The sequence below is a fragment of the Botryllus schlosseri genome, chromosome 4, assembly GCF_051294905.1.
Source record: "Botryllus schlosseri isolate E-star chromosome 4, Bs_hap1, whole genome shotgun sequence".
In the NCBI taxonomy this organism is placed as follows: domain Eukaryota; kingdom Metazoa; phylum Chordata; class Ascidiacea; order Stolidobranchia; family Styelidae; genus Botryllus; species Botryllus schlosseri.
The window spans coordinates 3,837,178-3,888,490 of record NC_137239.1 but is presented as its reverse complement, the minus strand read 5'-3'; the positions used below and the strand labels follow the sequence as shown (position 1 = coordinate 3,888,490).

Below are 51,313 nucleotides of genomic sequence, written 5' to 3'. Positions count from 1 at the left end.
GAGTTGTAAGTAAATAGAATTCCGCATTGATCTAACTGCAGCACGGGTTACGCGTGTCGGCTACGTGAGGTAACAAAATGCACGAGCGGTGACAACATGAAAAGGACTTGTCATTGAGTGCATCTCTAATAGTTTGATATCATTTACTCGCCGGGTTATAGCAAATCCAGATTTCAGTACTAAACTTTTTGGCCTGGACCCTACGATTTCATTCGCTTGACATAGGTCCCTTGTACGGAAGACCGCGGCCTTCCGACGGGTTCACGGACCTCAATTCAAAGATTTAGCATTACAAACTTGTTATGTCACTTCATACAAACTCATTGCAATACTTGTTGACATTTCTATCTGAAACTTTCATTAAAATTTGTATTTTAAAAAATCTTTATTTTGTGCATTTCAAAATATTAATTATTGGCATGGTTCCCAAAGTGCCAAAAATAAAATGGTCGGGCTATATCCATTTAAGTCTGCAAGAATCCTGGGTAACATATAACTGTCCGACCAAATTCACTAACTATCAAGGTTTCTGTGGACAGAACTTTTAATATGAATATACTGATATTCAGCTTACTGCTACAGCTTTCTCCGTAATATCCGTCGACGCATTGACACGAGTATGTTGAATCAGCCTTAACGATACAAGTTCCACCATTCGTGCACCCTGGCTCGCAGTGTTCCACTAAAAGGAATAATATGGATTTCAAAAATGGAACGAATACTATTATCACATCTCGACATTTGTAACCACCGTGCGCTATCCATGATTTATTAGCATTTCGCCCTACTAACACCGACCTTGCCTCGATTATTCGGTAGGGCTGCCGTACGTCAGGAATTTCCCGGACATGTCCGAAAGGAAATCTTAATACATGCCTAAATGTGCGGAATTTTGAAGGCTTGAGCTGGGCTCAAATTTTTTTCGTAAATCACTATAAATAAGCAATGTGATATTTAGGCAGATTTATGTTATTCGAAATTTTTCTTCGCACTGCGCGCGATTTGTTAAAACTTATATTAATATTATTATGGGACCACGCACCACTCTCGCAAAAAATGCAATCGAAAATAAATGAAAATAACCATCATTTACTGAATTAAGTCTAATTGTAATCGCAATTATAAGATACGGCATATTCCTAAAATTTGTAGGGACGTTTGGATGCTTTTGTCAAAGACAGTGTTTCTAAACCTGGGGCTCGTTTACCTTTATTCCGGGGATCTTGAAGATGTTGGAAGTTATCAACTACATCAAAATATGCCGTGAGTAAGTCCGGACAAACTGACCATTTTTAGTAACCAGCCTATATATATTTGAGCTGGATCACGGAACCTTTTCAAGTTGGAAATGAAGTCGCGACCATAAAAGGTTGAATTTTATAGTAATATATGGAATAACCGATATTATATACATAATTCATTCGCGAAATGTTACAACCAGATGTATTTAGTAAGCCCTCAAAACGTTTCATCGATTACTCTCTGGTCTGCTTGAGATCAGTGCTTTTTCGAGCTGACGGGGGCTAAAAGATGCTGTGCTGTACCTGGTTACAACACACAACTCGATGACTGCACCGACCTACCACGGCTAGCAAGTAACTATATAGCAGGGCTGTCAAAATCACGACCGGCGGACTGCCTGACGATTACATTCGGTCCCCGAAGAAATCTGTTCCAGACCCAAGCAACCAATAAAGCTCACACTAGATATGTCCCAATTAATAACCTATATTCTACTCCATACCTGTGTAGAGTCGATAATCAAATATATTGCAACACTACCCTAACCCACCTCCATTCCTAATATCTTCCCTCTAGCCATATTATCACCCACCTCCAACCCTAATAACGTCCATATCCCACACCAGCGCCAAAATAAAATCTGAAAAATGTCCAATATAACCCACTTTGGGCGTTTCTGGCAAAAACTAAATATTACACGGCCTTATCATAGCTCATTTGAACTGCCACGTCTCGGGCATCGCATTTTATATGGCTCTTAACCCACGATGGTGTAGACCAGAGGTCTGAAACTCAAATGTGCTCGCGGGCCAATTTTCTACTTATTGCTGACGAAATTCACTATATTGAAAACGTCAATACAAATGGAATCGTCAAATACAACTGAGAGGATCAGAAGGTGCTGAGATGTATCATGTATGATGACTTGTAAATTGATGGAAAATTGGTCCTCGATTCATAGTCCCTACACATTACTTAGACTGCAATCTATCTTCGAAGTGTTAAATGTTGTAGGTGCACACATTCTACGTTTATACATCCCCGAATGAACGAATCCATCACTAATGTTGATGGTTTAATATTAATGGTGCTCCGACAGACATGGTAATTATACACCAGACAGACATTTTCTATTATTTCTGATCTGTCGACTTGCATGGCAACCGAATTTCGTTCCAGGGTTTTGGAAGAAAGCAAAAGCACTTACGACATTATATCTAATATGAGCGTTGTAGAATGCTTGAATATCGAATAATGAACGGTTGGTAACTTGACAACATCATTTCTTTTTAAATCGCAAGTTATGCGAAATCGACTCATAAGTAAAACAAGGGTATGAATGAATTGCACACTAGTAGTATATACATATTTGGATATTACAAAACTAAACATGACGAGTAATTATTCACAAATTTTCTATATCACATTTCAAAATACAATCTTACTGTTATGAAACCCATTAGAATTTGGCGCTAGCTAGTAAACCTAGCGATTTTCCTTATGCATTGGTGTCAATGAATAGATTCAATTACTTAAAGCTCCACCACCGTTGGCAATACTATAAGAGCTGATAAGTCCAGCTTTGTCTATAGTTGGGTACTCCTCGAAAATTTGAAATTAGCGTAACGATCGTATTGCCACCATACCACGAAGATGTGGCAATTTATTTAAACGTGATTCACTCACTTGCACAGGTCGTTCCGTAATATCCTGGTTTGCAATCACACTCGTAGTACGGGGCAATTGCTATGTCATTGCAAGTCCCTTGGTTCTTGCAAGGATTGTCGAATTCCGCGCAGTAGTTGTCTGGAATTAATATATTAATACGAAATAGATTCATGATAAGCAAAACAATCGTATCAATGCAAGCTAGCATATTTGGAAATTATAACCCACCAATTATATAAACCAACCATGGTGTAGACCAGAGGTCTCAAACTCAAATGTGCTCGCGGGACAATTTCTACTTTTTGATGGCGCCACGGGCCGCAGCACCAATAATAGGGGATTCATTGTATTTCGAAGCAGGCCTAATCAGACGAGACCTTGCAGACTGACATTCCACGCGCATCGTAAAACTGTGATTTAGTATTGTGAATTCACGCCTTGCACGAAAAAATAACATTTCCGATATTTGAATAAAATTGTTGCTGTACTTGGCATAGTTTCTCAAAATAATTAGTTGTAGACACCATGCAAGAGTACAAATGCATCAAGACATCGTAAAAGCTGTCGGCTGTCGCGGTATAATTTTGCGGCGAGCTGACATTTGTAGGGACGTTTGGATGCTTTTGTCAAAGACAGTGTTTCTAAACCTGGGGCTCGTTTACCTATATTCCGGGGATCTTGAAGATGTTGCAAGTTATCAACTACATCAAAATATGCCGTGAGTAAGTCCGGACAAACTGACCATTTTTAGTAACCAGCCTATATATATTTGAGCTGGATCACGGAACCTTTTCAAGTTGGAAATGAAGTCGCGACCATAAAAGGTTGAATTTTATAGTAATATATGGAATAACCGATATTATATACATAATTCATTCGCGAAATGTTACAACCAGATGTATTTAGTAAGCCCTCAAAACGTTTCATCGATTACTCTCTGGTCTGCTTGAGATCAGTGCTTTTTCGAGCTGACGGGGGCTAAAAGATGCTGTGCTGTACCTGGTTACAACACACAACTCGATGACTGCACCGACCTACCACGGCTAGCAAGTAACTATATAGCAGGGCTGTCAAAATCACGACCGGCGGACTGCCTGACGATTACATTCGGTCCCCGAAGAAATCTGTTCCAGACCCAAGCAACCAATAAAGCTCACACTAGATATGTCCCAATTCATAACCTATATTCTACTCCATACCTGTGTAGAGTCGATAATCAAATATATTGCAACACTACCCTAACCCACCTCCATTCCTAATATCTTCCCTCTAGCCATATTATCACCCACCTCCAACCCTAATAACGTCAATATCCAACACCAGCGCCAAAATAAAATCTGAAAAATGTCCAATATAACCCACTTTGGGCGTTTCTGGCAAAAACTAAATATTACACGGCCTTATCATAGCTCATTTGAACTGACACGTCTCGGGCATAGCATTTTATATGGCTCTTAACCCACGATGGTGTAGACCAGAGGTCTGAAACTCAAATGTGCTCGCGGGCCAATTTTCTACTTGTTGCTGACGAAATTCACTATATTGAAAACGTCAATACAAATGGAATCGTCAAATACGACCGAGAGGATCAGAAGGTGCTGAGATGTATCATGTATGATGACTTGTAAATTGATGGAAAATTGCTCCTCGATTCATAGTCCCTACACATTACTTAGACCGTATTCTATCTTCGAAGTGTTAAATGTTGTAGGTGCACACATTCTACGTTTATACATCCCCGAATGAACGAATCCATCACTAATGTTTATGGTTTAATATTAATGGTGCTCCGACAGACATGATAATTATACACCAGACAGACATTTTCTATTATTTCTGATCTGTCGACTTGCATGGCAACCTAATTTCGTTCCAGGGTTTTGGAAGAAAGCAAAAGCACTTACGACATTATATCTAATATGAGCGTTGTAGAATGCTTGAATATCGAATAATGAACGGTTGGTAACTTGACAACATCATTTCTTTTTAAATCGCAAGTTATGCGAAATCGACTCATAAGTAAAACAAGGGTATGAATGAATTGCACACTAGTAGTATATACATATTTGGATATTACAAAACTAAACATGACGAGAAATTATTCACAAATTTTCTATATCACATTTCAAAATACAATCTTACTGTTATGAAACCCATTAGAATTTGGCGCTAGCTAGTAAACCTAGCGATTTTCCTTATGCATTGGTGTCAATCAGGGGTCTCCAACACGCGGCCCGCGGGCCGCATGCGGCCCGCGAGGTCCTATTTTGCGGCCCGCGACCTGATTTGAAAAAAATTCAGAAAAACGCTTAGTAAATCATGTTGAAACGCTAAAATTGATTTCAGTTGAAACATAATGTTGTTGTTTTTCAAAGTGAGTCATTCTATGTGCCCACTATCACTATTACTCACTAGTTGATACGGCTTCGGCATGGTAATATCATTCCATGGATGAAGAATTTGCTGGTACGAATGGGCATATTGCCTTGACGTGCAATGGCCCACCACTGCCAAGACCGAGACGCCTGCAAAACGACTTCGGGCGCTCCAAAAGACCATGCTTTACGAGGAGATAGTTGTCTAGCAAGTAGGCCTACCGTGTATAGCTAACCCCAATATTGATTCTTCAATCCATGGGTGGCCAAACTGCAGCAGTAGAAGGGAAATTATGCGGCTGTCGACACTTGTAATAACAACCCTAAGTTTTCACAGATACCCCCTGCATCAGCTGTATCTGGGAATCTGATCACATTGGCCGAGAAAGGATAAATATTTTATAGTAATATGTGAAACTATACTAATATTTATTGACGAAATTCACTCATGAACATGAAAAATTTTTCGCGCTTGGCGCGACTACAGATTGGTTCTCTGTGGCTCTTTACAACATAACTACAAACGATTTGGTGCGCATAGTAAGCCGATATGTGCATATAGATTAGTTCGGAGTGTACCGGCAATGGACATGGACATGATAACGTGGGTATTTGGCCCCAGCTAGTTTATCACGACTAACCACCGGTATGCGGCCGCAGGCTACATGAGTACGCGAAATGCGGCCGTGAATTACAAAAATGTTGGCCACCCCTGTTTTAGCGGCTAAACAGTGTTGTCATTGTCAGGTATCGTGTACAGCTCATATAGTCCAAAATATAATGACATTGATGATCATGATACTTCTTGTTGTATTAGTGTTTGTTCAATAAAATATTAGTTCTTTTGTGGTGACTATAACCGTCGCCTATGTTAGAAAGCACAGCGTTGTAATAACGTAGAGTTATCAGACGTGGTTGTTGAACTGCGTTGCCTACTTTTATATCGATATTGATGTCATGCGGCCCGCGGCCTCCAGGAATTTGGAAAAGTGGCCCGCGACCTATTTTGAGTTGGCGACCCCTGGTGTCAATGAATAGATTCAATTACTTAAAGCTCCACCACCGTTGGCAATACTATAAGAGCTGATAAGTCCAGCTTTGTCTATAGTTGGGTACTCCTCGAAAATTTGAAATTAGCGTAACGATCGTATTGCCACCATACCACGAAGATGTGGCAATTTATTTAAACGTGATTCACTCACTTGCACAGGTCGTTCCGTAATATCCTGGTTTGCAATCACACTCGTAGTACGGGGCAATTGCTATGTCATTGCAAGTCCCTTGGTTCTTGCAAGGATTGTCGAATTCCGCGCAGTAGTTGTCTGGAATTAATATATTAATACGAAATAGATTCATGATAAGCAAAACAATTGTATCAATGCAAGCTAGCATATTTGGAAATTATAACCCACCAATTATATAAACCCACCATGGTGTAGACCAGAGGTCTCAAACTCAAATGTGCTCGCGGGACAATTTCTACTTTTTGATGGCGCCACGGGCCGCAGCACCAATAATAGGGGATTCATTGTATTTCGAAGCAGGCCTAATCAGACGAGACCTTGCTGACTGACATTCCACGCGCATCGTAAAACTGTGATTTAGTATTGTGAATTCACGCCTTGCACGAAAAAATAACATTTCCGATATTTGAATAAAATTGTTGCTGTACTTGGCATAGTTTCTCAAAATAATTAGTTGTAGACACCATGCAAGAGTACAAATGCATCAAGACATCGTAAAAGCTGTCGGCTGTCGCGGTATAATTTTGCGGCGAGCTGACATTTGACGTGCCGCAATTATGGGTAGAATTTTAGAATTTTACAAAGATTGATATGATATCAGAGCATTGGAGCAGTAAAGCCTAATCCGGGTTTCGGGCATACTCCTGATAACTAGGATATTGATCATGTCATTACCAAAGTCAAATTAAATCAGTGTTAGATTTACCTTCGAATATTGGAACAAATCAATAATAACTTGAATATAATGATTACTGTGACAATGCAATAGAAATGTCCAATCGCCGAAGAATCCATTTTTGTTACAGCTGTGAAGCGTAGGCCACGGCTACTTTGTACTCGCCACATTGAATTGACGATAATAACACGGACAAAGATGCCCAAGATGACATAGGATGTAACAAACTATACATCAGGAGGGCAACATATTGCAACTGGTTGCCATACCGACCTGCTTATATATCTAAATAATATGATGGTATTTTACTATTTTCCATACCAGTTTGACAATTGTTGTGTCCGTGGTTGTACCAAGTCACGTCTTTCCGCGTCGCAAAAGTTCTTATTTGATTGTATCTTTTGACGCAACTCAACTCGAGTGATTTTTATTTTATCACCCTTTGAGTTCGAGTTTTTACAAAAGGTAGTGACCAAGTCCAAATCACAATTTTCAGTACGAATCATCAACGGGTCGTGTTTAACCATCATAAACAAGTAATGTCACGTAGGCTAAAGGTAGTCTTCCACTGCGTCGTAACTTTATAAAGTGATGTCATAGTGAAGTTTGATGAGCAGTTTCACGCTTCTAGGGTAGTTTTAGAGCAGGTTTCAACTTCTGAAGTTAAAAAATTTAATTGGTAGTTAAATATTGTCGAATACGTCGAAATCCAAAATGCCCTCGCGGGCCGCATGTTTGAGACCTCTGGTGTAGACTATGTTACGGCTCTTCAAGATCAAACTCGAATTACGTATTGCGACGCTCCCGGCAGTCAACGCGTACCACAACCAAATCCACACTTTTACAACCTTCAATATATTCGTTGACTAAAGCCAAGGCGCATGATTCGTGTTATAGCAGTGGAAATACGGAAGTGAATCGGAAAACTAAAAGTTACACAAAAACCGAATCAATACTAGCCTACTGTATCCTATTTAACAATGCAAATTTCACCAATTTATTCCGGCAACATTCCTACACTAACTTCACGCATCACGCATTTTTAAAGTTGTCACTGCGAAAATGCCTTCGTTAATATTATTATTGATGAGGTCAGGTGCGTCACCTCACGGACTCGGATGTGCGATCGGTATACCAAAATGTGGGAAAGTACAGATTGACAAGTATGTACCACACGATAGAACATAATCTGCAACATGAGACAACATTTCGGGAATGATCAGTAGATTTACGAATGTCGCAGCGATTTTGAGCTCGCGCGCCCTGTCGAATAAAAAGTTTCGAAGAAAATCATATCGATGACAGTGCATCAATGAATGGTCGACTGCTTCAGGTAGCTACAGTACAATGGTCGCATAGATTAGTATTGCTACATCCAATTTTGTATAAATGCGCTTTCAGACAGCAATGACCTGAACGAAGCCGAACTACTAATCGTTCGTAGAGCCTATGCCGATGTATAGATGGAAAGTGGCCGTCAGTCAATGTTCTATGGAAATTTCGATAGTGACCTTATTCAATTGATATTTGGCGTTCCGGGTCGCTCTACAATATTGCCGTACTTTCGCTTTTGCCTCGGTGTGGCTAATTTCGTCTGGAAGTGTCTTGAGAAGGGGTATTTTCGATCTTGGCCCTAGCAACTTGACCAGCCAATTTGTCAATTTGTCATTACCACCGATATCCGCGTGTCCTGGTACTCAGGCCACTTGTGCGATTGTGCCTCTCCGAATCGCTTGATTCTGCGAGGCGCCACATTCAAATATAACATTCTGCTCTTGCTGTGACCGCAAGTTGGCCATAGCGGTCAGGTACGGTCAGGCTGTCTGATAAAATCAGATATCTTTGATGGTTTGAGGCATTCTGGGAGATCCATCTTAGAGCGTGGAGCATGGCTTGTGCTCGTATGGAGAAGCTTGACTTAAGAGTAGAACAGGTTTGAGCAAAGTTTATCATCAGCGACGGGATAGTAAATGCATATCCGGCTCATTCTGCAGATTTAGACCCGTCAGTGTATATTTCATGGGCATCGTTCTAACGTTCGAATGTGAAGTCCAGGACTATGGGTTTATGTGACGACGGTGCAATACCTTTTTAATGATTTTTGCAAGGTCAATATCAATGTTTGGTAATTGCATCAGCCATTGGGGAAAATCTGGGAGAGTTTTTCTGTCAAGGACCGGGTTATTCAGAGACGCGACATTCGTGGCGATGTTGAAGGTAATGAATTTTGGGTCCATGAGGCTGTGTATATTCTGCTACGAGTCTTCAAGCACCTCTACTGTAGGGTGTTCATGGGCCTGGTAAAGTCTGAAGTGGTAGCGATAGTTACGGCTAAGCTGTTTGTAGCGTAGGTGGGGAGTATGTTCGTCACACGATGCCGCCAGTGCACAAATGGGGCTGCCGCGCATTGCTTCGCAACAGAGGCGGATAGCTTGATTTCTTATTGTACATAACATGCATTCATGCGGATCACGAGTGGGGTTTAAAATGCAATTTCCACCAAGTTTATTATTTTTACTGCGGATCTTTGAATATACGATTTGTGGGTGGGTTAGGAATAGAGTCGCTCTTTATGGACATAAATAATAGTTATTTGTCGGTTATCGTTGCTGACATTTTATAGTGAATAAGTGAACTTTATATGGTATATAGGTAACAATGTGCTGTCATGAATTAGGCGTTTCACTTAAAATATATGTAACATTTTGATATAATCTTTTACTATATTCAAGAAATGTTTAGGTCGATTTCATCGTCTTTGGCCCAAACGTCTGATATCGATTATGGTTCAATTACAATCGTCACAGATCCCCGTCACATAGTCATGTCCGAGAAATACAAAACTAATTCGAATATTATTCTTTGCGTGAATACCTATTCCTAACACTACTAGGAAAACTCCCATAATAAATCATTTTACTATAGGGATGGTGTGAACGTCAGGTTCACGTTCGCGTTCTGCGTGTGAACCTCGGAAATTTAGAGGTTCGCGTTCACAACAGAACCTTGGTAGGTTCTGGACTGTGAACCTTTTTCATATATTACAATTTTCACTTCATTATAACATCGTTGGTTCAAATTTATTGCATTTCAACTGCGGGCCAGTCTATGCATGGCGCTGACAGCATTAAAAACCAACACTAAACGAGCACTTTGGCAATCTCAAAAGTTTTACTTGCTTTGTTACACAAGTTTGCTCGAAATATCCAGCTTTCCGTTTGTGAATATTTAGTGACTCTATGCTGTGCTAGACCCGCAATCACACAACATCACAAGCGATATACGTATAGTCAGCAGCGAATGATGCTTATTCAACCAATCAATGAGATTGATATCGTTTTCTGATGTAAAAATGTAGCAGGCGTACGGGTTCAATCTTGACTTCACATCTTCACTGCATCATTAATACCAAATCCGTGCGATTGAGGTGTTGGCTACTGCTGTATAATCTGTCAATGGGGTAATATCGGCAGCAAGTTTAGGAACCCGTTTTACGCTCTGCTCAATGTAGCAATACTCAGACTCCGAATACATTGTCCGATCTGGCCTAGACCGTTAAGGCGTAAGCTTATATTCCCTGGTAAGTCTTCGTCGAAATTGTTGGCAAAGCGACGGAAGATATTGATTTTATGTGAGTATTATATCCTTTGATTGCCTTAGTTGATACATTTAGCTACGTTTAAAACGCCAATATGTACTTCAGCATTGTGGCATTATGTGGAGTCGTAGCTATATAGGTATCGCGTAAATTAATATGGGCTATCACTTCATTGAAAGACAGGGTTGGAATTAGCAATATGACGTCACGTGACGTCATGAAGTTCACGTTCGCGTTCACACAGAACCTTTTTAAAAGGTTCGCGTTCACACGAACCTGAACCTTCCAGAGGTTCACACCATCCCTACATTCACAACCTCGATTTGTGAAGTTCTCGAGAATCGGTAACATTTTTGACCGCACATGCTTTTTCCTATTTTGTATTCAATAAAACTTATTGTCACTGTGATGAAGGGAGTAATATAAATTTTCAATTCGAGAAATTCTAACGAAAATGGTATGATTGCGTTAAGATGACAATAATTTGAAAAATGTTCACAGTTTAAAATACTCGAATATTCGTTTGCTCACTACGCCACCGATATATCTTGTTTCGAATACCGAACACGAGCGTTAAGATAACGTTCACACAATCCCCAATTCTAAATAGCACTTGGTTGCGACACGGCAACTGCAGCTAATCCCGCTTGCGTGGAACGTTTTCTGATACAAATTATTTTATAACCGGGTTAGATCATAATCATAGATATACTCCGTTATCTAACTACGTGGATTTATCTGAACTTCTCTTCCCTATCCCCTACGTCTTCGGATGCAGGCGGTGTCTTACAAAGGCACACAGCGAAAGTCGACAGTGACACTCTTAGTTACTGTGAATCTGTAGCGCAGGTATTTTAAAATATAAATCGTCTTGCGGATGTAAAAAACGATCAACGTGATTGAAACATAATAAAATCTCTAGACCTACCTGAAGATCAAAATAACAGTAACTTCCCGCAACGTAGCCTTTGCTACTATATTTGCTATCATTGCCCCTGTTTGAAACTGGTTGTTGGAAGGAAATAAAGCCAATATGTCACGACGCGACCAACAACAAAATCAACATTGTGTTTTTCAGATTTGCATTTTTTACCCGAACAATTCACTCCGTAAAATCCTGGTTCACAATTACAACGATGGCGGGGATCGGTAATTTTGAGCTTATGCAAATCCAGCGCGTTCTTCAATTAACAACTTTTTCAATGACGAAACTAATATACAGTACCCGCTAAAATTTTCGCAAAAGGTCGGCATAAATTACATTATAATCGGTACAAGATTATTGTAAGCTTATTGTCCCCGACAAAAGCATCGTTAAGGCGAAGTTAAGTTCCTACAAAGTTCCACTGTCCATCCAAAACGAGTTAGTACCTTAAGCAACGGAGAATTTTGTTGAAAGATATCATTCGGATACTGGTTTTTGGATGGACCATAAATACAGTGTTGCATAGTCAAGTAGGATCAAATCAGGCACCAAAATGTCCCAGAACCAAATGAAAACAATGACACTAATGAAATACTATATTTTAAGGCGTCACGATAATTTGAAAGTTACTGGCTCTTGCCTTGTACCCTCGAGTAAGCAATATGTCTAGGCAGTGTTATTTTTGTCATATGCAGCGCCAGGAATTCAAATTTGTGTACTCGAATTAACGATATAAAACGCTGTATTTAACAGAATATATTGATATAACGCCATTTTGATAATATTCAATAGGGAGAGAACCTTACGTAATTCTCTGAACTGAGACCCGATAAGACCTCTGTGAGTCATATATTTGTCGTGTGAACGTAGATAACAGAAGATGAAACCGTGCGATGTTGTGTGCATGTACTATCTCGTGGCTGTGATAGATATGCGTATGTAATACCACGTAGAGATATTCATTCATTCATTATTCCCTGATTCGGAAATCCGTTGCATTGTCATTGATTCAATAAAGTTACAGGTCGTGGAGACAGAAACAAAATATATTCGTCAGTGTGATCCATCCAATACGTGTGCAATAGACAGGCTTCGTGGTACGTCAGCCAACAAGGCCGTACGGCGTGATTACGCCGGTTCGTCGAACGCAAGGGAACACGCAGCGAATTGTAAACGTAACCTCTGGAGTCAGATGACACAAGTATAACATCTACAAACATTCGCTCTGCGTTATACTGTATATTTTCATCTCTCATATCAAACGAAAGTTGCAAATCGCGTAGTATCCACTTTGTGTCATCAAAAAGCGAACGCAAAAAACGAATTGACAACGGTGTTGGAGAGTCAGTTCACCCAATACAAAACCGACCGACTGCTTCTGAATTGTTCAAACCTAATAGTTGATTCGAAATGCATGCATAATTACCTGCATTCACTCAGATCACAATGCCAGTAATGATAAAAAATTCGAATTTCTAGCTAAATCCTTTGGTCAGTGAGTGATTGACTGTGAGTCAATGGTTAGAAATCACGAGTGGCTTTAATATTCAATATCATATGAAAAAATATTCAATGGGCAAACAAAAAAAAAAACAGTATATGACCAATGTTTGTGTGGTACGCATTGAGAGGGGGGGGGTACTTCTGGGCGACTGAGGCATTTTGCACTGTGAAAGTGTTGTGTTCTATTATTCGATGATGAAACTATATCCTTATTGTCAAACGGGCCGCAGTCTATCAGAGATGGGACCATGTACTGACATCTACATCATCGAGTTGTAAGTAAATAGAATTACGCATTGATCTAACTGCAGCACGGGTTACGCGTGTCGGCTACGTGAGGTAACAAAATGCACGAGCGGTGACAACAGGAAAAGGACTTGTCATTGAGTGCATCTCTAATAGTTTGATATCAATGACTAGCCGTGTCATAGCAAATACAGATTGCAGTACTAAACTTTTTGGCCTGGACCCTACGATTTCATTCGCTTGACATATGTCCCTTGTACGGAAGACCGCGGCCTTCCGAAGGGTTCACGGACCTCAATTCTAAGATCTAGCATTACAAACTTGTTATGTCGCTTCATACAAACTCATTGCAATACTTGTTGACATTTCTATCTGAAACTTTCATTAAAATCTATATTTTAAAAAATCTTTATTTTGTGCATTTCAAAATATTAATTATTGGCAGTTTTGGCACTTGGTTCCCAAAGTGTAAAAAATAAAATGGTCGGGCTATATTCATTTAAGTCTGCTAGATTCCTGTGTAACATAAAATTGTCCGACCAAATTCACTAACTATCAAGGTTTCTGTGGACAGAACTTTTAATATTAATATACTGATATTCAGCTTACTGCTACAGCTCTCTCCGTAATATCCGTCGACGCATTGACACGAGTATGCTGAATCAGCCTCAACGATACAAGTTCCACCATTCGTGCACGCTGGCTCGCAGTGTTCCACTAAAAGAAATAATATGGATTTTAAAAATGGAACGAATACCATTATCACATCTCGACATTGGTAACCACCGTGCGCTATCCATGATTTATTAGCATTGCGGGTTACTAACACCGACCTTGCCTCGATTATTCGGTAGGGCCGCCATACGTCAGGAATTTTTCGGACATATCCGAAAGGAAATCTTAATACATGCCTACATGTTCGGAATTTTGAAGGCTCAAATTTTTTTCGTAAATCACTATAAATAAGCAATGTTATATATAAGCAGATTTATGTTATTCGAAATTTTTCTTCGCGCTGCGCGCGATTAGGTGAAAATTATATTGATATTATTATGGGACCACGCACCACTCTCGCAAAAAATGCAATCGAAAATAAATGAAAATAACCATCATTTACTGAATTAAGTCTAATTGTAATCACAATTATAAGATACGGCATATTTCTAGAATTCGTAAGGACGTTTGGATGCTTTTGTCAAAGACAGTGTTTCTAAACCTGGGGCTTGTTTACCTTTATTCCGGGGATCTTGAAGATGTTGGACGTTATCAACTACATCAAAATATGACGTGAGTAAGTCTGGACAAACTGACCATTTTTAGTAAACAGCCTATCAATATTTGAGCTGGATCACGGAACCTCTTTAAATTGGAAATGAAGTCGCGACCATAAAAGGTTGCATTTTATAGTAATATATGGAATAACCGATATTATAGATATAATTCATTCGTGAAATGTAACAACCAGATGCATTTAGTAAGCACTCAAAGAGTTTCATGGATTACTCTCTGGTCGGCCCAGGATCAGTGCTTTTTCGAGCTGACGGTGGCTAAAAATATGTTGCGTTGGACCTGGTTACAAAACACAACTCGATAACTGCAGCGACCTAACACGGCTAATCAGAGGTGGTCAGTAACGAAGTACTTCTACTTTTTCGAAGTACTCAAGTAGTTTTCCTCTACTTCTGGTAATTACTCAAGTAGATCTGATTTTCGCCACTTCTACTTCGTAATATTTTGTGATCTACTTACTTACTTTTCGCTATTTTGAGTTTGTCAAGTATAAGTAGTTCAATCGTCCAATCAGGAAGATAGCCGGAGGAGACTTGCAGTTTTTTTAGTTCTTCCGGTAAGTAATTTTGTATAGTTGGCCAATTTCTCATAGTAAGGGAGCTGTGGTACCGATGGATCAGAAATTGCAAAATGATACTTTGACCTCACATCTTCAGCCGAGAATAGCGGATCTTTTGCTTTCCCAACACTTTGATACAAGCTCTAACTATCGCGGGCATTTACATGGATATCCTCCTTTTCAAAAAATATTTATAAACGTTTGGAATTTGTTGCTCGAACGTGTCATCGGTCCCCACCGGGTGGGTCCAATGACACACGACCATGGGACCTATGAGACATACGCTCAAAACTCAAATGTTTCAACTTGTTTTGTTGTGTACTATAATCTAAGCCACAGCATGCCAATGAAGAAAGTTTGTTTGTATCCACCTACTACAATAAAATAGATCATCAAATGTTGGAAAAAAATCACGTTTTGATTTCCGCCGAAACTTACAAAATTAGAGCAACATGCATATTTCCGGAAAATCAACATTTTGACTTTCAAATACCTCGTAATAGTGATAAAACACCACCAGGTAACTCGCGCTAATCAGCCGGTTGACCGACATTCACGCATGCGTCACTGCGACACAATGAAAAACAACAACTGAGCTTGACTACAGGGTGGGGCTGTTAAAAAAAATTCCCGGAATCTTGCTGGCTAGGTGATTAAATCGTTAGGTTGCCTAAAAAACGATGCACACCAAATTTGAATTCATTCCAACCGGTAATCGCGGATTTCGTACAGTATGACAATTTTGAATTGATTCAAAACATAAACTGTCTTCCCAAAACCCTAAGTTATCCAGATTTCCGTGGGCGGATTTTGTAATATGAAGACACTGGTTTCAGCTTACTGCTGCAGCCTTATCCGTAGTATCCATCGACGCATGACAGCAGTATGTTGAATCGGCCTCGCCGATACATGTTCTGCCATTCGTGCATTCTGTGTCGCAGTATTGGTTTGAACCGATTAATAAATTACTGCAATTATCACCACATCAAGACATTTGTAAATACTGTGAGCTATACAAGATTTCTTATAGAACAATATAAAGTAAACGCACTCACTTGTACAACGAGTATCAAAATAACCACCCTTGCAAGTGCAAAAGTTCAGAGAGTTGTCATAACCACTTGTGACGCAGTCCTCGTATTGATTGCAATCATCGTCACCTGTGCATGACGCTATTCGCGAAATGAAAGTAATAAATTATAAAAATTGTTGGATTGGCCAAATCATGATATCGAGTGTTGCCCAGGCCAGAAACAAATTCGGATCTTTGGCGTCAAAATTCGTTACTCGCGGTATTATGAACAGTGTCAAATTCATTGCATACGGTACTGTAAATAGAAGTTCAGGTCTACTTATTTGTGGCTTCCAGTATATCAAGTAACTGAATGAAACCGGCCAAACACAGATTCGATCCGTTTTGGAATTTAAAAAAATAGTGATTCTCATCGTTTGTGTAGTAAGATGTCCCATAAAAAAGTAAAAATAACACCATTCTACTAATATAACCTACATAGCCGGCGGAGATGTACGTATTTCGTTTTTTCGACTTGGATTACTGTATTGCAATGAGCAAGTAAATCATATCCTGGTCCAGCATTTACTAAATTCTAACACCGTAATAAATACAGGATTGGAATTTCAAAAGAACTAATCGAGGATAACTGGGTAACTTGCGATTGGGCCTAGTCAAGGTAAACTGGCTGTATATATTACTAAGGCCTAATGAAAACTGGTAAAAACAGTAGGACATGTCTCTATACCAGGAGTGGGCGATTATTTTTCTCCGCGGGCCAAATGAGAAACCGAAAATATGTTGGCGGGCCAGGTCATAAATTTTAGCTGTATTCTCCAATGTATTGATTTTATTTCAAAATTGAAAGCAGTGAATTACACTAAATGGTGCTCAGTGGATGTGTTGTTATGGGTGAATGAGGAAGGGACGGTTAATTACCAATAAAATATTCGTTCGTCGTCATATTTCGAAACAATGTTAATCAGGATACGTGTTTAACTCTCTTTAATCCCCTATCCATGTTTTTCTGCCAACACATTAAATGTATTTGGGATGGTCGAACAGCACTTCGTCACTCCCCTTCAAAAATAACTTGGCTTTGGGCCCCCTGTCTAGTTATAAACCAAAGTTGCCCCAGACCAAACGCCCATCGGGATGCACATTTTTAAAACTACTTTTGAGCGATTTTTTTTGTATCGCCTAATCGTCATAAATTAAAAGACCCAAACGATTTCAAATTGGTATTTCTTTACTGCCAAATGTTGCCTATGGACAATTGGACATCGTGGTTTTTGGTCAACATACGGGCGGTCCTTTTCTGCAAAACTTCATATATCTTGGTGCGTCGTGGCGCGGTAATGGCTGACGCCGAAATGCCCAATTCTATAATCCATTGATCGCTAAATCGCGCGTAGGGCGAGAAAAATTTGAAAGAAGTTGCATAAATTAGGAAAATAAAAATACTCTATAATTTATATTCATTCACGAAATAATTTTGACTTTATTTCGAATCTGGATTACTCATGTGAGGTAAGTAATCACACCATGTTAATGAAAAGGCTTGCTAGTAAACAAATTCGCGGTTCAATTTATACATCCTATGGTTTTGGTCCACGCAGCAACATTGAAAAGTAAGTTTTATATTTTTGATTTGAAGCAACCTTTCGCGGGCCGCACAGAATAGCTTCAGGGGCCGCATCTGGCCCGCAAGCCGCAACAAAAGAATGCTACATACATTACAATATCAATTGGCCAGATCTATATCTATACATGATAATATGTGTTATATTTATAACAGTAACTAGCTGCGACAGTAAAACGATTCTGGGTCAGCATCAGGGTTGTAATGACTCGAGTCATGACTCGACTCGAGTCAGACTCGAGTCACGATTTTTTTGTGAATCGACTTGACTCGAGTCATTTTCTTGAAATGGGAAAATAACTCGACTCGACTCGAGTCAATATTTTGATTGACTCGACTTGTACTCGAGTCATTACGCATGACTCGACTCAAGTCATTGACTCGGCTTATTTTATATGACTTGAAGGCGAAGAAAGTTGCGAATCACAATGGTTAGATCAACGCATGTGACGAATTCTGTCGACATCGCTATTTGTCACCACTGCTTTCGTTGCACTCGTCTGATATCAGATATGCGCCGCCGTAAAAGCAAAAGACAATGGTACATAGTAGCAAAGAGCAATGCATTGTACAAAATCATCCAGTGATGAAGAGGTAATAGATCCTCCGCCATCATCAAAGTACTCAACACATTTCAATTATACAAGCAAACAATCGAAGCAAAGTCACATTAGCGCCAAAGAAATGACTCAGATGGTCAAGTAGCCTACTTGGAAGAGACTGATAAGCTCATGTGTAGATATGAAGGCGATGATTCTTTTCATTTTTGGCCGACTAGAATGGATGAGTATCTAATGCTCTTCAGTGTGGTTCAAAATTCCTGCATCTAATGCGCCAGAGGAACGTGTATCCAGTGGATGTGGGTTATTCTAAGGCAGGCCCGGCCAACCCGTGACCCGCGGGCCACATGTGGCCCGCGAGAAGGTTTTGAGTGGCCCGCGAGGTAATTTCCAAAATTTCTAATATCATCAAAAAATGGAGTGCATAGATTTTGAGCTTGCAAGGCCAACCAAAAATTTTATTAGTCTGGCCGCAATACTTGAGATGTGATGGCTAAAATATCAGTTCCGACGCATTGACAGATCCATCAGCCATTCACATATTGGTACATCTTCGTACACTACAATAAAGCAGAATAATTTGCAATAGATTTATCAGAGGTAAAAATTTTCTACAGGCTTAGCGCAGTATGTTGTCACTCGATTTCTTGTTTTTAATATTGTTGCCCTTTTGTGAAAATGGAAGAACACCTAATTTATCAGATTGAGTCTAACTATATTCGCGATTACGAGACAAAAGTGTCGTCGCGCTCGCAGTAAGACCGTCCACCGTGAAACCTAGGCACGGAATGATTGACGCATGTTGGTCACAGCTTTCGATATCGATATGTCCATGCGCCGAATAGCCCAGTCCTTGCAAACTTAGCCCAGCGATATACAGCAGGCCCACAATATAGTAAATTGACAATATTATTGACCTAGTACCTTCAAGAAATTTTCGCGCTTCGCGCGGATAGTGGCCCGCGCAAAATTTCGTCAATCGAATGTGGCCCTTTATCCGAAAAGGTTGGCCAGCCCTGTTCTAAGGCCATGCCGCCTCAACATATATGAGAATCTCCTTTCCACTTTAGTATTTTTCAAGTGTAACTCATTGATTTGATCTGCTGTCTGTGAAAACACACAATACCCTCCGTCCGTTTGACGCTTTGTTAGGTATGTGCATTGTGCACGTGATAATAATGAATGGCTAATGTTGTGTGATGTTTGTACAATAGGGCCGATCAAAAATACCATCTTTTTTATTCTACTGGGTGGCTACTTGATAAAATTGCTACGTTGCATAAAAAGAACACTGAATCTGGCCTAATTTGAAAAAGTGGAATCAATGAAATGAGAGGAGAAAATTTTGGATTTGAAAATACATGGAGTATTTTTAGTGAGAAATGATTTCATATCTTATAATTACATACTAGCAGTAAGTCGACCATTTTTTTCATATCCAAAATATTCCACTCTAATAACTCCACTTCTTCTAGTTGGAATTGAGCCAAATTTTCTATGAATCATATTTTTACACAATCTAACAATATCATGAGGTAGCCGGTATATTTCGAAATTCTCTATTTGTAATTAATCCAAAATATTTTCTCTTAGCATTGCTTTCTACTGGTTGGAATTAAGCCAAATTTAAGTTCTTTTAGATAATCTAACAATTTTAAGAAGTAGCCTCTTTTTTGAGATTCTGTCCTCATTTTTGGGAATTTTTTTGGTAAATGTAGGGCAAATTCGACTAAGACAACAGTAAATCAACACTAAAGTAACTCTCCGGCGACTATTTCGGCAGCTGAGCAGGAAAGTTGACCTTTTTTCTGGTCAACCACCTGATATGATGTGAAAGCAAAACTGTACCTCTACATAAGCGTTCATCTGTTGATTCTTTACCAGCTTGTATCTAGCTAGACGTGAATTCGTAGGTTCTCTATCAGATAGTATGTAGACGTGAATTCGTTTATTCTCTATAAGATATTTGTGAGCGGTCGTCGATGTGCTCGTAATAAAAACTGAATGCTTTTATTTGTGAAATATGAGACTGTCAAGACAGATATGTGATTTAAAGTTCTAAGATTAGTAACGTTATCGTATTGGCGGCCTGTCTCGTCTATCTGTAGCATCGGTATATGAGGCCAGGAACTGCTTGTTATCTGCCTAACTAAATAAACTTGTGCCAAGACTATGATAGGGACAAAATAAGCATGTTTGGCAAGCAAGGAATTCGATATCACCCAAGCAGGATTGAACACATAAGTTGAACATGACTTCAATACTGTGACTTGGACTCGACTCGAGTCATAACACTATGACTCGGACTTGACCCTTAAAACGGTGACTTGGACTCGGACTCGAGTCGGTGATGAATTGAAAATGACTCGACTCGACTCGAGTCAAAACCACAAAAGTCAGATTGACTCGTGACTCGGAACCATGTGACTTGGTTACAACCCTGGTCAGCATCTAACAATTTGCAGTAAACAATGTTACTCTAGCGCTGGAGAGAAAGAACAAATGGTTTGCAAGTAACTCAACACTTATGTAAATGGTTCATTTTCGAGTGCCTGTTGATAGTCGTAAATGTTGAATCCGATGTTATTTTTCTTACGACGATGCGATGCGATTCTTGCGCGTACGAATAACAGTTTTCAATTAGCCACATAGATCTCGTAAATAACGAGATCTTTCTCCGGTTTATTGGAGAGATCACGTTTATAGCTGTCCTGTATTACTTTGGCAATTGTTTTAGGGCAGTGGTTCCCAAACGGTGGGGAATAGACTCACTTTTGAAAAAATACTTACAGTAATATTCTCCTTTATTAAATGTCGTGTTGAAATGCCGACAGAATATTTCACAGCTCATTTGCAATTCAGCGATTCATATTATCAGTGCCTCCAATTAGCGAGAATCGCCTGGATAGCGACACGCGATCTCCAGAAATGTTTTTATTCATTTGTGCACCATCATCGGTCACGAAACGTAGTGGTAGAAAAATTCTGATTCGCTGTAATAAAAGCTCAGTAGTATGCTTAGCTGGCTTTGGTACGCACCAATCAGAGAACGCCACGTCATCCTAATTGCCACGCCCATTTTCATCCCCTAAGGGAACATTCATCTGCTACGTCATCTGTGCCACATCATCAAGCGTCACGCCTATAGTGCCACATCATCCATCCATTGCTATATCATCGCCGCATTGATTGCCGCATCTTGATACTTTTCTCAGATATTGTATTATGTGTATTTAGGACTAATATCATCCTTCCATATTTTTTAAACTTGATTTTATGTGTACAAGTTACGGTTTCTGCAGTTTCCACATTTTACAACTTATGATTGCTGCGTCAAAACTTACCTTGGCTAGAATCGACAGATTTTCTATTATGTGTATTTAGGACTATGTATTTAAATTCCTATTCAGATTATACATAAATGCGAAAACTATGATGTCTATGTAAGGTTATATTCTCCGGATAATATTATTAATATCAAAATTCTACACATCATCACTAATTACTTAATATAAAATGCGATTTTGAGCGCTGCGACTTGATAATATGAACCCCTACGCTTCTGATGCATGATTTTTTGTGATAAGGACCTAGGTAACATTCAGAGTCTGCAACGATTGTTTGGATATACATTATAGCAATACCCACTAAACTATAGGCGGTTATATTACTCTATTGGTCAGAGATAACTCATCCGTCCATATTTTTAAACTTGATTTTATGTATACAAGTTACTGTCTCTACAGCCTCCACATTTTACGTCTTATTTTCATTAGACGCAGGCAAGCGATTCTCCAGTTCGGAGCTACGGAAACAAATCACTCGCATGTGCGTGTTCCGAATAGTCTTGTAGAATTTTCTAAAGTCGTAACAGCTTAGTAGCATATACGCGAATCCCAAGGTGAAAATAATCGAACGAACTATAGCCGTAGGCGTGCGATTCGCAGGGCTTTATTTATACAAACTCTATCGATGCCTGTACGCGAACCCCAGCGTTAAAACGATTAGGTCTAATTAACACGTTCTGAAGCCGAAAATTTAGTCAACATCATTGAGATAGCCATGATTTGAAGATGGTGATCGAGTGTGACAATAGCACTCGCCAAGGTTAGACAAACATAACCTTAAACTACTCTCTACTTCACAAAATATAAAGTTATAAAAGTAAGCAGATTTCTATGAAAACCCGTGAAATAGAAGTAAAAGTAGCCTAGAAACATAACTACTTGATGAAAAATCGTGATTCTTGAAGTGACCACATTTCATACGATTCAGTCCTTTTCATGTCACTAGAATAGGTGATTAAACTGACAGTGAAACGCCTCACTAGAATAAGGGTGATTAAACCGACCGAGGTCTCCACATTTTAAGGCTTATTATCAGCTCGCAGTACAACCGCTACCTGTATAATGTTTGCATGTCGAGTATAAGGGTATTTAACTCAGCACAAAAATGCCAACGAACGAGGCGCATTGGCGTTGGACTTAAGTTCCAATGAACAAGTGTTCACGTATAGGTTCGAGGTCTGAATGAGTCTTTTAAAGTAAATAGAAACGAAAAAACTAATCGAAAAAATTTACGAAGTTTGGATGCGGCATATTTAGGTTTTTTAAAAATTATTCATACCCACGATTCGAAATATTGTCAACTAACATATGTTTTCGACATAAGATAAGCGTGTAGTGTACAAATTTCGATGTTGCGCGAATACCACAAACTTTGCTTGCTTTCAGTGCTAACATCTAAATGCAAGACAGACTTTACGGAAAAAACTTATACTTGAGCACTACGAAATGTACAAGTACTTTACCTTTACACGACGTTTTTTGTAAAATGAATACTAATTTTAATAAAAAATAAAAAAGAGCGAAAAAGTACATTTATCCCGGAACGCAACATGAGAAATCGTTTCGATAATATCCAACATGCTGGTTCACTTCGAGGGTAATTTGTAAAACTCAAATATTGCATGCTAGGACTTTGCAAATTTTCGATTTATTTTTGCTATTTTTCTATTTCGTTAGTTCTCCGCCTTCAAATATATTTTTTCAATAAAATTAGTATTCATTTTACTAAAAACGCCGTGTAAAGATAAAGTACTTGTACATTTCGTAGTGCTCAAGTATAAGTTTTCAAACCATTACCTTAACAAAATTTTCAGAATAGCAACTTTTGAGATATCAACTCTGAATCGACAAACCAATGAACAATATTCAAACATGTTACACCCCCGTGTTTCCATGAAAATAACAAGACATTACACATTCAGTATACTTCACGATTGTTCATAGATACCAAGTATTCGCGTAAACGAGGTGTGTGACATTACATACATCATGGATAACATCATGGCCGGCACTACAAGCATCATGGATTACAAATTCATGTTCTGAAGTCTCATACATGCACCGACTCTGTGCATTCAATGTGGGGGTAGCTGACTTGGAGACAGAAAAACACACATATTTGACCGCAACATGGTCTTAGTATGAACCGACATGCATTCGACTTGTGGGAAAATGTGTCGCACACTATTTCACCGAGATTACAACCCTTTCACGGATATTCGTTGGTGCTATCGATACGGTGAACAGCGCGTTATGTATAGCGATATCTCCACAGTCAAATACGCGAACCATGCACAACCATATACCTCGACATTCGTTGAATATTCACGACACCAACAAATCTGTACATCTCCTTTCCCTCGACATCAATGATAGAATCCTCATCCCAATGCGCAGTACGAATGGTGGGTTCATCGGGTGTAAAATCCAAATCAAATGACACCAAGGTCTGCTTTCTCATTTTCAATATTTCCACCACCGCGTCTTGTCTGTGTCTTAGCACTACCGTGTGAGGATGGCGAAATCTGTGGGTGGTAACACGGATGGACATGATATTCTTCGATATGATCAACTGAAACCACGGATGTGGTGGGTTAGAGTCTTGTCGTGATGGTCCGTTTCGAAATGCAAGCGGATGAACTAGACCAAAAGTTTCGAAGATGCGTTTTATAATTGCTCTAGGTGTGAAATAGACATCGCACTCTTGCGGGGAAACAACACGAATTCAGTCTTCACACCGCAGAAACACAGCCGCTTGGTTAACATCACAAAACCGCAATTGAACTCAAGATTGCCATACACGGAATCGCTGTTAACGATGTCTGACTGCGGCGTTTCGACGAGTAACGAATTCTCGTATTTAGTATTGATTATGACACATACTCAAAACAGCGACAGTTTTCACAACCCGATACATACATTGAACCAACTGATGTAAGGTGAAACACTACGTTCGCAGCAAAAAAGTTTGCTGGGTATGACCACCACCAACATATAGAGTAGTGAGTGAGTAATTATACTACATACCCCGATTTCACTATATTCCGAGATCCGGATCACGATTCAAGTCTACCTGAGAATCCGAACTACCCTGTGAAGTTGATATATCAAGTTGTGAACCGTGAAAGGGTGTAATCTCGGTGAAATAGTGTGCGACACATTTTTCCACAAGTCGAATGCATGTCGGTTCATACTAAGACCATGTTACGGTTAAATATGTGTGTTTTTCTGTCTCCAAGTCAGCTACCCCCACATTGAATGCACAGAGTCGGTGCATGTATGAGACTTCAGAACATGAATTTGTAATCCATGATGCTTGTAGTGCCGGCCATGATGTTATCCATGATGTATGTAATGTCACACACCTCGTTTACGCGAATACTTGGTATCTATGAACAATCGTGAAGTATACTGAATGTGTAATGTCTTGTTATTTTCATGGAAACATGGGGGTGTAACATGTTTGAATATTGTTCATTGGTTTGTCGATTCAGAGTTGATATCCGGATCCGGGTCCTAGTTTGAGTTTTAGAAAATATGATACCGACATCCCGACATCTTTCGAAAACAAAACCGTGGTCAATGCTTAAGAGACCATTTTACTATTTTTCATCGCCATAAGTCATTCTGGACCGCGAAAACGCATTGTACGATATAGATGAAACTTATGCAAATCCTAGGATACTCATTTTCAAAGTAGCTTAGATCTCGAAATAAGCTCTGACTCGCTATGCTCCTCAAAGCATGGAATTATCACGAGTATCACCTTCGGTCACTGAAGAAAAGTATGAAATTATATCCGAAGCATATTCCTTGACCAGGAATTTTATCATGTACGAACTCGACGGCTCATGCGTTAAGGTAAATACGAAAGCAGAGAGAACCTTACGTCGAGTTGGGGATGAAATGTTCGAGCGACATCGAACTGTCCTAAACGCAGTCTCCAAACGTCTCCGCTATGGTGATGTCGAAGTCAATGAAAAATATAAAGAATATTTACCCGATGAGCGAATGTTCCTGATGATAGCTGATGAAATTTGCAAAGATACCAAAGAAAATTGGGGTAGGATTGTCTCCCTTTTTGTAGTCGGTAGCATTCTTGCTCGCAAGAACGAGGATGAACATCACGGGGAGCATATAGAAGCTATCATACAGACAGTCGGAAATTACATTGCTAGCAGAAGACTAAAGTGGATAGTGAAAAATGGAGGATGGGTAGGTGATTTACATGCTTTGCTTAGGAATTATAAATTATCTTTTAGCATGGATATATAGTGTATCTGCTCTCCAGAGCCCATATCATCTCTCGATGATGAAACTCAGCTTTACCCTCCAATTCGGTTCCCGACACGATAACTTTCCTCCGTACGATCATTAGGGCTTCTATTTTTGTTGCAGGATGGCTTTGTAGGATTCTTTGATAATACCGCTCTCGACTACAATAAAGTTTGGAAGGGACTCGTGTTTGTCGGAATCGGACTGACATCTATAGCAATGGCATTATCAAGATAATGGATGTTCGTATGTTTTGTCTCATGTAATATTTTAAGAATAAAATTCTTCATCGTTTAATCGCATCCATTTTACTGTAGGACGTATACAGTTTCTTCTGAGAATACTCGAAGGATTGCGCCATATGGAAACCTTCTTTATACTTTTAATTTTTTCAAATTTCTACAGATAACGCAGTCGAACACCGACTTTTACGCAAATCTGTTTGCGTGAACATAACAGAGACCTACACATAGTCAATTTTATTAACGGAATTAGCATGCTAAACATTAAACTCTCACCTTGAACGTTGGTACGCAGTTGTAGGACACAATAACAATGTACCATACCAAATTTCATCACACATTTCATGATGTAACAGCTTTAAAACTAACGCAGTTCTCTACAGACTTTTGCGTGAATCTGTTTTTCGGTAGCGTAGCACACTTCTGTACATAGTAAGCTTTAATAACGGAAGTACCATGCTAATAATCACATACCCACACTGAAACTTGGTACGCAGTTGTAGGACATTATGAAAATACACCATACCAAATTTCGTCAGACATTTCATGATGTAACACCTTTAAAACCAACGCCGTTCTATACCGACTTTTGGCAAAATCTGTTTTTCCGTAGCGTAGCACGCATACTTTACGCTCCAATTCGATTCCCACACATTCCATATAATTACTAACAGAACCATTGAGTACCAGCCTTGACATTTTCCGTAGTACTAGATGGCATGTATACAATTTCACGACATCCGACATTACGACGAAGACTATCAAAATATCGAAAGAAGCCCTCTATTCTTTTCTGAAATAATCAAGGTTTTATCAGGACTTCCCTTCATATAAACTCCAGCAGAATCACTAATAACCTCTCAAGTGTACTCAATTTACTCTAATTTGATAGTCGTGTACCAAATCCCTATTTTCCGCAAGTATGATAGAGGCTATCGCTCGATACTCAACGATTCGTAATTTTGCTGGAATACAAGTACAATTAGTTTAAAGTAGTTTGAGGTTACGTTTGTATCACCTTGACAAGTGCTATTATAAAAAAATGCTTTTGCTAAACTCTTACACTTTCACTAAACTTCTACACTGATTCTTGTAAAGTAGATAGAAAAGTAAAACTATTAACATAAGGTAAGGGAGAAGCACGCAAATTTCGATTGCATACAAATACCACAAACTGCGCTAACTTCCAGAGTTGTTAAGTATAGAAGTACTCGTACGTCTTGAGAATACCCAAGTAGGTTTTTTGCCTACATGTACCAAATACTCTCAAGTCCTTATGATATTGGAGTACATCAACTTCATGATAGCTATAGTATTAAACAGAAATAGACCTAGAGTACTAACGTTTTTGTGCAGTGAGAGTTCGCAAATTATCGAAGTATTTTTGTTATTTTTATTGTGATAAGTCATTCTGCTGCGCAAAAATGCGTCGTAGGATATAGATGAAACTAGCACCACTCATCAAGACCGCTGATAACAGTACATTTCAACATTTAATTGCAGTAAATTTCGAGTAAAGTACAAGAAGTGATGATTTCCGAGTGAGTTAAAAAGTAAGTGTTGCAGGTATAGTTTACCTGAAAACCGAATACTCTGAAATAGAAGTAGATGCAGTGTAAATAGTTAACCACTTGATTAAGTATAGCGCAAGCAGATAAAACCTATACTTGAGTACTACAAAATACACGAGTACTTCGCTATCGACTCCCTCCACGTAATAAGTGACTACGGTTTAAGACTGCTTTTACCGATACTCGTCAGTTTCCGTTTTAGATAGAATTCGGAAACCAAATAATTTCATAAACATAAGCTAATTAAATGAATTTACTCGAATGTACTATGCCGCGCTGATAAGATTAATTATAATATACTTATCATGTTAGAGCGATTTTTCTAGCGTAGAAAATCTTTAAAATGTAGTAAGCAGGCCAATATGAAGATATTCGTTGAGCTGAATAAACATAAAAAATACTCTAGACTACTTTATCGGTACTTTACAGTTTCAGTTTTAGATAAAATTTGTCACTTTCACTCCTCACTATCTAAACATGTTTAGAATATATTATTTGCGATGATACGAACCCGTAAAGTACTCAAGTAGCTTTTCGTTGGATATAGATGAAACTGAAACCACTCACCAAGACCACTGGCCCACTGACAAAAAGTACATTTCAACATTTTAGTAACAGTAAAGTCCTACTAAAGTACAAGAAGTCATGATTTCCGAGTGAGTTAAAAAGTAAGTATTGAAGGTATAGTTTGCTCGAAAACAAAAAACTCTGAAATAGAAGTAGATGCAGTGTAAATAGTCAATCACTTCATTTAGTATAGCGCAAGCAGGCCAAACCTATACTTGAGTACTCCAAAATATACAAGTACTCCCTCCACGTAAAAAGCGACTAGGGTTTAGACTACTTTATCGGTACTTGACAGTTTTAGATAAAATTTGGTGAGACTTTAAATTTTAAAGTAGTTTGAGCTTACGTTTGTATCACATTGACAAGTATCATTATCAGACATGAAAATGATTCTATCACCTAATACAGAAGTTAACACACGTCAATGTGCTTCGGAATTCACGAGAAATTGCTTACTAAGAGAAGTATATTCTTGTATACACAATAGTGGAGAGAATCTTTAAAATGTAGTAAGCAGGCCGATGGGTATTCATTGAGTTGTATAAGCATAAAAAACATTCCCGCGCGCGTCTTAGTATTAGGTGTTAGGGTAGGAAGTGTTAGGTTTAGGAGCGCGCGGGAATGTTTTTTATGCTTATAGTGAGGAGTGAAAGTGACAAATTTTATCTAAAACTGAAACTGTAAAGTACCGATAAAGTAGTCTAGAGTATTTTTTATGTTTATTCAGCTCAACGAATATCTTCATATTGGCCTGCTTACTACATTTTAAAGATTTTCTACGCTAGAAAAATCGCTCTAACATGATAAGTATATTATAATTAATCTTATCAGCGCGGCATAGTACATTCGAGTAAATTCATTTAATTAGCTTATGTTTATGAAATTATTTGGTTTCCGAATTCTATCTAAAACGGAAACTGACGAGTATCGGTAAAAGCAGTCTTAAACCGTAGTCACTTATTACGTGGAGGGAGTCGATAGCGAAGTACTCGTGTATTTTGTAGTACTCAAGTATAGGTTTTATCTGCTTGCGCTATACTTAATCAAGTGGTTAACTATTTACACTGCATCTACTTCTATTTCAGAGTATTCGGTTTTCAGGTAAACTATACCTGCAACACTTACTTTTTAACTCACTCGGAAATCATCACTTCTTGTACTTTACTCGAAATTTACTGCAATTAAATGTTGAAATGTACTGTTATCAGCGGTCTTGATGAGTGGTGCTAGTTTCATCTATATCCTACGACGCATTTTTGCGCAGCAGAATGACTTATCACAATAAAAATAACAAAAATACTTCGATAATTTGCGAACTCTCACTGCACAAAAACGTTAGTACTCTAGGTCTATTTCTGTTTAATACTATAGCTATCATGAAGTTGATGTACTCCAATATCATAAGGACTTGAGAGTATTTGGTACATGTAGGCAAAAAACCTACTTGGGTATTCTCAAGACGTACGAGTACTTCTATACTTAACAACTCTGGAAGTTAGCGCAGTTTGTGGTATTTGTATGCAATCGAAATTTGCGTGCTTCTCCCTTACCTTATGTTAATAGTTTTACTTTTCTATCTACTTTACAAGAATCAGTGTAGAAGTTTAGTGAAAGTGTAAGAGTTTAGCAAAAGCATTTTTTTATAATAGCACTTGTCAAGGTGATACAAACGTAACCTCAAACTACTTTAAACTAATTGTACTTGTATTCCAGCAAAATTACGAATCGTTGAGTATCGAGCGATAGCCTCTATCATACTTGCGGAAAATAGGGATTTGGTACACGACTATCAAATTAGAGTAAATTGAGTACACTTGAGAGGTTATTAGTGATTCTGCTGGAGTTTATATGAAGGGAAGTCCTGATAAAACCTTGATTATTTCAGAAAAGAATAGAGGGCTTCTTTCGATATTTTGATAGTCTTCGTCGTAATGTCGGATGTCGTGAAATTGTATACATGCCATCTAGTACTACGGAAAATGTCAAGGCTGGTACTCAATGGTTCTGTTAGTAATTATATGGAATGTGTGGGAATCGAATTGGAGCGTAAAGTATGCGTGCTACGCTACGGAAAAACAGATTTTGCCAAAAGTCGGTATAGAACGGCGTTGGTTTTAAAGGTGTTACATCATGAAATGTCTGACGAAATTTGGTATGGTGTATTTTCATAATGTCCTACAACTGCGTACCAAGTTTCAGTGTGGGTATGTGATTATTAGCATGGTACTTCCGTTATTAAAGCTTACTATGTACAGAAGTGTGCTACGCTACCGAAAAACAGATTCACGCAAAAGTCTGTAGAGAACTGCGTTAGTTTTAAAGCTGTTACATCATGAAATGTGTGATGAAATTTGGTATGGTACATTGTTATTGTGTCCTACAACTGCGTACCAACGTTCAAGGTGAGAGTTTAATGTTTAGCATGCTAATTCCGTTAATAAAATTGACTATGTGTAGGTCTCTGTTATGTTCACGCAAACAGATTTGCGTAAAAGTCGGTGTTCGACTGCGTTATCTGTAGAAATTTGAAAAAATTAAAAGTATAAAGAAGGTTTCCATATGGCGCAATCCTTCGAGTATTCTCAGAAGAAACTGTATACGTCCTACAGTAAAATGGATGCGATTAAACGATGAAGAATTTTATTCTTAAAATATTACATGAGACAAAACATACGAACATTCATTATCTTGATCATGCCATTGCTATAGATGTCAGTCCGATTCCGACAAACACGAGTCCCTTCCAAACTTTATTGTAGTCGAGAGCGGTATTATCAAAGAATCCTACAAAGCCATCCTGCAACAAAAATAGAAGCCCTAATGATCGTACGGAGGAAAGTTATCGTGTCGGGAACCGAATTGGAGGGTAAAGCTGAGTTTCATCATCGAGAGATGATATGGGCTCTGGAGAGCAGATACACTATATATCCATGCTAAAAGATAATTTATAATTCCTAAGCAAAGCATGTAAATCACCTACCCATCCTCCATTTTTCACTATCCACTTTAGTCTTCTGCTAGCAATGTAATTTCCGACTGTCTGTATGATAGCTTCTATATGCTCCCCGTGATGTTCATCCTCGTTCTTGCGAGCAAGAATGCTACCGACTACAAAAAGGGAGACAATCCTACCCCAATTTTCTTTGGTATCTTTGCAAATTTCATCAGCTATCATCAGGAACATTCGCTCATCGGGTAAATATTCTTTATATTTTTCATTGACTTCGACATCACCATAGCGGAGACGTTTGGAGACTGCGTTTAGGACAGTTCGATGTCGCTCTAACATTTCATCCCCAACTCGACGTAAGGTTCTCTCTGCTTTCGTATTTACCTTAACGCATGAGCCGTCGAGTTCGTACATGATAAAATTCCTGGTCAAGGAATATGCTTCGGATATAATTTCATACTTTTCTTCAGTGACCGAAGGTGATACTCGTGATAATTCCATGCTTTGAGGAGAATAGCGAGTCAGAGCTTATTTCGAGATCTAAGCTACTTTGAAAATGAGTATCCTAGGATTTGCATAAGTTTCATCTATATCGTACAATGCGTTTTCGCGGTCCAGAATGACTTATGGCGATGAAAAATAGTAAAATGGTCTCTTAAGCATTGACCACGGTTTTGTTTTCGAAAGATGTCGGGATGTCGGTATCATATTTTCTAAAACTCAAACTAGGACCCGGATCCGGATATCAACTCTGAATCGACAAACCAATGAACAATATTCAAACATGTTACACCCCCATGTTTCCATGAAAATAACAAGACATTACACATTCAGTATACTTCACGATTGTTCATAGATACCAAGTATTCGCGTAAACGAGGTGTGTGACATTACATACATCATGGATAACATCATGGCCGGCACTACAAGCATCATGGATTACAAATTCATGTTCTGAAGTCTCATACATGCACCGACTCTGTGCATTCAATGTGGGGGTAGCTGACTTGGAGACAGAAAAACACACATATTTAACCGTAACATGGTCTTAGTATGAACCGACATGCATTCGACTTGTGGAAAAATGTGTCGCACACTATTTCACCGAGATTACACCCTTTCACGGTTCACAACTTGATATATCAACTTCACAGGGTAGTTCGGATTCTCAGGTAGACTTGAATCGTGATCCGGATCTCGGAATATAGTGAAATCGGGGTATGTAGTATAATTACTCACTCACTACTCTATATGTTGGTGGTGGTCATACCCAGCAAACTTTTTTGCTGCGAACGTAGTGTTTCACCTTACATCAGTTGGTTCAATGTATGTATCGGGTTGTGAAAACTGTCGCTGTTTTGAGTATGTGTCATAATCAATACTAAATACGAGAATTCGTTACTCGTCGAAACGCCGCAGTCAGACATCGTTAACAGCGATTCCGTGTATGGCAATCTTGAGTTCAATTGCGGTTTTGTGATGTTAACCAAGCGGCTGTGTTTCTGCGGTGTGAAGACTGAATTCGTGTTGTTTCCCCGCAAGAGTGCGATGTCTATTTCACACCTAGAGCAATTATAAAACGCATCTTCGAAACTTTTGGTCTAGTTCATCCGCTTGCATTTCGAAACGGACCATCACGACAAGACTCTAACCCACCACATCCGTGGTTTCAGTTGATCATATCGAAGAATATCATGTCCATCCGTGTTACCACCCACAGATTTCGCCATCCTCACACGGTAGTGCTAAGACACAGACAAGACGCGGTGGTGGAAATATTGAAAATGAGAAAGCAGACCTTGGTGTCATTTGATTTGGATTTTACACCCGATGAACCCACCATTCGTACTGCGCATTGGGATGAGGATTCTATCATTGATGTCGAGGGAAAGGAGATGTACAGATTTGTTGGTGTCGTGAATATTCAACGAATGTCGAGGTATATGGTTGTGCATGGTTCGCGTATTTGACTGTGGAGATATCGCTATACATAACGCGCTGTTCACCGTATCGATAGCACCAACGAATATCCGTGAAAGGGTTGTAATCTCGGTGAAATAGTGTGCGACACATTTTCCCACAAGTCGAATGCATGTCGGTTCATACTAAGACCATGTTGCGGTCAAATATGTGTGTTTTTCTGTCTCCAAGTCAGCTACCCCCACATTGAATGCACAGAGTCGGTGCATGTATGAGACTTCAGAACATGAATTTGTAATCCATGATGCTTGTAGTGCCGGCCATGATGTTATCCATGATGTATGTAATGTCACACACCTCGTTTACGCGAATACTTGGTATCTATGAACAATCGTGAAGTATACTGAATGTGTAATGTCTTGTTATTTTCATGGAAACACGGGGGTGTAACATGTTTGAATATTGTTCATTGGTTTGTCGATTCAGAGTTGATATCTCAAAAGTTGCTATTCTGAAAATTTTGTTAAGGTAATGGTTTGAAAACTTATACTTGAGCACTACGAAATGTACAAGTACTTTATCTTTACACGGCGTTTTTAGTAAAATGAATACTAATTTTATTGAAAAAATATATTTGAAGGCGGAGAACTAACGAAATAGAAAAATAGCAAAAATAAATCGAAAATTTGCAAAGTCCTAGCATGCAATATTTGAGTTTTACAAATTACCCTCGAAGTGAACCAGCATGTTGGATATTATCGAAACGATTTCTCATGTTGCGTTCCGGGATAAATGTACTTTTTCGCTCTTTTTTATTTTTTATTAAAATTAGTATTCATTTTACAAAAAACGTCGTGTAAAGGTAAAGTACTTGTACATTTCGTAGTGCTCAAGTATAAGTTTTTTCCGTAAAGTCTGTCTTGCATTTAGATGTTAGCACTGAAAGCAAGCAAAGTTTGTGGTATTCGCGCAACATCGAAATTTGTACACTACACGCTTATCTTATGTCGAAAACATATGTTAGTTGACAATATTTCGAATCGTGGGTATGAATAATTTTTAAAAAACCTAAATATGCCGCATCCAAACTTCGTAAATTTTTTCGATTAGTTTTTTCGTTTCTATTTACTTTAAAAGACTCATTCAGACCTCGAACCTATACGTGAACACTTGTTCATTGGAACTTAAGTCCAACGCCAATGCGCCTCGTTCGTTGGCATTTTTGTGCTGAGTTAAATACCCTTATACTCGACATGCAAACATTATACAGGTAGCGGTTGTACTGCGAGCTGATAATAAGCCTTAAAATGTGGAGACCTCGGTCGGTTTAATCACCCTTATTCTAGTGAGGCGTTTCACTGTCAGTTTAATCACCTATTCTAGTGACATGAAAAGGACTGAATCGTATGAAATGTGGTCACTTCAAGAATCACGATTTTTCATCAAGTAGTTATGTTTCTAGGCTACTTTTACTTCTATTTCACGGGTTTTCATAGAAATCTGCTTACTTTTATAACTTTATATTTTGTGAAGTAGAGAGTAGTTTAAGGTTATGTTTGTCTAACCTTGGCGAGTGCTATTGTCACACTCGATCACCATCTTCAAATCATGGCTATCTCAATGATGTTGACTAAATTTTCGGCTTCAGAACGTGTTAATTAGACCTAATCGTCTTAACGCTGGGGTTCGCGTACAGGCATCGATAGAGTTTGTATAAATAAAGCCCTGCGAATCGCACGCCTACGGCTATAGTTCGTTCGATTATTTTCACCTTGGGATTCGCGTATATGCTACTAAGCTGTTACGACTTTAGAAAATTCTACAAGACTATTCGGAACACGCACATGCGAGTGATTTGTTTCCGTAGCTCCGAACTGGAGAATCGCTTGCCTGCGTCTAATGAAAATAAGTCGTAAAATGTGGAGGCTGTAGAGACAGTAACTTGTATACATAAAATCAAGTTTAAAAATATGGACGGATGAGTTATCTCTGACCAATAGAGTAATATAACCGCCTATAGTTTAGTGGGTATTGCTATAATGTATATCCAAACAATCGTTGCAGACTCTGAATGTTACCTAGGTCCTTATCACAAAAAATCATGCATCAGAAGCGTAGGGGTTCATATTATCAAGTCGCAGCGCTCAAAATCGCATTTTATATTAAGTAATTAGTGATGATGTGTAGAATTTTGATATTAATAATATTATCCGGAGAATATAACCTTACATAGACATCATAGTTTTCGCATTTATGTATAGTCTGAATAGGAATTTAAATACATAGTCCTAAATACACATAATAGAAAATCTGTCGATTCTAGCCAAGGTAAGTTTTGACGCAGCAATCATAAGTCGTAAAATGTGGAAACTGCAGAAACCGTAACTTGTACACATAAAATCAAGTTTAAAAAATATGGAAGGATGATATTAGTCCTAAATACACATAATACAATATCTGAGAAAAGTATCAAGATGCGGCAATCAATGCGGCGATGATATAGCAATGGATGGATGATGTGGCACTATAGGCGTGACGCTTGATGATGTGGCACAGATGACGTAGCAGATGAATGTTCCCTTAGGGGATGAAAATGGGCGTGGCAATTAGGATGACGTGGCGTTCTCTGATTGGTGCGTACCAAAGCCAGCTAAGCATACTACTGAGCTCCTATTGCTGAACATGTATTCAAGGGAGATCGTGGACTCGCTAATTGATAGCACATCCGGACTCATTACAAATGAGATTACATATCATATTATTTCAAGTTCTTCTAGTATTGTGCGAAAGTGTAGTTTTCGGCTGCTTATATTTATATCGCACTTATGAGTTCGTCAACATAAAGAAGTTTATCTAACTCATGTATTATTCGGCATTTACGTATGTAAATTGATGCTACCCCGCCACATTTGGAAAATTTTCAACTTCTCCTATTTTTCGGTTGGCTGCTTGCCGGGGTAGATACATATATTTACGGAGGTGCGTTCACGGTACCAGATTTTAGGTGGCGAATGAAGGCTCGGAATAAATCGGAAGTGGGGAATTAGGATAAAAAGGTTAGGAAACCCTGTTTTAGGGTGACTGCACCGGTCCCGTGTATTGGAACTGAGGTCTTTGATAATAAATTATCATGTTCCCACCATAAACTGCAATGTTTTGCTGGTTTTATGTGAAGTAATATCGTATCGGACATACCTCGGTCTCTGTTTTCCTACGCTCCATTGTACCACCATCCAAGTTTTCGGATAGCGACTTAAATGCAGTATGGTATTCCCACATGAGATATATTTTATTACTATTGTGTTTATTGTCAGTTATATATAGTAGCATTTCTTCTCGTTGCTGTTAATTCTGAATTGTCATCATTCAATCAAAGGGACATCTTTTTACTATAAATAGATTGAAATAGCAACAATTATTGAACTTCTCTCGCAATAGCTTGACGCAAATTGATTTGGCATTACTGTTTCAACCGAATAAATAGACTACTTCACAAAAACTTGATACACTTCTTAGCTGATTTTGGATCCAGCCTTTCTGGACCAATAGGTTGAGAAGTATATAGTTTGACCCGTATTTTGACAATATTCTTGATATAATTGACTGGGAATGATTTCAAAAAAGTGACCGTGACCCATATCAATTCAATCTATTTTTCTCTGGTAAAATTTCTCGCCATTATTTAATTTCCGTGTAATAAATTGGCATGTAGCTGGTGGTGATTTACGCAATTTAGAAAGAATGCTGCATAAATTGTAGTAACCAACTAGCAATGTCTATTTCGAACTTGAAAGAATGCTTACTGAATTGACAGATGTATCTCCTCTTTGTTCCTTCGCAGGCATGTTGCCGCCAGATGAGCCTCTCGTGCACAGAACACGTATTCCCACCACTGTCTCCGGACTTTCTGAAAAGGATATAAAACTCTGAAAACAATAGATTGCCAGGTCGGCTTACATGCAAAAACAAATAGTGGGGCGGCATAGCAAACCTATTGTGCATTTTGTGATACAAGCACCAAATTTGGCACACATGTATATTAACATGTTGCGAACATTTCAGATATTGAGCCACTCGGAATTCTCTCTTTATGTCCGCCATATTGGTTTTCAAAATGGCCGCCGTTTGAAATCTACATTTGCGATTATGTCTGGGTCAAATGCTACTATTGACCAGTGTTGGGATCAAGTCACTACCTTCGAGTCACGAGTCATTTCGAGTCAGTGCACATTTTGACTCGAGTCAAGTCAAGTCAATCGGTTTTGGAAGATGACTCGAGTCAAGTCAAGTCACTCGATTTTTGGAGGTGACTCGAGTCAAGTCGAGTCAAGTCAAGTCAAGTCACGAGTCAAGTCAAAATTCAAGTCAAGTTGCCTTTTCGTAGTATGAGGCATGATTACGTCATTACATTTTGCTAGCTAGATTAAGTGGTCATTTATTTTGAACCGATGAACGAATATAGAGTTAAATATACACCCAAGAAGTTGCTGTATCGCTCACATATACGTAGCCTCAGGTTATAGTTACCAACCAAAATGGGGAACAGAGACCGAATTGATAAGATGCAATACATTACCCTTTACCCATTTATACACATTGATATGATACAATTCGAGCCTGCGCCAATGGTTGAGGTGTATATAAACCATATTCGAATTCAAAATCAATAAAACAAGAGGTTTGGTTAAGGTAGATAATTTTATATTATATTACTGTACTACTAGTTTACGACAACGTAAGCTGTAAGCTTCGATCACTTCGTTTGTGGTCAATCTATTTGTGAGAGAACAATGGAGGCTCAGTAAAACGCACGATCATTGAATGATTGGACGCTCTCACGGGTTACACCAGCGTTTCGCGAACAATCCGAACATATGCAAGATACAGTGATTTTTATCGACACCGATTAATTTATGACTTGAAATTGACTCGTGAATTTTGCTCCGAGTCACGAGTCAATCCGCATTTTTGATACGCCTAGTCAAGTCAAGTCATTTTAGCAAAGTGACTCGAGTCAAGTCAAGTCATGCGACAAAGGTGACTCGAGTCTGACTCGAGTCAAGTCATGACTCGAGTCATCCCAACACTGGTATTGACTTCATTATTTTTGTGTCAAAATGTATGTTTTTTGGGTCAAGGAATCCAATGGTACCAATTTCTCAATCCGATGCTCAAACCAATGCACAGTTTTAATGCACTAATCTAAATCAAATGCACAAATTTAAAATTCCAATATGCAAATCTAAATAAAATGCAATGCACAAATCTAATCCAATGCACAATCCAATGGTACGAATTCCAACTTAATGCTATCTTTAATAGTCTGTTGTATAATTGTAATTACAACTTATCTAGGAAATATTTGATTGAACACGATACTTTGAAAAGAATGATTTTATGCAAGCATGTTAAATGGGTGTAAAAGTCTTATGTCTGTAAATGTCTTAGATACAATTCTGACATGCTACATCAGGGGTGGGCAAACTTTTGAGCTCGCGGGCCGCATTCAACGTCCGAATCCATTCGCGGGCCGCACTATATAAAAGTGGGATGATAATCCAAAACGCAATATTGGTATTTGATTATATAGTGAGGACAAGGAGATAATATATATGCTTATTTAAAGCAAACCAGACATTGCTTTGATGATATCGTGCAAGCACCAGAAACAGTGATGAGATTTCATAGGCTGGTCGACCTCAATAACTGCAATTCGTCAAAACTATAGAGATGAAAGTCGGCTGTCCGATCTTAGAACGGGATTGAAATTAAAATCTGTGAGCAGCGATCTGTTCATAGATATACTAATTCCAATTTTGGTTCAGTTCCAGGACACACAATGCTGACAGCATCATAACCGTGTTAGCTTCCAAAACGCTTTCACTATGTGTAGATAAAATATAGATACCCTAATTCTACGCATACAGAGAACTAATTTACTTAAGACACGCGCGAACCGTTTTACTAAAATAGGTAAAACTGGAGTGGTCAATCTTAAATCACACTCTTGATCCGAAATATGTCAATGTCGTTTGGGATTTCTGTGATGTTCAAAGTCCGTGGGCCTTGAGATCGGGCTGCCGCGCCAGAAATTAAACATAAAAATAATGTAGGCAGTATTTACCTTAGAACAGTGGTTCTCAAACTTTTTAAGACACGCCCACCCCCCCCCCCCCCCCCCCGATATGAAGGTGAAAGATTTCGCTCCCCCCTTGACTAGCAAACCGAACGGATAGTATAATGGCATCGAAGGTTACGACTGTGGATGAGAGATTTTCAAATATGAAATTCCCACTAAATACATAGCAAAAACAATGAATTGAACGGAGACCGCGCGAGGCGCGAAAAACTTTTTCTGTTGAGCTCAGCCTCGCTGGCATCCCCGTCGGATGTCTAAACGCCTCCAAGGGAGGCGAGCCCCCCAGCTCGAGAACCACTGCCTCAGAATTATCACGGTGAAATATACTAAGAAAAGGTTTAATCAAGTCCCTGCTAGTTCGATTTTAGTACACATTTTATCAATATTTTTAGTAAGTTTCTTTAGACTCTCGCGGGCCGCACAGAACGTCGCGGGCCGTAGTTTGCCCACCCCTGTGCTACATGGTCTAAACTCTAAAATCTGAGGCTAGGTGTATACTGACATTCTACAATGGTCTGGTATGATAGGTATCTGAGGCTAGGTATATATCGGTACTGAGGGTACGCGTACATAAACAGTGTCATGTTAACAAGTTCAGCACTGCCACAAGTACATGTATGTTGTGGACTCATCGTTTTGTGCAGTCCCCGTCACACACACAGATGGCTGTGCACTGAAGGCCAGCCTTCTTGCATTTGCAGCGTTTCACACACCCTTTCTGGCACTTGTAAGAAATCAGCTGAATGCAGCTGTGAGCTGCCTCAGGTATCCTGGTCCAGTATGGTGTGTACTGTCCTCCAGTCATTGACCAACCCCAGTTGGTTGGTGGAGGGAGCTTAGGTGCTGGCAGCAATGTCTGACCCCACACATATCCACCTTGATACACTGGCCTCTTAACATGTTCCTCTAAAGCTCCCTTCGTTGGAGGGATCAGCTGCACATCGTTCTTCCTTGCAAAGAGTTTCCTCCTGGCCGTGTCAATGTCCGTGCATTTGCTGGTTCGATCATACAACAAGATCACAAACCTCTCGATGATGCACGTTGCATCATTTGGTATGTCACGTGGTGCGGAGGACAGCAGCAGCAGCGCCTCAGTGAGTTCTGGCAGTACCGCCCAGACTGCCCACGCAGTCTTCTTGCCATGTCTGGCAAAACTAGACACAGTGTCGCATCCAGTTGGAGCGTGGAACATTGGCAGTGCACGAGCCTTTTCTGGCCCCAGTCCAGCTGCAATTTCGTGTGCTGCTAGGTATCGGAATCTTTGGCCTGTTCCGAATGCCAGCCACAGTTCTTCTTCTGGTTGCAACTCCTGTACCACGGACACTGCCAGTACCACAACATCGGTGTCTACAGTTCGGATGACTATTGAGTGGTGTCCATGCTTGGCTGCATGAGATGCAGAAATGAGTCTGCTGTCCCTGCTGTCGCAATCTCAGCTTGCACAAGTGCTTGCACCCAACCACTCCCTTGCAGCCAGTTCCCCAATGTTTTCAGTGCCGTCATCTCTATGTGGCGACCACCAAACATCACCAGCATGTGGTTTTCACCATAACTCTCTGGCCACTTCCACTGTATCTGCTTAGCCAAAGCAAACAGTGGCTGATCCATGGTGACCACTGGTGTCTGTCCAGGATTCAGGTGTTCTACATCTTTCTTCACAATGTCCATTGAATGCCGGATCATGGCCACAGTGTGGGCACTTTCCAGGAAGAGTGGAAGCAGCGACGTGGGGCAGATGACTCTAGCATCCGGTGGCTGTCGGCTGGCATGAAATGCAGCCCAAGATGTGTTTTCATTGTCTACTGTACCAGTGTTGTCTTCCAGGACTTGTTTCGCATTGCCGAACCATTGGTATTCTTCATCAGTGAGCTGTTTGAAGTCTCCTCTGGTCAATGACGTTACTCCAGCAGCTGGGACAGGCGACTTATTGATGCTGCAAGTGACAGGGGGTAACGTCAGTATAATAGTGCGGCAAAGGGGCGACAGTCTTGGACCGTGTATCCCCAGCTTCTCTATCATCGACGATACTCCGATTTACTCCTTCACCAGTGTAAGAAGGATGTTGTACGAGGGAGATTGCGGTACCATGGAAAGAGTCTTTTGATGTTGTTGCACTATGGTTGTGATCTATGTTGTCTATAGCGGCAGTTGTGAACACTTCCCTACGCATTTTCGGAGGGCAGACCACTTGTTCTCTGTGAAACTGTCGACAGACATTGTGTCACATCTGTGCTGAGAGCTGGAGCACTCTATCATAAGAGATACTTAGGCCAAGGTGTGACAGTCTGTCGACCAATTCTTTTTTGCGTGTATGAGCATGCAACATCATCCTGATGTATGTTGGAAGTGGGGTCTCCTGTGCAACACTGTGCCGGACACAAGTGCTTTACGCTGTTGAATTTCAGTATCTGGGCTGCGGTAATTGCTGCAGGGTTAGTGTCTGTCATCTGGTCTTTGATGCTGGGTCCCTCTAGGATCATGCTGACTAGGGCAAGCAGCAACGGTGGTACTGATTTTTCTTGACATCCTCCGGGGAATCCTGTGAAGGGCTTAGCTTCTCCAAACATTTCACGGCGAACGATGTGTGCAGCACGGGCAGGATGGACTGCATCACTGTCACTGTCCAGCTCGCAGGCTTTGTCAATAGCAGAACCGAGATCGTTTTCAAATGCCATCAGGATGTCTCTCCCCTTGGAGTATGTCCGCAAGTCAGGTAAGTGAGATAGCAGTCTCTGTTTCAGTCGTGTGGAGTGAACTTTCGTGTCGAGCTGCACTCCAAGCTGTTCCATTCTGGACTGATAGAGGTGGACAAGATCGGCCAATCTGAATACTATTGCCGTCTCCTCATCTTGTCTGGTTTCGTCGATGTAGAGTGCGAGTTCAGGGAAGACAACTGCCGACATTGCTCGCTCTTGGTCTGAGTCCTGTGGTAATGTTGACTGGACCTTTCTTGTGCGGTTAAAAGTCCTATCAAGCACTGTGGGTGATACTGGGCGTCCAACCAGGGCTTTGGAGCAGCCGTAAATTTAAACTGCTCCAGCTCCGGCTCCGGAGCTTTCTTCTATCATACATTAGCTCCGGCTCCAGCTCCGGCTCCGGCTCTGACATTATCGAATAGGCCTGTCTATATCAGGGGTGGCCAACCCGCGGGCCAAATGTGGCCCGCGAGAGGATTTTGCGTGGCCCGCGAGGTAATTTCCTATTATATTATCGAAAATGAATTGCTCAGATTGTGAACTTGCAATGCCAACCAAAAATTACAAGTCTGGCTGCGACACTTGGGATGTTGATGACTAAAATATCAGTTCCGACGCATTGGCAGATCCAGGGTCCAGTCACATTTTCAGTAAATCGTCGTACATTACAATAAACTAAAATAGTAGAGAAATTTTTCTTCACGCTTCGCGTGTTTAATTGTAACACGATTTCTTGCTTGGTAGCCTACTCTCTACTGAAAATGAAAATAAACACCTAATTTATCCGTTTAAGTCTAACTGTATTCGCAATTACGGGAGAAAATCTTTTCGCGTTTGCGCTCACATAAAGATCGTCGACAGTGAAATGTAGGCACAAAATGATTGTTGCATATTATCGGAGACCTTCGATATCGATCTGGCCAGACGCCGAATAGTCGTGTCCTTGCAAACTGAGCCTAGCGGGCGGTATACAGTAGACCCGCAATATGCTCAAGTAATAATATTATTGACCTAGTTTATTTATAAACTTTGAAAATTTTACCCGATTGGCGCGGCTAGTGGACCGCGCACTCGTTCGTCAATTGCATGTGCCCCTTTAGCCGAAAAGGTTGGCCATTCCTGGTCTATATAGATTAACAATCTACCCATAGGTTAGTTATCTATAGTAATCTAGACTTCAGTAACATCCGACGTCGCAACGAAGACATAGGTGCCACCGTACCGGCTTGTGGCGTCATAATGAATACTTGTCAATTGTTGATAACATCATTGTTGTACTAGAACGCAGTTTACGCTATGCCATTGCTGTACACAGCATTAAAATTCAGGCCTGCGGTTCAATTATGATAAATCAGCAGATATGGTTGTTGCATATATAATAGCATCTTATAAAATACGTCGGAGCCGGAGCTACTCCTCAAATAACGGGCTCCAGCTCCTGCTCCGGCTCCGGCTGAATTTTATGTTGAGCTCCGGCTCCGGCTCCAGCTCCGGTGAAAATGCACGGCTCCGGGGCTCCGGCTCCGGGCTCCGGCTCCAAAGCCCTGCGTCCAACGCTACCATGTCCCCACTACTGAGCTGGCCAAGTAGTTCTGTATCACCACGAAGGGTTGCACAGGCACGCACCCGTCTGTCCATTTGGAATGTTGCAGTTTTTCGATGACTGTTAGCCCCAGCAGGTCGTGCACAGAAGAAACAAGTTTCTGGAACCTTTTCTGTAACCGATGAGCGAGAATGTCCCCTGGTGCGTTTGCATACAGATTGATCCTCGTCGCTTTGACCTTCTTTCTTGAGTGCTCCTTTTTGTGCCCTCTTCTGTTTGGGGTTGTTGTACTGGAGCCTGCACGTGTGGTAATACTGTGCACCGTGTGCAACCATCGCAGCTTCAATGCCATGACCATCACCGAGTCGTTCCAACTGAAATGATCCTGGAAGCTCTCCAAGTTCACTGAATTTGATCAAGTTCTCTGCGAGTGAACTGTACCCACTACAAATGTCTTTTCTCTTTGATTGGTCGGGTTTGGTCAGTATCTCCGCCTTGTCCTTCTGACATATGAGGCATAAACTCCAGTCAGTTGTGGTGAGGTGCGGTGATGTTGATGGCGAAGTTCGCTCAGAAGGAGCTAGTCTGAACCTCTTGGGCATAGTACAGGGGTGGGCAACATACATCCCGCGCCTTGAAATCTTAATGAAGGATTGCACCGTGTGTTGATTGATCAGAGAGAAGCAGACATGGTGGTACCTGTATGACAGGGGTGGCCAACCTGCGGCCGTAGAAGCAAATTTGTGCGGCCGTGGACACGTAATTCAATTAGTAGGTGTCGGCGGCCGTCGACGTGGAATTTGAATTTACGAATTGACTCCCGATTTCTTGAAAGATTTCAATTATTCTTGAAATTTTCTTCGCGCAGTGCGCGATTCAATGCGACTTCATTTTTCGATTTTAATATAGTTGCGCACTTTGCAATCAGAGCCCCACAGTACAGTTGCGAACAGATGCGCCTCATATAGAAATACCAACTCGGAATCGTGTGCTCCTATCACTATACCGACAATCCTGACGGAGGGTCAAGACATGCAAAGAACAGCATGCAACAAAGTGACTAATAATAATTGGCCTACCCGAAGATACATCATCATTCATAAACTGCCCTAAATTTTCGAAAACAGCCCTCCATCAACTCCATCGGTGAATCTGATCACATGGGATACGAGAAATAATATGTAGAACTACTAATTTTACTGACGAAATTCATGAATGAATCTGAAAAATTTTTCGCGCTTGGCGCGACTATGAACAGCCTACATTATTTAATAGATTAGTACGGAGTTCACCGGAAATGGACATAGACACTTTAACATGAGTAGGCCTATTTGGCGTCCTGCTAGTTCATTACGACTATTCCCCGGAATGCGGCCGTGAGTAGTAGTTGAAATGAGTAGTCGAAATGCCGCCGTGACTGGCAAAAAGATTGACCACCCCTGCTGAGAATGCTGTTCTCAAATCCACATTGGCTTCGTCATTATTGGCGAGAAATGGCTTTGAAGATGCATTGCTGTCGTTAAAATAGATTCATTAAATACGATTTCTTCCTTGTATACGTGGATAAATGGGCGAATAATGTATCGATTCAGCAATCCGGCCCGCCAAGTACTTAATTTTCCTATATCCGGCCCGCAGACTGGAGAAGTTGCCCGCCCCTGGCATAGTAGAACTGTCTTCAGATTATTATCAGCTAGCACCGTCAGTTTACAGACATGCATGCATCACTATGAACCTGGAATGACACAAAGTAACATTTCTGTTATCGTCACTGCACTACAGCTACCACTACAGCAACTACTCTACCACCAACACCACCAGAATCGAGTCATTAGACTATAATAACGACAAATGTAGATCGATAAGTGACCATGTAATGTGAAGCCGCCATTTTCAAATCCAATATGGCGGCACATCGGTAACGCATTGCAGATTGTTACCATTGGATTCCATGACTCAAAAAACATACATTTAGATACCAAAATAAAGTCAATAGCAGCATTAGGCCCACAGATAATCGCAAATGTAGATTTCAAATGGCGGCCATTTTGAAATCCAATATGGCGGACATAAACAGAGAATTCCGAGTGGCTCAATATCTGAAAATGTTCGCAACATGTTATTATACATGTGTGCTAAATTTGGTGCTTGTATCAAAAAATGCACAATACTTTTGAATATTTGGGCTAGACCTCCCCACTAAAATATTTATTCCGATCGCTCAATCTACAATAGTGCAAATGTAAACAAGTACCTGTTATAAACAGATTCTAATAAAATTGCATGTGTGTATCATTAAAAACCTGATTTTAATAAATATAAGACCGTTTCCATGTGCATTCTCCTTCTATTTCCGCAATGATTATTAAGCCTCATCTCTAACAAACTGACAATTTTACAAGTGCGATACTTATGATGATGAGTTTCTTTGAATTCATTAATTTTACACTTAGATGAAAAAATAATCGTATTGGGTAGGGGGTTGTGTGAACGTGATATGACGTTTGCGATCGGTTTGACGATCTTGGATATTTGAAAATTTGAGTTAGAAAACAAACCTGGGTAGATTGAGCACTGTAAAAATCTATCATAAATGATAATTTTGATTTTTTTTATATATGACAAATTAATTTGCTTTGTTAGAAAAGTTTGCTCGAAATATTTAGCTTTATTATATTTATTGACTCTATGTTGTGAGATTTGGCCACAAACACACAGTAAAAATAGCGAAATACAGTCCGTGCAGGTTGTTATCGAATTGCACCTGATCGACCAGTCAAATACTCATATTAGTCATTCGCAAAGTGTGCGCCAGTGCCCCACACGGCGCTGGCAGAACATCAACATTGAAGTGGCCTGCGCAATGGTTCGTGAATCTTATGGGGCTCTTTGGCCTAAATATTGGCCGACCCTGGCCTAGATCATTGCGTAAGGCTATATTGCCTTGCAAATCCTAATCGGAATTTGTGGCAAATCGACGAAAATACGGATTCTGTGGAATGAATTATCAAAGCACTTGCTCGTTCCAGTTGAACGTTTGGTAGTCCTTAAAAATCAACCTGTACTTTAGAATTGTGCCATAACCTACAATAATGTATTATTTTACGAGAATGTTGGGTTAGAATTAGCAATATGGTTTGATATGAAGTCATAGGTTCGTTTTCACGTTCGCGGGCACATAATCAAAACCTTTCTCTAGTATTTACGATTACTGATCTACAAACTTAGACCACGGGCTGCTTCCGATCTCGAACATCGAATAGGTGGTCAAAAACCCTGGACGGAGGTCGGAAGTACCGGACTGGCATTTTCGGGTCTGTCAACGCCAAATTATGAAATCCATACGATGAACCACAAACTAATTTGTCCTTGTTTAAATGATCGGAGTTAAAGGAATTTTATTTTTTACAGTCATCAGTTTCCAAAATTTTGCGGTCACTTTTTCTCATAAGTTCTAGCCGTCCCAAATTTCTTTATCTAAGTCGACTGCGAACCATATTTCTCCCGTATAAAATTTGAAAATTTGTCCAGGCCAGGTCACAATAGGGGTCCACGAAAGCTCTCAAATATATATACAATGGTTCACCCTCCGTGAATATTTGCCGTTATTATAATAATAGTGTTCCACTGTAAAACGACTACAGACTAAATTTAGGACTAGTAAAGAATTTGACGACAATAGTCAAATCGGAACAATTTGTAAAAATGAATGCTGCTAGCATGAAAGCAGAAGTTTAAGTTATTTACAAGCAAAATAGCGAGAGATCTCATGATATAAATGTAAAATTATATCTGTGAGATATGGTGAAGAAGTCTATTACGTTATTTTATGGGAGAATTAAGGGGAAACGATATTTAACATTGGGTACGGTATGTTCTTATAGCTCAGGCGAGTTTTTTTTAACCTGAGAACGGAAGATTTTTACTTTTTTTGTCATTTGTCATTTGTAACCGTAAAAATAATTTGGACATAATTCCACCCTTCTCTATTATAATTAGGTGAGTTCGCGCATAAACTTAGAATTGTACGACTTATACTCATTTCTGGCTGGTTACAGTTGTACCCCGAGTTTGATCGAGCAAAGGATTAACCTCTCACAGGATTATGGTTGGAACAGAAATCGCCAATTGTTGCTTTTCAAGGCATTACCGAAATCTGATTCTGAGATTTCGTCATTATTCGAAAATCTTGTCAGTGATCGCGGGTTTTGCCAACAAACGAATCACCTAATATTATCTCATCAACGAGCGACATGACTATAACACCAAGTCACGAGATATCCCCATGTCTGAGACGTAACCTTGTCCAGTTTTTGTAATAAACGAATTTCTTATTATTTCGCGACGGATCGTAGGTTTAAGTCATGATAACCTTAATAAATTCCTATTATCTTGTCACCAGACGTAGGTTTTTGGTCATTATAAGCTCACTAACTGCTCAATATCTTGCACCAAACGTAGTTTTTATTCGTTATACATGAACATGTTTCTTATTATCTTATACTGACAGCGCTCCTAATAACTTACGACTACCATGTCACCGATCGTTGGGTCGCCAACTCCACTCAACATGCCACCGTCCCTATACCCGAAACAGTCTCCATGTCACGGATCCCTATGCATGTAACGTTATCATGCTATACTACGCTTATACCTGAAAACGTTAGCATGTCACCGCAGGTTTTCGCGTTATCATGTCACCGCACCCATCCGAAGCCCTGCCTATCCACCACCTATCTTTTTTCACTACTATCATGCGATGTATGGCTCCGAGCACATTTTTATTATTGACTACAACGGACACAATATCTTATTAATCAGGCACCACAGAATAGGGTTATAATCATGGCAGCTAACATTTCTTGGATGCTGATTGATCCAACTTCTACATCATATGTTTTACTGCCGTTGTAATTTGAACTTGTTGCTTACCGTGCCAATTCGACGTCAATGAATACTTCGCAGAAGATTGACCAACTATGCACAAATTAAGAAATCTGAAAACTCGTATTCATCCTGAAGGGCATTGAATGATTTATGACGTGACTTACAGCAGAACAATTTTCAACCTGATAAACATATTATTAGAATTGTTCGGTTAATGATTGAAAAGTGATTGCATTCGTCAAAAGTCACTCGGACTAATCTCTTTACTATGACTAAATGACGAAAGTCCCTATCGCGAAGATGCTATTTGTTAGTTCACAGATGATTCCAAGTCAAATTAACAATATTCATCCATTTCGCCTCGACTTTTGGGTAGGTCTTTTAGTGCTGTCTTGATGAGTGCCCAAAATTAGTTTCGAAAATAGAACTCCTGACGGCGAAGTTGTCGCATTTCAAATATTGACTTAAAATGACCGCTGCGTGTATGTCAGCTGAAACCTTCGATATTAATATGTCACTGCGCTACTGTTAACGGCACTGAAAAAATGGAAATTTGGGGTCGTAATCGGTCCATCGAAGATAGCTTTTTATAATTTGGTCTGATGCGTGTTAGCGACTACAATATCTGTGGATAACGCAAATAATTTCTTGAGTTTATGGTACAATAAAATACTTCTACGAAGAAATTTAAATTGGCGGCTTGAAGCTAACACGCAGGATAACATGTCGAGGTAGGTATTCCGCAAATCAGTCAACAATCTTGAAAGTTTTTGTATAATACGAACATCACAGACTATTACGCAGCCAACGCTTTATACAACTCACGAAATGTATAGATCCGTGAATGGTGGTCTATAGCTAGACCATTCATATGCTTGTACCTCAATATAATGTATAGTTTTTAGGTGAATTTTCAATAAGGTGACTATATGGAGGAAGATTGAATATCAACAGATTAGTCTACTTTTACACGACGTGGGTATAAAATTACTTTCAAAAATGACATGCTCAGTACATTATACATAATTTAATATAGTTTGAAAATAAATTATCAATGCGTTCGAATTCGAATTAGCAACTTACAAACATTCGATTCAAATTTTAAAAGCGCACCTTATTGGATTGTTTGTGTCCCATACATCTCCCCGGAGCCATGTCCAGGTGCCATCCATTTTTTCGAGACCTTGGTAATAGATGTCGGCACTCCTAAAATAGACTAAATTTTATTACAAAATAGTTCCAAGCAAACGCTTGGCTTTGTGCTGAATAATCGTGATTTTTATGTTGAACGACACAGTTAGATGAATATAGCAACCCGTTTAAATTGGCATAAAATGACGTTTTGTGATGTTGATGTGTATTCTCAAATCTCTTGCATTCCCAACACAATATAGCGAGACATTAAAATATAGAAAGTCCAAAAAAGGAGTGTCATAATACCGATTCAGATATATTTATGCATGCATGCGCTGAACTGATCCCTAGCCCTAACCGCAACTTGCTATCTTGATCATCTGAATAAAATGAGTCTCGATGTTGCACAGGCGATGGGTATATTACTTACAGTCCTGCTTCCTTCATATGGTCCACTATTTGCTTTGTTTTGGGTTCGTGCTGCCAACCACCTGCGTTTGAACAAAATTCCCTGGCGTCTGGCAAAAACTTGTAGTTGCAGGGAGCCCAAAAATAGAATCGCCCTACTTCAAACACCTCATTTTTAAGGTTTCCTGCAAAAAGGAATAATAAACTGAAACTAAGCCGTTTTCCGAATTCAAATGCATTTAACACACATGTGATCGCACGTAGGCCTCTCTCGTCATATTTATTTTAGAATTTTCAAATGTCAATTATGACCTGAAAATTTTTAAATGCTAATAACGCTTGTAATTACCATATTAACATATTTGGATGACATGCAAAGTAGAAATTCATACAATACTCATATTCATGTACAGTTTTCAGGTGATGAAATCTACAGAAGGCGTCTATGCAAGGCAGTTTGGGCCACCGATTGCTTGACTTTCGGGCAGTATTCCCACTAATATCCATATACGGTTCGTCTAAGTTCTGGCGTCATGACCATAATATCAAAATTAAACATGACGTGTATTCAATACGTGTGACAATGAAAAATTTTCTACAAGCAATGTTTCCTGCTCTCGAGGTTAATTGCATATTCTGGTATCTCGCCCAAATTTCGTTTTGTGATATGGTCGGTTTGATGACCAACTCATTGTGTCGGAAAGTAAATTCGAATAACGACTGCCTCGGGGTTTGAGAGCGCATACTACCTCTACTTTAAATGCGAATATTTTTTGAAAGTAAATGGCCATTGTTAGATGATTTGAAAATTTTTCAGGTATAATCGCAATATATTATTTTCTGGGACATTTGATGAAAACAGGTGTGCTTTAAAAAGCTATTTGTTATATATGCAAGCCTGACTGGAAAATTATCCTTAGCAAATTGTAAGAAAATCAAATATATTGTTTTTGAAACCTTGTTACGGTTCAATAACATAGGGATTGTACGATCATTCTGTTCTCGTTCGTCACCTTGATATTTCGGAGTTCCTATTGACAAACGAATCCAGGAAGGTTGTGCACTATGAACGTTTTTGTGAAGTTAGCGAATTT

The 51,313-nt window shown here is 39.6% G+C and overlaps 1 protein-coding gene and 1 long non-coding RNA gene across 2 annotated transcripts; one reads left to right on the top strand and one right to left on the bottom strand.

Annotated features, from left to right (window-relative positions):
- Window positions 1-24,955: 24,955 nt before the first annotated feature.
- LOC145436863 (induced myeloid leukemia cell differentiation protein Mcl-1 homolog) lies at window positions 24,956-27,434 on the top strand. Its single transcript, XM_080314068.1, has 2 exons — window positions 24,956-26,102; window positions 26,286-27,434. Exons 1-2 carry the CDS (start codon window positions 25,632-25,634, stop codon window positions 26,397-26,399), a joined length of 585 nt encoding a protein of 194 aa, XP_080170194.1. The 5' UTR covers window positions 24,956-25,631; the 3' UTR covers window positions 26,400-27,434.
- A 9,433-nt stretch (window positions 27,435-36,867) lies between these two features.
- On the bottom strand, window positions 36,868-50,397 carry LOC145436862 (uncharacterized). Its single transcript, XR_013914450.1, has 3 exons — window positions 50,242-50,397; window positions 49,791-49,883; window positions 36,868-37,319 (listed from the first exon to the last, which is right to left on the bottom strand). It is a non-coding gene; the product is annotated as an uncharacterized LOC145436862 (long non-coding RNA).
- Between the last annotated feature and the right edge of the window lie 916 nt (window positions 50,398-51,313).

Bases quoted from the DNA above. Each gene is read 5' to 3' on its own strand.
- LOC145436863 (XM_080314068.1), top strand. From the start codon at position 25,632: ATGGAATTATCACGAGTATCACCTTCGGTCACTGAAGAAAAGTATGAA. The intron at 26,103-26,285 runs GTAGGTGATTTA...TTTTTGTTGCAG, and splicing joins TAGTGAAAAATGGAGGATGG to GATGGCTTTGTAGGATTCTT.